This window comes from Panulirus ornatus, chromosome 57 (assembly GCF_036320965.1).
Source record: "Panulirus ornatus isolate Po-2019 chromosome 57, ASM3632096v1, whole genome shotgun sequence".
NCBI lineage: Eukaryota > Metazoa > Arthropoda > Malacostraca > Decapoda > Palinuridae > Panulirus > Panulirus ornatus.
This window is the reverse complement of record NC_092280.1, coordinates 12,919,100-12,985,148: the sequence shown is the minus strand read 5'-3', so window position 1 is coordinate 12,985,148 and position 66,049 is coordinate 12,919,100. Positions and strand designations below refer to the sequence as shown.

At 40.9% G+C, this 66,049-nt stretch overlaps 1 protein-coding gene across 2 annotated transcripts; it reads right to left on the bottom strand.

The window, feature by feature from the left end:
• Nucleotides 1–5,419: 5,419 nt before the first annotated feature.
• Nucleotides 5,420–63,286, bottom strand: LOC139766166 (uncharacterized). 2 transcript variants are annotated; one of them, XM_071694436.1, is made up of 3 exons: nt 63,141–63,286; nt 27,593–27,694; nt 5,420–8,405 (listed from the first exon to the last, which is right to left on the bottom strand). In XM_071694436.1, exons 2-3 carry the CDS (start codon nt 27,650–27,652, stop codon nt 8,238–8,240), a joined length of 228 nt encoding a protein of 75 aa, XP_071550537.1. In that variant the 5' UTR covers nt 27,653–27,694; nt 63,141–63,286; the 3' UTR covers nt 5,420–8,237. The 2 variants fall into 2 exon arrangements, with proteins under 2 accessions (XP_071550537.1, XP_071550536.1); XM_071694435.1 differs by lacking the exon at nt 63,141–63,286 and adding an exon at nt 63,075–63,136.
• Between the last annotated feature and the right edge of the window lie 2,763 nt (nt 63,287–66,049).

The window sequence follows — 66,049 nt, the reverse complement described above, 5'->3', positions numbered from 1 at the left end:
AAGCTTTGCGGAAGATGAAAGCCGGCAAGGCAGCAGGTTTGGATGGTATTGCAGTGGAATTTATTAAAAAAGGGGGTGACTGTATTGTTGACTGGTTGGTAAGGTTATTTTATGTATGTATGACTCATGGTGAGGTGCCTGAGGATTGGCGGAATGCGTGCATAGTGCCATTGTACAAAGGCAAAGGGGATAAGAGTGAGTGCTCAAATTACAGAGGTATAAGTTTGTTGAGTATTCCTGGTAAATTATATGGGAGGGTATTGATTGAGAGGGTGAAGGCATGTACAGAGCATCAGATTGGGGAAGAGCAGTGTGGTTTCAGAAGTGGTAGAGGATGTGTGGATCAGGTGTTTGCTTTGAAGAATGTATGTGAGAAATACTTAGAAAAGCAAATGGATTTGTATGTAGCATTTATGGATCTGGAGAAGGCATATGATAGAGTTGATAGAGATGCTCTGTGGAAGGTATTAAGAATATATGGTGTGGGAGGCAAGTTGTTAGAAGCAGTGAAAAGTTTTTATCGAGGATGTAAGGCATGTGTACGTGTAGGAAGAGAGGAAAGTGATTGGTTCTCAGTGAATGTAGGTTTGCGGCAGGGGTGTGTGATGTCTCCATGGTTGTTTAATTTGTTTATGGATGGGGTTGTTAGGGAGGTAAATGCAAGAGTTTTGGAAAGAGGGGCAAGTATGAAGTCTGTTGGGGATGAGAGAGCTTGGGAAGTGAGTCAGTTGTTGTTCGCTGATGATACAGCGCTGGTGGCGGATTCATGTGAGAAACTGCAGAAGCTGGTGACGGAGTTTGGTAAAGTGTGTGGAAGAAGAAAGTTAAGAGTAAATGTGAATAAGAGCAAGGTTATTAGGTACAGTAGGGTTGAGGGTCAAGTCAATTGGGAGGTGAGTTTGAATGGTGAAAAACTGGAGGAAGTGAAGTGTTTTAGATATCTGGGAGTGGATCTGTCAGCGGATGGAACCATGGAAGCGGAAGTGGATCATAGGGTGGGGGAGGGGGCGAAAATTTTGGGAGCCTTGAAAAATGTGTGGAAGTCGAGAACATTATCCAGGAAAGCAAAAATGGGTATGTTTGAAGGAATAGTAGTTCCAACAATGTTGTATGGTTGCGAGGCGTGGGCTATGGATAGAGTTGTGCGCAGGAGGATGGATGTGCTGGAAATGAGATGTTTGAGGACAATGTGTGGTGTGAGGTGGTTTGATCGAGTAAGTAACGTAAGGGTAAGAGAGATGTGTGGAAATAAAAAGAGCGTGGTTGAGAGAGCAGAAGAGGGTGTTTTGAAATGGTTTGGGCACATGGAGAGAATGAGTGAGGAAAGATTGACCAAGAGGATATATGTGTCGGAGGTGGAGGGAACGAGGAGAAGAGGGAGACCAAATTGGAGGTGGAAAGATGGAGTGAAAAGGATTTTGTGTGATCGGGGCCTGAACATGCAGGAGGGTGAAAGGAGGGCAAGGAATAGAGTGAATTGGAGCGATGTGGTATACAGGGGTTGACGTGCTGTCAGTGGATTGAATCAAGGCATGTGAAGCGTCCGGGGTAAACCATGGAAAGCTGTGTAGGTATGTATATTTGCGTGTGTGGACGTGTGTATGTACATGTGTATGGGGGGGGTTGGGCCATTTCTTTCGTCTGTTTCCTTGCGCTACCTCGCAAACGCGGGAGACAGCGACAAAGTATAAAAAAAAAAAAAAAAAAAAAAAAAAAAATATATATATATATATATTATCCCTGGGGATAGGGGAGAAAGAATACTTCCCACGTATTCCCTGCGTGTCGTAGAAGGCGACTAAAAGGGGAGGGAGCGGGTGGCTGGAAATCCTCCCCTCTCGTTTTTTTTTAATTTTCCAAAAGAAGGAACAGAGAAGGGGGCCAGGTGAGGATTTTCCCTCTAAGGCCCAGTCCTCTGTTCTTAACGCTACCTCGCAAATGCGGGAAATGGCGAATCGTATGAAAAAAAAAAAATATGTATATATATATATATTAGAAATGGAGGAAGCAAGGAGAAAGTTAGACCAAACTGAAGATGAAAAGGATGGAGTGAAAAAGATTTTGAGCAATTGGGGCCTTAGCATGAATAAGGGTGAAAGGCATGTATGCGATGCAGTGAGTTGGAACAATGCGGTATGCAGGGGTCAATGTGCTGTCAGTGGACTGAACCAGCATATGTGAAGTGTCTGGGGTAAACCATGGAAATGTCTAAGGGGTCTGGTTGTGGATAGGGGGCTGTGATTTCAGTGCATTACACTTGACAGCTAGAGAATGGATGTGAGTGAATGCAGCCTTTCTCTGTATGTTCCTGGCACTACCTTGCAAATAAGGACAACAGTAAGCAAGTATGAAAAATATGGGGGGAGAAAGATTGGAGGAGGTGAAAGAATTGAAGTATTTGGGAACTATCTTGAGAAAGTTTGGTGATATGGAAAAGTCATTGGGTCCCTTAACAGACTAACAAAGGGTAGAGGTATCAGTAGGAAGGTGAAGAAAGGATTAAGAGACAGCATAAACCTCCTGACCCTGACCTAGGCAGCTGAAACAAGCATGGAATGAATCACATAGAACAAGAATCCAGTCAGTGGAAATGAGGTATTTGAGAGGAGCATGTGGTATGACTAGATGGAATGAAGAAAGAAATGAAGGGGGTATGAGAAATTTAGTAAGGCAGGAAATGCAAAGGGAATGAATTGTTGAGTGGTAGAGTGGGTGAAACGTAATATTTTGAGGGGGTAAGGGCATGTGGAAAGAATGCAAGAGGGGAAGTCTACAAGGAAACGGTACATTAGCACCATTAAAAATGTTGGTGTGGGAGGAAGAACACTTGTGACATGGGGAAATAGAGTGGAAGAGTACTAAAGGGAGAGAAATGGTGGAAGAATGCAGGGAATGGTTTATGCAAAGGAATAAGTACGGATAAGTGGAGACTCTTTAGCCATGGCCATCCCCTATATGGGAGTTCCTGGAGGGAACAAGCATCAGAGATATAAACAGATAACATAGTAAGGTGTGTGTGAGAGGAAGAAGAGAGAAGAGTGAGTGGTCTTTAAGTGACAGCTAGTCTGCAGCAGGGGCGTGTGATATTTATGGATGGGGTGGTGAGGGTAAATATGCAGTCTGTAGGGGATGGGATGACCTAGAAAGTGAGTCAATGGTTGTTTGCTGATGTTACAGCACTGGTGGCAGATTTGAGTGAGAAACTGCAGCTGCTGACAGAGTTAGCAAAAGTGTGTGAGAGGAAGAAGTTGAGAGTAAATGTACATAAAAGCAAGGTTATTAGGTTTAGCAAGGTAGAGGTATAGGTTAGTTAGGGTGCAAGTTTCAATGGAGAAAATTTGGAGGAAGTAAAAAGTTTAAATAACCAGGAGTGGACATGGCTGCACATGGAACCACAGAAGTGGAAGTAAGTCAGGGTGGGTGATGGGGAGATGGTTCTAGGAGTATTGAAAAATGCATGGAAAGAGAGACTGTAATCTTGGAAGGCAAAAACAGGTATGTCTTAAGGAATACAAATCCCAACAATGATGTATGGATGCAAAGCACATGGTCTCGATGATGATGTGCAGAGGAGGGTGGATGTATTGGAAATAAAATGTTCAATGACAGTAAGTGGTGTGAGGTGGTTTGAGTGAGTAAGTAATAAAAGGGTAAGAGAGAAGTGTAATAATAAAATGAGTGTAACTGATTATCCCTGGGGATAGGGGAGAAAGAATACTTCCCACATATTCCCTGCGTGTTGTAGAAGGCGACTAAAAGGGGAGGGAGCCAGGGGGCTGGAAATCCTCCCCTCTCGTTTTATTTTTCCAAAAAGAAGGAACAGAGAAGGGGGCCAGGTGAGGATATTCCCTCAAAGGCCCAGTCCTCTGTTCTTAAAGCTACCTCGCTAATGCGGGAAATGGCGAATAGTTTGAAAGAAAAAGAAAAGAGTGTAACTGAGAAAATGGAAAGGGTATGCTCAAATGGTTTGGGCATATGAAGAGACTGAATGACTAAGAGTTGACAAAGAGAATGTAAGTATCAGGATAGGAGGAGATAAGAAGGGGGAGACCAAACTGGAGATGGAGGGATGGTGTAAAAAAGATTGAGTTATTGGGGCCTGAACATGGAGAAGGGTGAAAAGCATGCATGGGATAGAGTGAACTGGAATAATGTGGTATACAGGGGTTGACGCACTATCAATGGACTGAATCAGGGCATGTGAAGTGGCCAAGGGATACCATGGAAAGGTCTGTGGGGCCTAGATGTGAACAGGGGGTCTGCTGTTTCAATGCATTCCACATGGATGAGAGTGAATGCAGCCTTTCTTCATCCGTTCCTGACACTACCTGATAACACAGGAAACAGTGCTTAAATAGGAAAAAGTTCTCTGTCAATTATAAAAATATGAAATAACTAGTCCTTTGATTTATTGATATTGCTCCACACATCAGGGTATTATCATATCTAAAGCAGTCTGCAATGAATGGGTTTAGGGATGAAAAACAAGCATCATTTCTAGGTCAACAAATCCCAGCATCCAGCAATGTAGATTAAGGGAAACAACACATTATCATCCAAGTGTGCATTATAAATCTACACTATGGGATAGATTTTGCTTACAATTTTATGTCTCATGACAACAGGCGAGTCTACTTTCAAAAATTCATTAGGACAACCACCATGTTACTCTTCCACTAATGGATGAGATTTATTCCCCACACCGAAAACAATTCAATTCACCTTGATCATGAGCTAAGTCCTATTATCAGTAACATCCACCTCTCATAGTCATTCAAAGAACCTTCTATAATTTTGTGTGTATTCCCTGTGTGTCGTAGAAGGCGACTCAAAGGGGATGAAGCGGGTGGCTGGAAATCCTCCCCTCTTGTTTTTTTTAATTTTCCAAAAGAAGGAACAGAGAAGGGGGCCAGGTGAGGATATTCCCTCTAAGGCCCAGTCCTCTGTTCTTAATGCTACCTCGCTAACGTGGGAAATGGTGAATAGTATGAAGAAAGAAAATATGTCTTGAGTAATTCCAAATAAAAAGGCATATCTTACTAGTCTACAAATATAGTTTCACAATAAATGAATAAAACTAAATCTGGTTATGGGTATACCAATCTTACTGAGGTTGATAATTCTGTAATGAATGTCACTGGTTAATTACGTAAAAATGGTTTGCTGTTCAGCCTGTATGTGGCAAACAATTAACTCTACAATGGGATGAGATAGGAGCATGTCCAGCAATTACTGTTGGATATTATAGTTAAGAGTTTGTTCTTCAATGAAGTAAAAACAATCCACCAGATTCTAGTGGATGATAATTAGGAGGCATGTTTCTTAGTTCACAAGGTCATAATGGGAAAGTAGTATTCCAGCAAGCTAACAAAAAATATACTGCACAAAGAATAGAGCTGGATATAAATAGTTGTAGCTGTTTGACTTTTTTGGTTTTATTTTTCCAATGGAAATCAAACAAATACATGATCTGAGTGAAAAAGAATTAAGCTGCAAGTTTCTCAAAGATATCTTGCAAATCAAATCAGTATACAAGGGTTCAGAACAGTGCTAGAAATAAATATATCTTACATAGCAAGACTCTGACATTTGATCACACCAATTTCTGCTTTTTCAAGAGACTAACTCTGAACACCACTAAGAACACCAAAGTATTCAGGAGAGTGTTGTTTAACAAGCTAACAGCCCTGTTCCATAATATGTGCAGTGTAAAATGAGCAATGTGTAATGTCACATGGTATGAATCCAGCTTAAAAATTTATCCATGTCCTGACCTGCAAGACCCTTTACATACAAATAACAATAACTCCCTCATCTTGGAATTGTGTAATCATATTTCCCAACCCTAAACTAGCCTGGAGCCACTTTAATGTTTATCAAAGGATTTAGCTATCATAAAGTCCATTCTCCCTCTACAGTACAAGGTCAAATACTTCAATTTTGTTACAGTGTTCTTATAAAAACTTATAAAAGCTCTTTCACATGCTGACCTTCATCTAAAAATTATCACAAAATCATGAAATCCACTTTATGAAATAAGAAAAATTAATTGCTTTTCTAAGATTGTTGTTTGTTTTACCAAGATATATAAATGAAATTCCCAAGATTTTCACTTTAGAATTTCTGATTCAAGGTTTGACCTTACTATACATAAAGCAAGAGTTTGAAAATGTAGTAAACCCTATGATGCTAGGCACATAAATATTCCTTCAGAGGGCACTTTTACACAGGTGGTAAGATAATGCAACACAATCTAAGAATCTATTTCATCCTAAGTACCTAGCACAATTCCAAGCAATTAACCACTATGGGATAAATAATAGTGGGAACTTGCTATGGTATCTGGATGTGCTATTTTTTTTCTCATGAGGAAAATAATACTAAGTCAGTCTTTTACAAATCATTCTGCTGAATACAGATAATCATAAAATTTTCAATAAATAAAGCAGAATGAAGTGAAATCAGACATATGTTACAATCATAAATATCACATAAACTGAAAAATTCAAATGTCTGCAAAATGTACATCAAACACAAAAGCATAAGGAACTAACAGTGTCTAAATTTCCACTCTTAAAGTTTAGTTACTATTCTCATTATGTTCACAGCAAAGAAGAATCTCTATTAACAGGAAAGCTGTGTTACATCTGACAATGAAAATGTACACCATATCTACTGATAATGATATCAACAGTGTGGTAATGCTCCATACCCAATAGCAATGAACATGACAATACACTCAAGACTTCCATGTCAGGAAACATGAAATTACTGAAACCCTTCAAATCATCACTGACCAAGTTCTACCCAGCATCCATCACCTTTGTCCACATGCCCTTTACTCACTGACTAGCAATCCTATAAAAAATACTAATAACTTACAATATATGAAGCATAAAAGGAGATAAGACTATCCATCAACCACCACCAAGTTTAATAAAAACACACTATTTTCCCATAATTCATTGTGCAACTACAAAATTTATGGTCAGGTAATATTCTAATGAACCTTTAGGTTCAATAACAGAGTCCTATAGATCACAATTATGCTCTAAACTGATTCAAGAAATCTTAAATGTTGAAGTAGTACAAGACTTCTTCTTAAATGACAATATTTCAATAAATCTGACAAGGAAAAAAAAGTGTCAATACAAAAACTTGACTTTACTGGCATATACAAAGCAAAAATAGTTTCTATATCTGATCAAGGTAAACTGTTTAATGTTCCATTTTCTATATCATTACAGCTACATACTTATCGGTTTAATGAATATGAATGATGAAGAACACATACAAAAAATGTAATGATGATGGCTAAAGATGGCATCTACACCTAATATAAACATTTCACATAGTGATATCATTTGGACTTCCCACACAGAAAATTGTCCCCACAGAAATTTTTCATGAACTATTTCCTAGACTGATAAAAATTCTTTTAGGAAAATCAGGTATAACTGCTAAAGAAGACTTACATACAGGAAAACTGGCTTGTCAAAAATACTAGAAGACTGAACTACAAGGTAAGATCATCATAAAAAACATTAACATTCAGGAGGTACAGTATGTTCATTTCTTATGTAAACAGTCTGCATAAGATTCCATTCTCACTTCATCTACTCTTTAATAGTAAAGAAAAAAATCAAATCTTAATATGACAACATATCCACATAGGACAATCAAACCTTATAACACATTTTTGGTAAATTCAACCTCTCACACCAAAACATCCAAATATGTACATTGTAATACCTAGGTTCACCTCCACAAAATGTCCTCACTATGTCCTTCATGGTAAAGCATTTTATCATTGGGCAAAACAGAACAGTAACTATTCTTTCATAACAAAGCCACTGTAAACTCAACTGAGGATCCATACTGTTTACTTCAAATCTTCTGAGTATACTTTTGCTGAATATTTCACAAAAAAACATAAGTTCCAAAATACTGCAAGCAATCTTCATTTGTAGTAATCATTATGGAGCCCCAGTTGTTACTGCTGCCATCAGTGTGATAATCTACAAGTCTACATGTTTCCTTGGGATGACACAGTTCTAGATTCATATCACAAAACTTCAGACCATTTACTCATTCTTCCAAAGACTAACAAGCAAAATCCCAAGCATGTAATGAAGCACTTTCAGTTTTCTTACCATGATCATAGCCTGTTCCAGAATGAGTCTGGAATCTGCGAGGAATATCACTTCTCTATAAACCTATACCAGCTTAAGTCCTTTTCACATCTTCTCATCATAAGGGGAATCTGTTTTCTTGTACTTGGTGTACTGGGTGTCATACTGAGCAGGTGGGTTGGATTCTTTTGGAACAATGGGAAAGCAGCACCATAGTATGAATGCAATAAATGCTACGAATGTTCCAATGAGCAAGATGAAGTCTTCAATTGTCTGGAAAGAGGCAAATTATCTGAATAATATTAAATGAGAGAAACTATTTAAAAAACAATTCTGAATACTAAAATTAATCTTCTTTGTGCAAACGTTATGCCAATGCAAAACCCATCATCAGAACTGTAATAATGAACAAATCTATTTTCTTAATGAGTAAACAGACCAATATATTTGGACAGTATCTTCTTATGGCCCATTACACTCAATAAACATCAACCCATAAATGCCAGGTGTACAAGAAATCTGTGCATGGACACCAAAAGTCATAAAAGCAATGATAAATTTTGATTTTTTCTGACTTCCTGCAAACCTTATGAAATTTGTATGGCTATTAGGTGTTCCTTTGGATTCTTCCTTACATGTGAGTGGCAACTCAATGCCTCAGACTGTACAAATGGCTGACATACATCCTTTTCCACCTCTTCTCAACCACTCATCATACTACATCTACATAAGGTAAGTTAGCTCACTTTTTTAATATACTCTCAACTTTTGCTTATATTTCATTCATTTTGTAATGAGAAACAGGTAACATTAATGATGCACACACTCCTCTACACTTCCTCCACCACTCTCCACCTTTAGCATTATACCATAGCCACAAAGATACAGCTGTTCATTTTTTTCTACAAATCCTTTACTTTAGCATGTAACTATCTCATTCAATAATGGGAAACAGGAAATGTGAATGACGTACAACTTCCAAAATCCTCCTCCACCATTCTTCAACCACTACTCTGGGGGATCCACACATTAACTTCAGTGCTAAATCATGGCCCTAATGGACATTTGCCCACTTTTTGTTCATATCTTCTTTTGTAAATATCCTCTACTATTACATATATTCCTCTCATTTTATACAGGGATACAAAAAATTTGTTGTCCTAGATTTTTGTTCAAAGGGTTACAAATAGATGATGTGATGTGCTACCATCAATTTATCAAATGCAGCAACTACCAAATAGCCCTTACAGTATATTTTGATAACCTGATTTTTTTTCGCTTTCAAAATGTCTACTTGATTTATGAATCTATCATGCAATTCTTCAAAAAAATATTCTGGCTTTAACATGATATTTCTCTCTTCATAGCAACCAATATTCCTGGGGATAAGGGAGAAAGAATACTTCCCACGCATTCCCCGCGTGTCGCAGAAGGCGACTAAAGGGGACGGGAGTGGGGGGCTAGAAACTTCCCCTCTATGTATTTTAACTTTCTTTAAGGGGAAACAGAAGGAGTCATGCAGGGAGTGCTCATCCCCTCCAAGGCTCAGACTGGGGTGTCTAAATGTGTGTCGATGTAACCAAGATGAGAAAAAAGGAGAGATAGGTAGTATGTTTGAGGAAAGGAGCCTGGATGTTTTGGTTCTGAGTGAAACAAGGCTCAAGGGTAAAGGGGAGGAGTGGTTTGGGATTTGGGAATGTCTTGGGAATTAAGTCAGGGGTTGGTGAAAGGACAAGAGCAAGAGGAGTAGCACTACTTCTGAAGCAGAAGTTGTGGGAGTATGTGATAAGTGTAAGAAAGTAAACTCTAGATTGATATGGGTGAAACTGAAAGTGGATGCAGAGAGATGGGTGATTACTGGTGCCTATGCAGCTGGTCATGAAAAGAAAGATCATGAGAAAAAAGTGTTCTGGGAGCAACTGAGTGAGGCTCTTAACAGCTTTGAAGCATGAGACCGGGTTACAGTGATCAGTGATTTGAATGCAAAGGTGAGTAATGTGGCAGCTGAGGGTATAAATGGTGTACATGGGGTTTCCAGTGTTGTAAATGGAAATGGTGAAGAGCTTGTAGATTTGTGTGCTGAAAAAGGACTGGTGATTGGGAATACCTGGTTTAAAAAGATATACCCCAGACGCTTCACATGCCCTGATTCAATCCACTGACAGCACGTCAACCCCGGTATACCACATCGATCCAATTCACTCTATTCCTTGCCCACCTTTCACCCTCCTGCATGTTCAGGCCCCGATCACTCAAAATCTTTTTCACTCCATCTTTCCACCTCCAGTTTGGTCTCCCACTTCTCCTTGTTCCCTCCACCTCTGACACATACATCCTCTTGGTGAATCTTTCCTCACTCATTCTCTCCATGTGCCCAAACCATTTCAAAACACCCTCTTCTGCTCTCTCAACCACGCTCTTTTTATTTCCACACATCTCTCTTACCCTTACATTACTTACTCGATCAAACCACCTCACACCACACATTGTCCTCAAACATCTCATTTCCAGCACATCCACCCCCCTGCGCACAACTCCATCCATAGCCCACGCCTCGCAACCATACAACATTATTGGAACCACTATTCCTTCAAACATGTGCTGAGAGGTGCAACTGGAGGGATGTGTGATCATTATCTTGTGGAGGCTAAGGTGAAGATTTGTATGGGTTTTCAGAAAAGAAGAGTGAATGTTGGGGTGAGGAGGGTGGTGAGAGTCAGTGAGCTTGGGAAGGAGACTTGTGTGAGGAAGTACCAGGAGAGACTGAGTACAGAATGGAAAAAGGTGAGAACAATGGAAGTAAGGGGAGTGGGGGAGGAATGGGATGTATTTAGGGAAGCAGTGATGGAGTGCGCAAAAGATGCTTGTGGCATGAGAAGCGTGGGAGGTGGGTTGATTAGAAAGGTTAGTGAGTGGTGGGATGAAGAAGTAAGATTATTAGTGAAAGAGAAGAGAGAGGCATTTGGATGATTTTTGCAGGGAAAAAATGAAATTGAGTGGGAGATGTATAAAAGAAAGAGACAGGAGGTCAAGAGAAAGGTGCAAGAGGTGAAAAAGAGGGCAAATAAGAGTTGGGGTGAGAGAGTATCATTAAATTTTAGGAAGAATAAAAAGATGTTCTGGAAGGAGGTAAATAAAGTGCGTAAGACAAGGGAGCAAATGGGAACTTCAGTGAAGGGCGCTAATGGGGAGGTGATAACAAGTAGTGGTGATGTGAGAAGGAGATGGAGTGAGTATTTTGAAGGTTTGTTGAATGTGTTTGATGATAGAGTGGCAGATATAGGGTGTTTTGGTCGAGGTGGTGTGCAAAGTGAGAGGGTTAGGGATAATGATTTGGTAAACAGAGAAGAGGTAGTAAAAGCTTTGCGTAAGATGAAAGCCGTCAAGGCAGCAGGTTTGGATGGTATTGCAGTGGAATATATTAAAAAAGGGGGTGACTGTATTGTTGACTGGTTGGTAAGGTTATTTAACGTATGTATGACTCATGGTGAGGTGCCTGAGGATTGGCGGAATGTGTGCATAGTGCCATTGTACAAAGGCAAACGGGATAAGAGTGAGTGCTCAAATTACAGAGGTATAAGTTTGTTGAGGATTCCTGGTAAATTATATGGGAGGGTATTGATTGAGAGGGTGAAGGCATGTACAGAGCATCAGATTGGGGAAGAGCAGTGTGGTTTCAGAAGTGGTAGAGGATGTGTGGATCAGGTGTTTGCTTTGAAGAATGTATGTGAGAAATACTTAGAAAAGCAAATGGATCTGTATGTAGCATTTATGGATCTGGAGAAGGCATATCATAGAGTTGATAGAGATGCTCTGTGGAAGGTATTAAGAAAATATGGTGTGGGAGGCAAGTTGTTAGAAGCAGTGAAAAGTTCTTATCGAGGATGTAAGGCATGTGTACGTGTAGGAAGAGAGGAAAGTGATTGGTTCTCAGTGAATGTAGGTTTGCGGCAGGGGTGTGTGATGTCTCCATGGTTGTTTAATTTGTTTATGGATGGGGCTGTTAGGGAGGTGCATCAAGAGTTTTGGAAAGAGGGGCAAGTATGAAGTCTGTTGTGGATGAGAGAGCTTGGGAAGTGAGTCAGTTGTTGTTTGCTGATGATACAGCACTGGTGGCTGATTCATGTGAGAAACTGCAGAAGCTGGTGACTGAGTTTGGTAAAGTGTGTGAAAGAAGAAAGTTAAGAGTAAATGTGAATAAGAGCAAGGTTATTAGGTACAAGGTTATTAGGCCCCCTCCCCCACCCTATGATTCACTTCCGCTTCCATGGTTCCATCCGCTGCCAGATCCACTCCCAGATATCTAAAACACTTTACTTCCTCCAGTTTTTCTCCAATCAAACTTACCTCCCAAATGACTTGACCCTCAACCCTACTGTACCTAATAACCTTGCTCTTATTTACATTTACTCTTAACTTTCTTCTTTCACACACTTTACCAAACTCAGTTACCAGCTTCTGCAGTATCTCACATGAACCAGCCACCAGTGCTGTATCATCAGCGAACAACAACTGACTCACTTCCCAAGCTCTCTCATCCACAACAGACTTCATTCTTGCCCCTCTTTCCAAAACTCTTGCATTCACCTCCCTAACAACCCCATCCATAAACAAATCAAACAACCATGGAGACATCACACACCCCTGCCGCAAACCTACATTCACTGAGAACCAATCACTTTCCTCTCTTCCTACACGTACACATGCCTTACATCCTCGATAAAAACTTTTCACTGCTTCCAACAACTTGCCACCCACACCATATATTCTTAATACCTTCCACAGAGCATCTCTATCAACTCTCTCATATGCCTTCTCCAGATCCATAAATGCTACATACAAATCCATTTGCTTTTCTAAGTATTTCTCACATACATTCTTCAAAGCAAACACCTGATCCACACATCCTCTACCACTTCTGAAACCACACTGCTCTTCCCCAATCTGATGCTCTGTACATGCCTTCACCCTCTCAATCAATACCCTCCCATATAATTTACCAGGAATACTCAACAAACTTATACCTCTGTAATTTGAGCACTCACTCTTATCCCGTTTGCCTTTGTACAACGGCACTATGCACACATTCCGCCAATCCTCAGGCACCTCACCATGAGTCATACATACATTAAATAACCTTATATCCTATATCCTTATAACCTTATATCCTATATCTGCCACTCTATCATCAAACACATTCAACAAACCTTCAAAATACTCAATCCATCTCCTTCTCACATCACCACTACTTGTTATCACCTCCCCATTAGCGCCCTTCACTGAAGTTCCCATTTGCTCCCTTGTCTTACGCAATTTATTTACCTCCTTCCGGAACATCTTTTTATTCTCCCTAAAATTTAATGATACTCTCTCACCCCAACTCTCATTTGCCCTCTTTTTCACATCTTGCACTTTTCTCTTGACCTCCTGTCTCTTTCTTTTATACATCTACCACTCAATTGCATTTTTTCCCAGCAAAAATCGTCCAAATGCCTCTCTCTTCACTTTCACTAATCATCTTACTTCTTCATCCCACCACTCACTACCCTTTCTAATCAACCCACCTCCCACGCTTCTCATGCCACAAGCATCTTTTGCGCAATCCATCACTGATTCCCTAAATACATCCCACTCCTCCCCCACTCCCCTTACTTCCATTGTTCTCACCTTTTTCCATTCTGTACTCAGTCTCTCCTGGTACTTCCTCACACAAGTCTCCTTCCCAAGCTCACTTACTCTCACCACCCTCTTCACCCCAACATTCACTCTTCTTTTCTGAAAACCCATACAAATCTTCACCTTAGCCTCCACAAGATAATGATCAGACATCCCTCCAGTTGCACCTCTCAGCACATTTACATCCAAAAGTCTCTCTTTCGCACGCCTGCCAATTAACACCTAATCCAATAATGCTCTCTGGCCATCTATCCTACTTACATATGTATACTTATGTATATCTAGCTTTTTAAACCAGGTATTCCCAATCACCAGTCCTTTTTCAGCACATAAATCTACAAGCTCTTCACCATTTCCATTTACAACACTATATATATTTATCTATTTATTTATTTATTCATTTTGCTTTGTCGTTGTCTCCCGCATTTGCGAGGTAGCGCAAGGACACAGACGAAAGAAATGGCCCAACCCACACCCATACACATGTATATACATACACGTCCACACACGCAAATATACATACCTATACATCTAAATGTACACATATATATACACACACAGACACATACATACATACCCATGCACACAATTCACACTTTCTGCCTTTATTCATTCCCATCGCCACCTCGCCACACATGGAATACCATCCCCCTCCCCCCTCATGTGTGTGAGGTAGCGCTAGCAAAAGACAACAAAAGGCCCCATTCGTTCACACTCAGTCTCTAGCTGTCATGCAATAATGCCCGAAACCACAGCTCCCTTTCCACATCCAGGCCCCACACAACTATCCATGGATTACCCCAGACGCTTCACATCCCCTGAGGTAGCGCTTTTTCCATTTTTCATATGTATATATACATATATGTGTGTATATGTGTGTGTATATATATATATATATATATATATATATATATATATATATTTTTTTTTTTTTTTTTTTTTTTTTTTTTTTTTTATACTTTGTCGCTGTCTCCCGCGTTTGCGAGGTAGCGCAAGGAAACAGACGAAAGAAATGGCCCACCCCCCCCCCCATACACATGTACATACACACGTCCACACACGCAAATATTCATACCTACACAGCTTTCCATGGTTTACCCCAGACGCTTCACATGCCTTGATTCAATCCACTGACAGCACGTCAACCCCTGTATACCACATCGCTCCAATTCACTCTATTCCTTGCCCTCCTTTCACCCTCCTGCATGTTCAGGCCCCGATCACACAAAATCCTTTTCACTCCATCTTTCCACCTCCAATTTGGTCTCCCTCTTCTCCTCGTTCCCTCCACCTCCGACACATATATCCTCTTGGTCAATCTTTCCTCACTCATTCTCTCCATGTGCCCAAACCACTTCAAAACACCCTCTTCTGCTCTCTCAACCACGCTCTTTTTATTTCCACACATCTCTCTTACCCTTACGTTACTTACTCGATCAAACCACCTCACACCACACATTGTCCTCAAACATCTCATTTCCAGCACATCCATCCTCCTACGCACAACTCTATCCATAGCCCACGCCTCGCAACCATACAACATTGTTGGAACTACTATTCCTTCAAACATACCCATTTTTGCTTTCCGGGATAATGTTCTCGACTTCCACACATTTTTCAAGGCTCCCAAAATTTTCGCCCCCTCCCCCACCCTATGATCCACTTCCGCTTCCATGGTTCCATCCGCTGACAGATCCACTCCCAGATATCTAAAACACTTCACTTCCTCCAGCCTCTCACCATTCAAACTCACCTCCCAATTGACTTGACCCTCAACCCTACTGTACCTAATAACCTTGCTCTTATTGACATTTACTCTTAACTTTCTTCTTCCACACACTTTACCAAACTCCGTCACCAGCTTCTGCAGTTTCTCACATGAATACTTCCCACGCATTCCTCACGTGTTGTAGAAGGCGACTAGAGGGGACGGGAGCGGGGGGCCAGAAATCCTCCCCTCCTTGTATTTCAACTTTCTAAAAATGGGAAAAAGAAGGAGTCACACGGGGAGTGCTCATCCTCCTCGTAGACTCAGAGTGGGGTCTCTAAATGTGTGTGGATGTAACCAAGATGTGAAAAAAGGAGAGATAGGTAGTATGTTTGAGGAAAGGAACCTGGATGTTTTGGCTCTGAGTGAAACGAAGCTCAAGGGTAAAGGGGAAGAGTGGTTTGGGAATGTCTTCGGAGTAAAGTCAGGGGTTAGTGAGAGGACAAGAGCAAGGGAAGGAGTAGCAGTACTCCTGAAACAGGAGTTGTGGGAGTATGTGATAGAATGTAAGAAAGTAAATTCTCGATTAATATGGGTAAAACTGAAAGCTGATGGAGAGATGGGTGACTATTGGTGCATATGCACCTGGGCATGAGAAGAAAGATCATGAGAGGCAAGTGTTTTGGGAGCAGTGTTAGTGGTTTTGACGCATGAGACCGGGTTATAGTGATGGGTGATTTGAATGCAAAGGTGAGTAATGTGGCAGTTGAGGGAATAATTGGTATACATGGGGTGTTCAGTGTTGTAAATGGAAATGGTGAAGAGCTTGTAGATTTATGTGCTGAAAAAGGACTGGTAATTGGGAATACCTGATTTAAAAAGCGAGATATACATAAGTATACATATGTAAATACGAGAGATGGCCAGAGAGCGTTATTGGATTATGTGTTAATTGACAGGCGCGTGAAAGAGAGACTTTTGGATGTTAATGTGCTGAGAGGTGCAACTGGAGGGATGTCTGATCATTATCTTGTGGAGGCTAAGGTGAAGATTTGTATGGGTTTTCAGAAAAGAAGAGTGAATGTTGGGGTGAAGAGGGTGGTGAGAGTAAGTGAGCTTGGGAAGGAGACTTGTGTGAGGAAGTACCAGGAGAGACTGAGTACAGAATGGAAAAAGGTGAGAACAATGGAAGTAAGGGGAGTGGGGGAGGAATGGGATGTATTTAGGGAATCAGTGATGGATTGCTCAAAAGATGCTTGTGGCATGAGAAACGTGGGAGGTGGGTTGATTAGAAAGGGTAGTGAGTGGTGGGATGAAGAAGTGAGATTATTAGTGATAGAGAAGAGAGAGGCATTTGGACGATTTTTGCAGGGAAAAAATGAAATTGAGTGGGAGATGTATAAAAGAAAGAGACAGGAGGTCAAGAGAAAGGTGCAAGAGGTGAAAAAGAGGGCAAATGAGAGTTGGTGTGAGAGAATATCATTAAATTTTAGGGAGAATAAAAAGATGTTCTGGAAGGAGGTAAATAAATTGCGTAAGACAAGGGAGCAAATGGGAACTTCAGTGAAGGGCGCTAATGGGGAGGTGATAACAAGTAGTGGTGATGTGAGAAGGAGATGGATTGAGTATTTTGAAGGTTTGTTGAATGTGTTTGATGATAGAGTGGCAGATATAGGGTGTTTTGGTCGAGGTGGTGTGCAAAGTGAGAGGGTTAGGGAAAATGATTTGGTAAACAGAGAAGAGGTAGTAAAAGCTTTGCGGAAGATGAAAGCCAGCAAGGCAGCAGGTTTGGATGGTATTGCAGTGGAATTTATTAAAAAAAGGGGGTGACTGTATTGTTGACTGGTTGGTAAGGTTATTTAATGTATGTATGACTCATGGTGAGGTGCCTGAGGATTGGCGGAATGCGTGCATAGTGCCATTGTACAAAGGCAAAGGGGATAAGTGTGAGTGCTCAAATTATAGAGGTATAAGTTGTTGAGTATTCCTGGTAAATTATATGGGATGGTATTGATTGAGAGGGTGAAGACATGTACAGAGCATCAGATTGGGGAAGGGCAGTGTGGTTTCAGAAGTGGTAGAGGATGTGTGGATCAGGTGTTTGCTTTGAAGAATGTATGTGAGAAATACTTAGAAAAGCAAATGGATTTGTATGTAGCATTTATGGATCTGGAGAAGGCATATGATAGAGTTGATAGAGATGCTCTGTGGAAGGTATTAAGAATATATGGTGTGGGAGGCAAGTTGTTAGAAGCAGTGAAAAGTTTTTATCGAGGATGTAAGGCATGTGTATGTGTAGGAAGAGAGGAAAGTGATTGGTTCTCAGTGAATGTAGGTTTGCGGCAGGGGTGTGTGATGTCTCCACGGTTGTTTAATTTGTTTATGGATGGGGTTGTTAGGGAGGTGAATGCAAGAGTTTTGGAAAGAGGGGCAAGTATGAAGTCTGTTGTGGATGAGAGAGCTTGGGAAGTGAGTCAGTTGTTGTTCACTGATGATACAGCACTGGTGGCTGATTCATGTGAGAAACTGCAGAAGCTGGTGACTGAGTTTGGTAAAGTGTGTGAAAGAAGAAAGTTAAGAGTAAATGTGAATAAGAGCAAGGTTATTAGGTACAGTAGGGTTGAGGGTCAAGTCAATTGGGAGGTAAGTTTGAATGGAGAAAAACTGGAGGAAGTAAAGTGTTTTAGATATCTGGGAGTGGATCTGGCAGCGGATGGAACCATGGAAGCGGAAGTGGATCATAGGGTGGGGGAGGGGGCGAAAATTCTGGGAGCCTTGAAGAATGTGTGAAAGTCGAGAACATTATCTCGGAAAGCAAAAATGGGTACGTTTGAAGGAATAGTGGTTCCAACAATGTTGTATGGTTGCGAGGCGTGGGCTATGGACAGAGTTGTGCACAGGAGGGTGGATGTGCTGGAAATGAGACGTTTAAGGACAATGTGTGGTGTGAGGTGGTTTGATCGAGTAAGTAACGTAAGGGTAAGAGAGATGTGTGGAAATAAAAAGAGCGTGGTTGAGAGAGCAGAAGAGGGTGTTTTGAAATGGTTTGGGCACATGGAGAGAATGAATGAGGAAAGATTGACCAAGAGGATATATGTGTTGGAGGTGGAGGGAACGAGGAGAAGTGGGAGACCAAATTGGAGGTGGAAAGATGGAGTGAAAAAGATTTTGTGTGATCAGGGCCTGAATATGCAGGAGGGTGAAAGGAGGGCAAGGAATAGAGTGAATTGGATCGATGTGGTATACCGGGGTTGACGTGCTGTCAGTGGATTGAATCAAGGCATGTGTAGTGTCTGGGGTAAACCATGGAAAGCTGTGTAGGTATGTATATTTGCGTGTGTGGACGTGTATGTATATACATGTGTATGGGGGTGGGTTGGGCCATTTCTTTCATCTGTTTCCTTGCGCTACCTCGCAAACGCGGGAGACAGCGAAAAAAAAAAATGTAAGAAATAATTTAGAAAACTGAAACTTCTAGCTTGAAATGAAAAGAAAAATGAATTTCACATAATGGTTCAACCTTTGGCTATGGAAAAGGGAAATGTATAAATTTATTTACACAAACGTCAGTAGTAGTTTTCATCAATTTAACCACTGTATCATACTGCCTGCTATACGTATGTAAGTAGGAGAGATGGCCAGAGAGTGTTATTAGCTTATGTGTTAATTGATAGGAGTGTGAAAGAGACTTTTGAATGTTAATGTGCTGAGAGGAGCAACTGGAGGGATGTCAGATAATTATCTTGTGGAGGCAAAGGTGAAGATTTGTAGAGGTTTACAGAAAAGAAGAGAGAATGTTCGGTTGAAGAGAGTGGTGAGAGTAATTGAGCTTGGACAGGAGATGTGAGGAAATACCATGAGAGACTGAGTGCAGAATGGAAAAAGGTGAAAGCAAATGATGTAAGGGGAATAGGAGAGGAATGGAATGCATTCAGGGAAGCAGTGATGGCTTGCGGAAAAGATGCCTGTGGCATGAGAAAGGTAGGAGGTGGGCAGATTAGAAAGGATGGTGAGTGGTGGGATGAAGTAAGATTGTCAGTGAAAGAGAAGAGAGAGGCATTTTGAAGATTTTTGCATGAAAATAGTGCAAATGACTGGGAGACGTATGAAAAAAAAGAGGCAAGAGGTCAAGAGAAAGTTGCAAGACGTGAAAAAGAGGGCAAAAGTGTTGGGGTGAGAGAGTATCATTAAATTTTAGGGATAATAAAAAGATGTTCTGGAAGGAGGTAAATGAAGTGCGTAAGACAAGAGAACAAATGGGAACATCGGTGAAGGGGGGCTAATGGGAGGTAATAACAAGTAGTGGTGATGTGAGAAGCAAAGGGAGGAGGAGATGAAAGTTTGTTGAATGTGTTAGATGATAGAGTGGCAGATATAGGGTGTTTTGGTCAAGGTGGTGTAAGAAGTGAGAGGGTTAGGGAGAAGGATATGGTAAACAGAGAAGAGGTAGTAAATGCTTTGCGGAAGATGAAAGTTGGCAAGGCGGCGGGTTTGGATGGTATTGCTATGGTTGGTGAGGATATTCATTGTATGTATGGTTCATGGTGAAGTGCCTGAGGATTGGAAGAATGCATGGATAGTGCCAATGTACAAAGGCAAAGGGGATAAAGGTGAGTGTTCAAATTACAGAGGTATAAGTTTGTTGAGTATTCCTGGGAAATTATATGGGAGGATATTGATTGAGAGGGTGAAGGCATGTACAGAGCATCAGATTGGGGAAGAGCATTGTGGTTTCAGTAGTGTAGATCATGTGTTTGCTTTGAAGAATGTATGTGAGAAATACTTAGAAAAACAAATGGATTTGTATGTAGCATTTATGGATCTGGAGAAGGCATATGACAGAGGTGATAGAGATGCTTTGAGGAAGGCATTAAGAGTATATGGTGTAGGAGGTAAGTTGCTAGAAGCAGTGAAAAGTTTTTATCGAGGATGTGAGGCATGTGTACGAGTAGGAAGAGAGGAAAATGATTGGTTCCCAGTGAATGTCGGTTTGTGGCAGGGGTGTGTGTTGGCTCCATGGGTGTCTAATTTGCATATGGATGGGGTTGTTAGGAAGGTGAATGCAAGAGTTTTGGAGAGAGGGGCAAGTATGCTGTCTGTTGTGGATGAGAGGGCTTGGGGAATGAGTCAGTTGTTGTTTGCTGATGATACAGCTCTGGTGGTTGATTCAGGTGAGAAACTGCAGAAGTTGGTGACTGAGTTTGGTAAAGTGTGTGAAAGAAGAAAGCTGAGAGTAAATGTGAATAAGAGCAAGGTTATCATATTCAGTAGGGTTGAGGGACAAGTCAATTGGGAGGTAAGTTTGAATGGAGAAAAATTGGTGGAAGTGAAGTGTTTTAGATATCTGGGAGTGGATTTGGCAGCAGATGGAACCATGGAAGTGTAAGTGAGTCACAGGGTGGGGGAAGGGGCGAAGGTTCTGGGAGCATTGAAGAATGTGTGGAAGGCGAGAAGTTATCTCGGAGAGCAAAAATGGGTATGTTTGAAGGAATAGTAGTTCCAACAATGTTGCGAGGCGTGGGCTACAGATAGGGTTGTGCAGAGGAGAGTGGATGTGTTGGTAATGAGATGTCTGAGGACAATATGAGGTGTGAGGTGGTTTGATCGAGCAAGTAATGAAAGGGTGAGAGATATGTGTGGTAATAAAAAGAGTGTGGTTGAGAGAGCAGAAGAATGTGTATTGAAATGGTTAGGTCACATAGAGAGAATGAGTGAGGAAAGATTGACAAAGAAGATATATGTGCCAGAGGTGGAGGGAATGAGGAGAAGTTGGAGACCAAATTGGAGGTGGAAGGATGGAGTGAAAAAGATTTTGAGCGATCAGGGCCTGAACATACAAGAGGGTGAAAGGTGTGCAAGGAACAGAGTGAATTGGAATGATGTGGAATACTGGAATCAATGTGCTGTCAATGGATTGACTCAGGGCATGTGAAGCGTCTGGGGTAAACCATGGAAAGTCTTGTGGGGCCTGGATGTGGAAAGGGAGCTGTGGTTTCAGTGTATTACACATGACGGCTAGAGTCTGAGTGTGAATGAAGGTGGCCTTTGTAGTCTTTTCCTAGTGCTACCTAATGCGCTTGTGAGGGGAGGGGGGTGCCATTTCATGAAGGCAGTATGTATGAATATATACAAGAGTATATATGTATGTCTGTGTATGTACATGTATGTATATGTTGAAATGTATAGGTATGTATATGTGCGTGTGTGGGTATTTATGTATATACATGTGTATGTGGGTAGGTTGGACCATTCTTTTGTCTGTTTCTTTGCGCTACCTCACTAACTTGGGAGACAGCGAAAAAGTATGATATAAAAAGAAAATAGTAACCAATATAGCAAAGGAAGGGAAAAACATTGAAGAAATTAATTTGGGCTCTGCCCAACTATGTATACCTGACTTTTAAAGTTAGAAAGGTAAAAGCAAAGGACAAAAAGAAGGAAGAGAATTTCCCAACTTTGCCCTTCGGGAAAAGGAGTTATCAAAATAGTCAATCCTTGTGTGGCCAATATCTCCACAGAAACCATGGGAAGCAAAAGCCACACATGAGCATGGGTCCAAACCTTGGTGGCAGGGACACACGCAGACTAGAATATGCTTTTCAAGTTTTGTTACAGAATCTACAGAAGCAAAAGGAGTTAAGAGAGAAGGATTCGGAGGAGGGTAACAAAGATGGTACAAGAATTGAGAGTTGAGTTACAAGGAAAGGCTAGATACCTGAAAGTGCCCACCTTGGAAGAGATAAGAGTGAAGGGTGTCACAACCTTTAAGTTTTTAAAATCGTCTGATGATGAAGACGGTCTGTTGTTGTTTTCTGATGATACAGCAGTGGTGGCAGATTCAAGAGAAACTGAAGAAGGTGGAGACTGAGTTTGGAAATGTGTGTGAAAGAAACTGCATAAATGTGGGTAAAAGTAAGTTATTAGGTTTATCAGGGTTGAGGGTCAGATTGTTGGGGTTAGGAGTTTGAACAGAGGAAAATTGGAGGAAGTGAAGTGTTCTAGATACCAGGGAGAGGATATGGCAGTGAATGGAACCATAGAAAGGAAGCGGGTCATAGGGTGGGTGAAGAATGAGTGGAAAATGAGATCATTGACTGGGATAGCAAAAATAGGTATGCTTGAAGGGATAGTAGACCCAACAATATCAAACGGATGTGAGGATGGGCTACAGATAAGACTGCACAGGAAGATAGATGTGTTGGAAATGTAAAGTTCCTTTTTTAACTGATATTATTACAATATATCTTCTAAAAAGATATATCAGTACAGTAACAATGAGAACAATTATTGGCTGTGTATATGAGATGGGCCTAAGAGAGATATGTAGGTACCTGTAATAGACTTGATGCTCGGCAATTTATAAACATACTTTCAAGGTCAATCATTCATACGCAAAATTTAACCATTAATTTTAACACGTTAACAATTTACTGTAATTTATTGTAACAACTCCCCTTCTTGGCTGAGAGATTATCATTTCTAACTAAAACATTCTATTCAATTAGTTTTTATGCTCATCACCTTCAGAGTCAATTCTGTGACTAAATAAAAATGATGTACTTCTCATCACTTTCACTCTTTCTTTGTCATTACCTGGTTCAGCACTAGTGGAAATGTATTCCCAGCTGTCAAGCAGTTCCCAAAATGTTTTCCCACCATGAACTTTGAAAAGCCCGATCACAGCAGTGGGAATATTCTGATACAAGTAAACTCCTATGTTGGGAGCTCATTCGAAGCAGACACCATGAAGGCAAGTCAGTATTTGTTAACTACAAAGTCCCACCTCTCCAACTCTGGCTACGGCGGTCACATCCTCCACTGCCACCCACGTCATGACAACATGGTTCTTCACTTATACGACATAAAGTAAAAAAGTGTGCAAAATAAGAAAGTATGTGAACAGACAAGGTACAAAAGTAAGCCATAAACACACAGGTGCCAAGCACAAAGTAATCATAAACAACGTTCAAACCACAGCTCACGAAAGCCCATGTGGTGGCCTGAAATTTTGTAAGCATTAAGTAAAAGTACCACTGGGCATATTTTACCACCTAGGTAAAGTACAGATGCGAGACTATTCCTTTTGAGATCTTGAAGTATGTTCACATTACTTTCATGCATTTCTTCGTAATTTAACGCCTCTAATGCTTGTGGGAATTTGTATTCCCTGTTCTCATGCACTGCTTCTAAAACATGTGTTCTCAGGTTAAATTTTCAAAAGCCTGATCACAGCAGTCGGAATGTTTTGATACAAGTAAACTTCTATGGTGGGAGAACATTTGAGGGAGAGATGTCATGGAGCCAAGTCCATATTCATCAACTGCAGACTTCTATTCCTCCAACTCTGACTGCAGCATTGTTATATCCTCCACAGCTGCCCACATTTCATGACATTTTCCTTCACTTACATATCATAAAGTAAGACAGTATATAAATGAAGTACATATGTACGCCATAAACACACAGGTGCCAAGCATAGTGTATCAAAAGCAAAATTGAAATCGAATGCAACTGCAAAGGCATGAAAGTTTGTAAAAAATAAGTTCATGTCCTAAAAACATATTTTGCCATCCAGATGGAGTACAGATGTGAGATTGTGCTTTTTGAGATCCTTGAAATATACTCTTTCATTATGAAGGAAAAAGAAAATTCACTTTACCAAATCTTATTTTGTAGTCTGTAAGCATGAATAAAAAGGAAAAGGTGTACCAACATCACAGGGTTAATGGTTTATTATATGATCTGTATATAAAGTATTAAACAAACTAAATCTACATTGTCAGTCTGGTTCTCGTTCCCACTGAGCTATTTTAATTTTTTCACTGTTACACAATTCAAGTTTCTTAAGACTGTTTATAATCAATGCTGCTAAAAATGCAGATTCATGTATATTCTCTATACAGTCATGGGAAAAAGATGTCAATCTAATGTCACCATCGTCGTCTAATTTGTTAAAGGATGGGGTGGTTAAGGAGGTAAATGCAAGAGTCTTGGAAAGAGGGGCGAGTATGCAATCTATTGGGGATGAGAGGGCTAGGGAAGTGAGGTGGTTACTGTTTGCCGATGATACAGCACTAGTGGCTGAGTTTGGAAAACTGTGTGAAAGGAGAAAGTTGAGAGTAAATGTAAATAAAAATAGGGACAAGATAGTTGAGATGTAAGTTTGAAGGGAGAAAAACTGGAGGAAGTAAAGTGTTTTAGATATCTGGGAGTGGAATATGCGGCAAATGGAATCATGTAAGTGGAAGTGAGTCATATGGTGGGGAAGAGGGTGAAGATTCTAGGAGAGATGAAGAATGCGTGGAAATAGAGAATGCTATCTCAGAGAGCATGGGCTATAGATAAGCCTGTGCAAAGGATGGTGGATATGTTGGAAATGAAATATTTGAGGACAATATGTGGTGTGAGGTGGTTTGACTAAGTAATGAAAGGTTAAGAAAGATGTGTGGTAATAAAGAGTGAGGTTGAGATAGCAGAAGAGGGTGTGTTGAAATGACCTGGACATGTGGAGAATGAGTGAGGAAGGTTGACAAATATGTCAGAGGAGAGACAACAAGGAGAACCGGGAGACCAAATTAGAGGTGGAAGGACAGAGTGAAAAAGATTTTGGGCAACCAGGGCCTAAATATGCAGGAGGGTAAAAGGTGTACACGGAATTGAGTGAATTAGAACGATGTGATATGCTGTCGATAGACTGAACCAGGGCATGTGAAACATTTGGGGTAAGCCATGGAAAGGTCTGTGGGGCATGGATGTGGATAAGAAGCTGTGGTTTCTGTAAATTCCACATGAAAGCTAGATACTGGATGTGAATGGATATGGCATTTCTTCATATGCTTCATGGCGCTACCTTGCTGGCAGAGGGGGTGGCAAAGCTGCTTCCTGTGGGGTGGGGTGGTACGAGAAATGGAGAAAGGTGAGCAAGTATGAATATGTACATGTGTATATATCATATATCTATTTATCTATCTATTGTACTTGTTGCCGTTTCCTTCATAGAAAAGACTCTGCAATTCTAACATTCCCTTTGGGGGGATATATACAATTATCAAAATTTTTTTTTTCAATATTCTTAAAAGACATTAGAGCCTCAATGATAAAATAAGGTATTCAATAGTCACTGCACAGATTCTAAACTACAGAGATATCCCTACATCATCTGTAGTTGATATAAGTGCATACACCACTTTTTTCTGATTCTGTTATTCTATCACCTCTAAATTATTGGCATAACTATAGTGGACTCCAGTGCTGCTTCTCAGCTTTGAGTGCTTCACCCTTGACAGGTCACTGGCAGAGGGTACCTTCAGCACAGTTTCCCAGAGGCAGTAGGGTTCTCACTGTCAAAAAAACTAAAATTTCAGTAAACCTTTAAGTGCTTGTCTATTTTAAAAACTACTGCCCTGATGGAGAAGGGCAATGTCTCCCCATTTGATTCCAATGCTAATGGTGCACTAATGAGATCAACAAAAGATGGGATGATTTTTTTTTTACTGTAAAAAACTACAGAATCCCTTCTTGGCACTGAAATCAAATTTTTCCCAATCACTGAACTCTCTAATGCAGTAGCAGCACCTCTTAACCTCATTGGTAATGATACAGCCACTGCACAGAAATAAAAAGTCTACACCTGCCACACTCTTCAGTAACCTCTATTCACAAAACCCATGACCCCAAACAAAAATATCACTGACAAAACACATACAAATGTAGTGAAATAACCCAAGGACTCAAAAATCGATCTCCCAATCCACGAGAACCAAACTCTTCAAACAGACTCGCACTGTTCCAACAATCACTGCAGCACTACAAACACAGTTTCAACATTCCCAAGACCCCACATGCCTCGGATGTACTATCATAAAGAAGACTCCCTTACCACTCTACTGCCCTGCACTCTTTGCACATATGTCGCAACAATTTTATGTTCTGTGGTCCCATCTGGTGGAGTTGGACAGCTTCATGAGTCCTGAAGGAGCTTGATAAGGATAAAATGGACACTCTTCCATACAACTTACCAGTACAACCAATAAACTTACTTTCATACTTGTTCACTGTTTTCCCCATTAATGAGGTAGTGCCAAGAACAAACGAAGAAAAGGCCTCATTCACTCATATCCATTCTCACCTGTCATGTGTAATGTACAGTAATCACAGCCTCTTATCCACAATCAAGCTTAGGAGACATTTCCTGATTATCCCAGCTGCTTTATATGCCCTGGTTCAGTCCATTGAAATACATTGCCCCAGTATATCACATCAATCCAGCTCACTCTATCCCATGCACACTTTTTGCTGTCCTGCATATTCAGTCCTCAAACACTCAAAATCTTTTTTACTCCATCCTTCTATTTTCAATTTGCTCAACACTTTCTCCTCCACTTCTGACACTTATATCCTCTTTACCAACCTCTTCCCACTCATTCCCTCTGTATGTCCTGACCATTTCAGCACATCCTCTTCAGCTCTTTCAACCTTGCTTTCCTTAATCATAACTCTCTTATTATACAACTACTTAATCAACCCTCCTCACACCACACATTACCCCAAAACTTTTCAATTTCAACACATTCACACTTTCTTACATTTTCATCACCAGTCCATGCTTTGCATCCATACAATATTGTTGTACTGTTATCTATTATAACTTATTTGGTATGGAAAAGAATATTTATGTTGCCTTTTATAACAGCTTGATATTGTTCTAAATGTCTGAATGTACAATAAAGTTCTGCGCTTCTGATTGTTCATGTTTAAATCCTTTAAATTAGTTTTTGGTATGTTACACGATACTGCACATGGCAGTTGCAGCCAAACGTTTAACTGATTACTTGCTAATGCAAAAGGATGACTATTTCATAAAGGTTGTGGAGCTCTGAATAAATCAACTCTTCCTCTAAAATCTTAAATCTGTAAAAATTTGATATGCAATCATCCACTTCTGAAATGTAATTAATTACATTAATAACATATAATCACTGATTGCAAGCTACATCTAAATGTGTTGGTCATTAAAAGCAATCAAAATCACCCTATCCATGGGAAATCTCTGGGAAAAGAAATATACAACACTTACTGGTTCTTCACCAAGGAGAATAGAATTGACAAGATAAACAAAATCATCAAATGGAGTCATGACTGCTCTGCCTGCTCTACCAATCTTGAGTGACACCACCAGCTGAAAGAAGAGCAGGCCATAAACTTTCTAAAACTCATGAAAGACATCAAAATTCAAATTATCTTATTATATTCCAAATTCTATACATTCAAATATTCATTTGAATTGTTACTTTTTAAATTCTTAATTACCTTTCCCTCCCTATCAAGTTACTATCAGGACTAAAAACTCAGTGCCTCATTTGATGGCATCTACACTTCATACACTACTCTTGACAGTCTCATATACCCCAGTTCAGCCCAAATCACCCTCCATACACCAAATTAAACCCATTCATGATATCCAAAGCAGACCTCTCAACTTTTATCCCTGATAATCTAAAAACCTCCTTCATGCCATCCTCCAATCTCCATTTTGGTATCCTCCACCTCCTCCTTGCTCCCTTCATTTTTGACAATGGACCTCACTACTTTACTTCTGTTCACATCTATTCCCTACTTTTACCTTTCATGAACTCTACCAAATTTTAACTCTGTCTACTGAAGCTTCTCTTTGAAGTCTGCTACCAGAACTACATTATCTGCACACAGAAAATGCTTTACTTCTCATGCCATCCCAACCTTACTTAAATATAAAACCACCGCCCAGTCCATGACCTTTGCAATTACCTCCTCACAACCACATCCATAAACAAATTAAACAAACATGATGTCATCATATATCATGAAAGGAAACCCAAATACATATGGAACCACTCACTCTCCCTTCCTACTCATACAAATGCCTTACTCTTCCAGTTAAGACTCTTAAAGAAATTTAGTAACTTCCTATTACCTAATGCAATCATAGCACCTTCCCCAAGCCATTTCTATCAACTTTCTGTAAATCCTTAAATACCTTGTACAATTCACTCTTTTTCTCTGTGTAATTCTTACATGCATCTGTCCTGAGCCATCATGGCCGTCCCCAATCAGATCTTCATCGGAAGCCATCATCCACTTAACTGCAACTCTCATACATGTTATTCAGTTCAAGCATTCACTTTCATACCCAATGCCATAAGCACCTCATGCTGATTCTTACAAATGTCAAGCAATCAACAAAACTGTCACCCAACTGCTTGAGAAACCTGACAACAAACCCATTCATTACTACTTAGGGCATAGTTAATCAATATTCATTCTAGGCATAAAATGATGAAAGATTAAATTTTCTCTTTAATCAATGATGATTCAGTTAAAATGATTAAAAACAAAAAGCTTATGAAAAGGGATTAAAATAAATGTACTCTGCATGAAAAATAGTTTAGAAAAGATAACAATAAAAATAAATGAACATTCCTCAATACTCAACCAAATACTTTACTAAATGTTTGTTTCTTTTTTTGAAGAAAATAACACAAATAACACAATATTTGAGCATCTGTCATAACTTAAGCAAGCAGTCACATCATTTAGTTCTTCCACAAGCACAATTATCAATTTTTCTTCTGCATCAGATATGACCTGAGAAAACACAAACTATCAATGGTCACTCAAAGGTGTAACAGTGAATGCAAATGGTCTAGTTTGATAGTAACTGAATGTTTCCCATTTGTATAATGTATGCATAAAACTGCACATTACCAGCATAGTTTTAAAGGGAGTCAGTTAGGGGTACTCCTGACCACGTGAATTACCTGAAAAAAAATTTGAAAGGCTGTGGAGTTAAGGCTAGCTCATGTTCAAAAGCCATTAGAGAAACCATAGATACAAGAAAAAGGAACCAGAAATTGTTACTATTACCCAGGCCATTACACAAACTTATCAACCTTTCACCAATGTGTCATTCGGCATGAAGAAAAAGCACCCTGCTAAGACCAGCTTAAAGTTTCCTGAGATGTTAATATCACAGTTGAACAAACAAGAGCTCTCCCACAGGAACTCGAGGCAACAGCTTTTCCAGAGTTGACTGTCCAAGTATCTTTTGCAGAATCAACACAAAAGATTTAACCTTTCAACAAAGCTAATGAGGAGGTAGAGAACAAAAGTATGGAGACTACAGAAGCAGATGGACCTCACGTCATCCAAATTGTGCACCACCTCTGAAAGGCTCATAAATAGTCTCCTTGTACCTTGACCATAAGGTCTTAGACTGTTTTATGAGACAGTAGGTGTTCTAAACCAGTATGAGGGTACACTGTCATGACCATATAAAGATAAAAGTTTTGCTCTGGCTACATATTACAAGTCGTAAAGCCAAAAAATTTCCTTGTAATATACTTGCCTTACCATCAGGTACATTACACAACTGGCTCAATAGAATTAGTATGAATGTTGCTAGAATACTTATACACTCCTCTGATCCTCTTTCCGCCAAACCCATACATGGACTACTGGCATTCCACATACAAACATATGTTCTCCTTGTTACACATAAAACCTGAAAAACACTCAACTCACAGTTCATTCACTGTAACTCTAGATTTACCTCTGGGGAGCACGATGTGCTAGCCCTGCCTTTTGGCCATATAGTGGGAGCACAGACAGTAGTAAGTAGGATTATTGGGTAGAAACATTAGGCAGAAGTAGCAGGCAGGAACATTAGGCATGAGCATTACGTAATAGTAGTCAATAGGAACATTAGGTAGGAGCCTCTACAAACACTGTGCTAGACTTGCCTTCTGCCAGTGGACTGTTAAAGGGTGAGGCACTAAGAAGTGGCACCAGATTTCACTGGTCATGGAGACTCTATTGCCAAGGCCACCCCCTTGAGGGAGTTCCAGTTGGAACAGGAATCAGATATATATATAGATAGATAGATCAATTTAATTAACTCAGAATTTTTACTACCATCATTAACATCATATATATATAAATATATATGTCGTAGAAGGCAACTAGAGGGGACGGGAGCGGGGGGCCAGAAATCCTCCCCTCCTTGTATTTTTTTAACTTTCTAGAATGGGAAACAGAAGAAGGAGTCACGCGGGGAGTGCTCATCCTCCTCGAAGGATCAGACTGGGGTGTCTAAATGTGTGTAGATGTAACCAAGATGTGAAAAAAGGAGAGATAGGTAGTATGTTTGAGGAAAGGAACCTGGATGTTTTGGCTCTGAGTGAAAAGAAGCTCAAGGGTAAAGGGGAAGAGTGGTTTGGGAATGTCTTGGGAGCAAAGTCAGGGGTTAGTGAGAGGACAAGAGCAAGGGAAGGAGTAGCAGTACTCCTGAAACAGGAGTTGTGGGAGTATGTGATAGAATGTAAGAAAGTAAATTCTCGATTAATATGGGTAAAACTGAAAGTTGATGGAGAGAGATGGGTGATTATTGGTGCATATGCACCAGGGCATGAGAAGAAAGATCATGAGAGGCAAGTGTTTTGGGAGCAGCTGAATGAGTGTGTTAGTGGTTTTGATGCACGAGACCGGGTTATAGTGATGGGTGATTTGAATGCAAAGGTGAGTAATGTGGCAGTTGAGGGAATAATTGGTATACATGGGGTGTTCAGTGCTGTAAATGGAAATGGTGAAGAGCTTGTAGATTTATGTGCTGAAAAAGGACTGGTGATTGGGAATACCTGGTTTAAAAAGTGAGATATACATAAGTATACGTATGTAAGTAGGAGAGATGGCCAGAGAGCGTTATTGGATTACGTGTTAATTGACAGGCACGCGAAAGAGAGACTTTTGGATGTTAATGTGCTGAGAGGTGCAACTGGAGGGATGTCTGATCATTATCTTGTGCAGGCTAGGGTGAAGATTTGTATGGGTTTTCAGAAAAGAAGAGTGAATGTTGGGGTGAAGAGGGTGGTGAGAGTAAGTGAGCTTGGGAAGGAGACTTGTGTGAGGAAGTACCAGGAGAGACTGAGTACAGAATGGAAAAAGGTGAGAACAATAGAAGTAAGGGGAGTGGGGGAGGAAAGGGATGTATTTAGGGAATCAGTGATGGATTGCGCAAAAGATGCTTGTGGCATGAGAAGAGTGGGAGGTGGGTTGATTAGAAAGGGTAGTGAGTGGTGGGATGAAGAAGTAAGATTATCAGTGAAAGAGAAGAGAGAGGCATTTGGACGATTTTTGCAGGGAAAAAATGCAATTGAGTGGGAGATGTATAAAAGAAAGAGACAGGAGGTCAAGAGAAAGATGCAAGAGGTGAAAAAGAGGGCAAATGAGAGTTGGGGTGAGAGAGTATCATTAAATTTTAGGGAGAATAAAAAGATGTTCTGGAAGGAGGTAAATAAAGTGCGTAAGACAAGGGAGCAAATGGGAACTTCAGTGAAGGGCGCAAATGGGGAGGTGATAACAAGTAGTGGTGATGTGAGAAGGAGATGGAGTGAGTATTTTGAAGGTTTGTTGAATGTGTTTGATGATAGAGTGGCAGATATAGGGTGTTTTGTTCGAGGTGGTGTGCAAAGTGAGAGGGTTAGGGAAAATGATTTGGTAAACAGAGAAGAGGTAGTAAAAGCTTTGCGAAAGATGAAAGCCGGCAAGGCAGCAGGTTTGGATGGTATTGCAGTGGAATTTATTAAAAAAGGGGGTGACTGTATTATTGACTGGTTGGTAAGGTTATTTAATGTATGTATGACTCATGGTGAGGTGCTTAAGGATTGGCAGAATGTGTGCATAGTGCCATTGTACAAAGGCAAAGGGGATAAGAGTGAGTGCTCAAATTACAGAGGTATAAGTTTGTTGAGTATTCCTGGTAAATTATATGGGAGGGTATTGATTGAGAGGGTGAAGGCATGTACAGAGCATCAGATTGGGGAAGAGCAGTGTGGTTTCAGAAGTGGTAGAGGATGTGTGGATCAGGTGTTTGCTTTGAAGAATGTATGTGAGAAATACTTAGAAAAGCAAATGGATTTGTATGTAGCATTTATGGATCTGGAGAAGGCATATGATAGAGTTGACAGAGATGCTCTGTGGAAAGTATTAAGAATATATGGTGTGGGAGGTAAGTTGTTAGAAGCAGTGAAAAGTTTTTATCGAGGATGTAAGGCATGTGTACGTGTAGGAAGAGAGGAAAGTGATTGGTTCTCAGTGAATGTAGGATTGCGGCAGGGGTGTGTGATGTCTCCATGGTTGTTTAATTTGTTTATGGATGGGGTTGTTAGGGAGGTGAATGCAAGAGTTTTGGAAAGAGGGGCAAGTATGAAGTCTGTTGTGGATGAGAGAGCTTGGGAAGTGAGTCAGTTGTTGTTCGGTGATGATACAGCGCTGGTGGCTGATTCATGTGAGAAACCGCAGAAGCTGGTGACTGAGTTTGGTAAAGTGTGTGACAGAAGAAAGTTAAGAGTAAATGTGAATAAGAGTAAGGTTATTAGGTACAGTAGGGTTGAGGGTCAAGTCAATTGGGAGGTAAGTTTGAATGGAGAAAAACTGGAGGAAGTAAAGTCTTTTAGATATCTGGGAGTGGATCTGGCAGCGGATGGAACCATGGAAGCGGAAGTGGATCATAGGGTGGGGGAGGGGGCGAAAATCCTGGGAGCCTTGAAGAATGTGTGGAAGTCGAGAACATTATGGGTATGTTTGAAGGAATAGTGGTTCCAACAATATTGTACGGTTGCGAGGCGTGGGCTATGGATAGAGTTGTGCGCAGGAGGATGGATGTGCTGGAAATGAGATGTATGAGGACAATGTGTGGTGTGAGGTGGTTTGATCGAGTAAGTAACTTAAGGGTAAGAGAGATGTGTGGAAATAAAAAGAGCATGGTTGAGAGAGCAGAAGAGGGTGTTTTGAAATGGTTTGGGCACATAGAGAGAATGAGTGAGGAAAGATTGACCAAGAGGATATATGTGTCGGAGGTGGAGGGAACGAGGAGAAGTGGGAGACCAAACTGGAGGTGGAAAGATGGAGTGAAAAAGATTTTGTGTGATCGGGGCCTGAACATGCAGGAGGGTGAAAGGGGGGCAAGGAATAGAGTGAATTGGATCGATGTGGTATACCGGGGTTGACGTGCTGTCAGTGGATTGAATCAGGGCATGTGAAGCGTCTGGGGTAAACCATGGAAAGTTGTGTAGGTATGTATATTTGCGTGTGTGGACGTATGTATATACATGTGTATGGGGGTGGGTTGGGCCATTTCTTTCGTCTGTTTCCATGCACTACCTTGCAAGCGCAGGAGACAGCGGCAAAAAAAAAAAAAAAAAAAAAAAATATATATGGGGAGAAAAGAGTGGTCAGAGTAAGTGAGCTTGGAAAGGAGACATGTGTGAGGAAGTACCAGGAGAGACTGAATTTGAAATGGCAAAAGGTGAGAGCAAATGACACGAGGGGAGGAATGGGATGTATTTAGGGAAGCAGTGATGGCTTGCACAAAAGATGCATGTGGCATGAGAAACGTGGGAGGCGGGCAGATTAGAATGGGTAGTGAGTGGTGGGATAAAGAAGTAAGGATGTTAGTGAAAGAGCAGAGAGAGGCACTTAAACCATTCTTGCAGGGAAGTAGTGCAAATGACAGAGATGTATAAGAGAAGGCAGCAGGAAGTCAAGAGAAAGGTGCAAGAGGAGAAAAAGAGGGCAAATTTGAGTTGGGGTGAGTGAGTATTATTAAATTTTAAGGAGAATAAAATCATGTTTTGGAAGGAGGTAAATAACGTGCATAAGACAAGAGAACAAATGGATACAATGGGGAAGGGGGCAAATGGGGAGGTAATAACAAGTAGTGATGAAGTGAGAAGGAGGAGTGAGAATTTTGAAGGTTTGTTGAATGTGTTTGATGACAGAGTGGCAGATATAGGATGTTTTGGTTGGGGTGGTAAGCGAAGTGAAAGGGGTCAGGGTGAATGGTGTGGTAAACAGAGAAGAGGAAGTGAAAGCTTTCTGGAAGATGATATCCAGCAAGGCAGGAGGTTTGGATAGCATTGCAGTGGAATTTATTAAAAAAGGGGGTGACTGTTGCTGATTGCTTGGTAAGGATATTCATTGTATGTATGGATCATTGTGAAGTGCTTGAGGGTTGGCAAAATGCATGCATATTGCCATTGTACAAAGGCAAAGGGGATAAAGGTGAGTGTTCAAATTACAGAGGCATAAGTTTGTTGAGTATTCCTGGGAAATTATATGGGAGGGTATTTATTGAGAGGGTAAAAGAATGTGCACAGCATCAGATTGGGGAAGAGCAGTGTGGTTTCAGAAGCGGTAGAGGATGTGTGGATCAGGCACTTGCTTTGAAGAATGTATGTGAGAAATATTTAAAAAAACAGATGGATTTGTATGTAGCATTCATGGACCTGGAGAAAGCATAAGATAGGGTTGATAGAGATGCTTTGTGAAAGGTTCTAAGAGTATACTGTGTGGGAGGCAAGTTGCTAGAAGCAGTAAAAAGTTTTTACCAAGGATGTACAGCATGTGTATGAGTAGGCAGAGAGGAGAGTTATTGGTTCCCAGTGAATGTCGGCTTGTGGCAGAGGTACATAATGTCCCCATGGTTGTTCAGTTTGTTAATATAAGGGGTGGTTAGGGACTTGAACACTAGAGATTTGGAGACAGAGTCAAGTATGCAGTCTGTTGGGGGATGAGAAGGGCTGGGAAAAGAGTCAGTTGTTGTTCACTGATGATACAGTACTGGTGGCTGATTTGGGTTAGAAACTGCAGAATTTGGGGAATGAGTTTGGTAAAGTGTGTCAAAGGAGAAAGTTGAGAGTAAATGTGAATAAGAGCAAGGTTATTAGGTTCAGTAGACTTGAGGGACAAGTTAATTGGGAGGTAAGTTTGAATGGAAAAAACTGGAGAAAGTGAAGTGTTTTAGATATCTGAGAGTGGACTTAGCAGCAGATGGAACCATGGAAGAGGAAGAGACTCACAGGGTAGGGGAGGGGGCAAAGGTTCTGTGAGCATTGAAGAATGTGTGGAAGGCAAGAATATTATCTCAGAGAGCAAATATGTGTATGTTTGAAGGAATGGTGGTTCCAACAGTGTTATATGGTTGCAAGACATGGGCTACACATAGGGTTGTATGAAGGAGGGTGGATATGTCTGAGGACAATATGTGGTGTGAGGTGGTCTGATCAAGTAAGTAAGGAAAGGATAAAAGAGATAAGTGGTAATAAAAAGAGTGTGCTTGAGAGAGTGGAAAAGAGTGTGTTAAAATGGTTTTGACACATGGAGAGAATGAGTGAGGAAATTGAGAGTGGAAAAGGGTGTGTTAAAATGGTTTTGACACATGGAGAGAATGAGTGAGGAAAGACTGATAAAGAGGATATATGTCAGAGGTGGAGGGAACAAGGAGAAGCAGGAGACCAAGTTGGAGGTGGAAGGATGGAGTGAAAAAGATTTTGAGTGATTGGGGCCTGAACATACAGGTGGGTGAGAGGCATGTAAGGAATAGGGTGAATTGGAACGATGTGGTATACCGGGGTAGACATGCTGTCAATGGACTGAACCAGGGTATGTGAAGCATCTGGGGTAAACCATGGAAAGTTTTATGGTACCTGGAAGTGGAAAGGGAGCTATGGTTTCAGTGCATTATATATGACAGCTACAGACAGAGTGTGAACAAATGTGGCCTCTTTCTCTGTATTCCTGGAGCTACCTCTCTGAAGCAGAGGATATCAATACTGTTTTCATGTGGGGTGGGGTAGTGACTGGAATGGATGAAGGCAAGCAAGTACGAATTGTACATGTGTATGTATGTAATGTCTGCATATTTGTGTATATGTATGTACATGTTGAAATGTATATGTGTGTATATTTGGCCATTTATGAATATGTGTGTATATGAGTGGATGGGCCATTTTTCATCTGTTTCCTGGCGCTACCTTGCCGACACAGGAAACAGCAATTATGTATAACAAAAAAATTACATATGTATATATAAGTATACCAGGAGTTGTGGGAGTATGTGATAGAGTGTAAGAAAGTAAACTCTAGATTGATATGGGTAAAACTGAAAGTGGATGGATAGAGAGAGACATGGGTGATCATTGGTGCCTATGCACCTGGGTATGAGAAGGAAGATCATGAGAGGCAAGTGCTTTGGGAACAGCTGAGTGAGTGTGTTAACAGTTTTGATGCACGAGAACAGGTTATAGTGATGGGTACTTTGAATGCAAAGGTGAGTAATGTGGCAATTGAGGGAATAATTGGTAAATATGGGGTGTTCAGTGTTGTAAATGGAAATGGTGAAGAGCTTGTAGATTTGTGTGCCGAAAAAGGACTGGTGATTGGCAATACCTGGTTTAAAAAGAGAGATATACATAAGTATATGTATGTAAGTAGGACAGATGGCCAGAGACAGTTACTGGATTACGTGTGAATTGATAGGCCCGTGAAAGAGAGACTTTTGGATAGTAATGTGCTGAGAGGTGCAACTGGAGGAATGTCTTGTGGAGGCAAAGGTGATGATTTGTAGAGGTTTTCAGAAAAGAAGAGAGAATGTTGGGGTGAAGTGAGTGGTGAAAGTAAGCGAGCTTGGGAAGGAGACTTGTGTGAGGAAGTACCAGGAGAGACTGAGTGCAGAATGGAAGAAGGTGAGAGCAAAGGACGTAAGGAGAGTAGGGGACGAATGAGATGTATCTTGGGAAGCAGTGTTGGCTTGCGCAAATGATGCTTATGACATGAGAAGTGTGGGATGTGGGCAGACTAGAAAGGGTAGTGAGTGGTGGGATGAAGAAGTAAGATTATTCATGGAAGAGAAGAGAGGCATTTGGACAATTCTTTGCAGGGAAATAGTGCAAATGACTGTGAAATGTATAAAAGAAAGAGGCAGAAGGTCAAGAGAAAGGTGCAAGAGGTGAAAAAAAAAAGGGCAAATGAGAGTTGGGGTGAGAGAGTATCATTAAATTTTAGGGAGAATAAAAAGATGTTTTGGAAGGAGGTAAATAAAGTGCATAGGACAAGAGAACAAATGGGAACATCGGTGAAGGAGGCTCATGGGGAGGTAATAACAAGTAGTGGTGATGTGAGACGGAGATGGAGTGAGTATTTTGAAGGTTTGTTGAATGTGTTAGATAACAGAGTGGCAGATAGAGGGTGTTTGGGTCGAGGTGGTGAGCAAAGTGAGAGGATTAGGGAGAATGATTTGGTAAACAGAGAAGAGATAGTGAAAGCTTTGTGGAAGATGAAAGCCAGCAAGGCAGCAGGTTTGGATGGTAATGCAGTGGAATTTATTAAAAATGGGGGTGACTGTGTTGTTGACTGGTTGGTAAGGATATTTAATGAACGTATGGCTCATGGTGAAGTGCCTGAGGATTGGCGGAATGCATGCATAGTGCCATTGTACAAAGGCAAAGGGGATAAAGGGGAGTGTTCAAATTACAGAGGTATAAGTTTGTTGAGTATTCCTGGGAAATTATATGGGAGGGTATTGATTGAGAGGGTAAAAGAATGTACAGAGCATCAGATTGGGGAAGAGGAGTGTGGTTTCAGAAGTGGTAGAGAATGTGTGGATAGGTGTTTGCTTTGAAAAATGTATGTGAGAAATACTTAGAAAAACAGATGGATTTGTATGTAGCATTTATGGATCTGGAGAAGGCATATGAGAGAGTTGATAGAGATGCTCTGTGGAAGGTATTAAGAATATATAGTGTGGGTGGTAAGTTGCTAGAAGCGGTGAAAAGATTTTATCGAGGATGTAAGGTATGTGTACGAGTAGGAAGAGAGGAAAGTGATTGGTTTTCAGTGAATGTTGGTTTGCAGCAGGGGTGCGTGATGTCTCTCCATGATTGTTTAATTTGTTTATGAATGGGGTTATCAGGGAGGTGAATGCAAGTTTTGGAGAGATGGGCAAGTATACAGTCTGTTGTGGATGAGAGGGCTTGGGAAGTGAGTCAGCTGTTGTTCGCTAATGATACAGCGCTGTTGGCTGATTCGGGTGAGAAACTGCAGAAGCTGGTGACTGAGTTTGGTAAAGTGTGAAAGAAGAAAGCTGAGAGTAAATGTGAATAAGAGTAAGGTTATTAGGTACAGTAGGGTTGAGGGATAAGTCAATTGGGAGGTAAGTATGAATGGAGAAAAACTGAAGTGAAGCGTTTCAGGAAAGCAAAAATGAATATGTTTGAAGGAATAGTGGTTCCAACTATGCTATATAGTTGCGAGGCGTGGGCTATAGATAGGGTTGTGTGAAGGAGGGTGTTGGAAATGAGACGTTTGAGGACAATATGTAGTGTGAGGTGGTTTGATCGATTAAGTAATGAAAAGGTAAGAGAGATGTGTGGTAATAAAAAGAGTTTGGTTGAGAGAGCAGAAGAGGGTGCTTTGAAATGGTTTGGTCACATGGAGAGAATGAGTGAAGAGAGATTGACAAAGAGGATATATGTGTCGCAGTTGGAGGGAACGAGGAGAAGTGGGAGACCAATTTGGCGGTGGAAAGATGAAGTGAAAAAGATTTTGAGCGATCAGGGTCTGAACATGCAGGAGGGTGAAAGGCATGCAAGGAATAGAGTGAATTGGAACGGTGGTATACCGGGGTTGACATGCTGTCAATGGACTGAACCAGGGCATGTGAAGCGTCTGGGGTAAACCATGGAAAGTTTTGTGGGGCCTGGATGTGGAAAGGGAGCTGTGGTTTTGGTGCATTATACATGACAGCTAGAGACTGAGTGTGAATGAATGTGGCGAGGAATGGGCTGTATTTAGGGAAGCAGTGATGGCTTGGGCAAAAGGTGCTTGTGGCATGAAAGTGTGGGAGGTGGGCAGATTAAAAAGAGTAGTGAGTGGTGGGATAAGGAAGTAAGATTATTAGTGAAAGAGAAGAGAGAGGCATATGGACGATATTTGCAGGGAAATAATGCAAATGTCTGGGAGATGTATAATAGAAAGAGGCAAGAGGTTAAGAGAAAGGTGCAAGGGGTGAAAAAAAAAAAAAAAGGGCAAATGAGAGTTGGGGTGAGAGAGTATCATTAAATTTTAGGGAGAATAAAAAGTGGTAGAGGATGTGTGGATCAGGTGTTTGCTTTGAAGAATGTATGTGAGAAATACTTAGAAAAGCAAATGGATTTGTATGTAGCATTTTTGGATCTGGAGAAGGCATATGATAGAGTTGATAGAGGTGCTCTGTGGAAGGTATTAAGAATATATGGTATGGGAGGCAAGTTGTTAGAAGCAGTGAAAAGTTTTTATCAAGGATGTAAGGCATGTGTATGAGTAGGAAGAGAGGAAAGTGATTGGTTCTCAGTGAATGTCGGTTTGCGGCAGGGGTGCATAATGTGTCCATGGTTGTACAATTTGTTTATGGATGGGGTTGTTAGGGAGGTGAATGCAAGAGTTTTGGAGAGAGGGGCAAGTGTGCAGTCTGTTGTGGATGAGACAGCTTGGGAAGTGAGTCAGTTGTTCGCTGATGATACAGTGCTGGTGGCTGATTCGGGTGAGAAACTGCAGAAGCTGGTGACTGAGTTTGGTAAAGTGTGTGAAAGAAGAAAGCTGGGAGTAAATGTGAATAAGAGCAAGGTTATTGGGTACAGTAGGGTTGAGGGACAAGTCAACTGGGAGGTAAGTTTGAATGGAGAAAAACTGGAGTAAGTGAAGTGTCTCAGATATCTGGGAGCAGATTTGGCAGCAGATGGAACCATGGAAGCGGAAGTGAGTCATAGGGTGGGGAAGGGGGCGAAAGTTCTGGCAGCGTTGAAAAATGTGTGGAAGGTGAGAACGTTATCTCGGAAAGCAAAATTGGGTATGTTTGAAGAAGTGGTTCCAACAATGTTATATGGTTGCGAGGCGTGGGCTATTGATAGAGTTGTGCGGAGGAAGGTGGATGTGCTGGAAATGAGATGTTTGAGGACAATATGTGGTGCGAGGTGGTTTGATCGAGTAAGTAATGAAAGGGTAAGAGAGATATGTGGTAATAAAGTTATTGAGAGAGCAGAAGAGGGTGTTCTGAAATGGTTTGGTTACACGTAGAGAATGAGTGAGGAAAGATTGACCAAGAGGATATATGTGTCAGAGGTGGAGGAAACAAGAAGTGGGAGACCAAATTGGAGGTGGAAAGGCGTGCAAGGAATAGAGTGAATTGGAACGATGTAGTATACCGGGGTCGACATGCTGTCAGTGGATTGAACCAGGGCATGTGAAGCATCTGGGGTAAACCATGGAAAGGTTTGTGGGGCCTGGATGTGGAAAGGGAGCTGTGGTTTCAGTGCATTATACATGACAGCTAGAGATTGAGTGTGAACGAAAGTGGCCTTTGTTGTCGTTTCCTAGTGCTGCCTCACGCACATGCAGGGGGAGGGGGTTGTCACTTCATGTATGGCAGGATGGCGACGGCAATGAATAAGGGCAGATGGTATGAATTATGTACATGTGTATATATGTATATGTCTGTGTGTGTGTATATATATGTATACGTTGAGATGTGTAGGTATGTATATGTGCTTGTGTGGACATGTATGTATATACATGTATATGTGGGTGGATTGGGCCATTCTTTTGTCTGTTTCCTTGCGCTACCTTGCTAATGCGGGAGACAGCGACAAAGTATAATATATATAAAATGAATAATGAATAAAAATATGTTTTGGAAGTAGGTAAATAAAATGCATAAGACGAGAACAAATGGGAACATCGGTGAAGGGGGCTAATGGGGAGGTAATAACAAGTAGTGGTGATGTGAGAAGGAGATGGAGTGAGTATTTTGAAGGTTTGTTGAATGTGTTAGGTGACAGAGTGGCAGATATAGGGTGTTTTGGTCGAGGTGGTGTGCAAAGTGAGAGAGGTCAGGGAGAATGATTTGGTAAACAGAGAAGAGGTAGTGAAAGCTTTGCGGAAGATGAAAGCCTGCAAGGAGGCAGATTTGGATGGTAATGCAGTGGAATTTATTGTAAAAGGGGGTAAGTGTGTTATTGACTGGTAGAAAGGATATTCAGTGTATGCATGGCTCACGGTGAAGTGCCTGAGAATTGGCGGAATGCATGCATAGTGCCATTGTGCATAGGCCAAGGGGATAAAGGTGAGTGTTCAAATTACAGAGGTACAAGTTTGTTGAGTATTCCTGGTAAGTTATATGGGAGGGTATTGATTGAGAGGGTGAAGGCAGGTACAGAACATCAGATTGGGGAAGAGCAGTGTGGTCTCAGAAGTGGTAGAGAATGTATGGATCAGGTGTTTGCTTTGAAGAGTGTATGTGAGAAATACTTAGAAAAACAAATGGATTTGTATGTAGCATTTATGGATCTAGAGAAGGCATACGATAGAGGTGACAGAGATGCTCTGTGGAAGGTATTAAGAGTATATGGAGTGGGAGGTAAGTTACTAGAGGATGTATGGCATGTGTATAAGTAGGAAGAGAGGAAAGGGATTGGTTCTCAGTGAATTTTAGTTTGCGGCAGGGTGCATGATGTCTCCATGGTTGTTTAATTTGTTTATGGATGGGGTTGTTAGGGAGATGAATGCAAGAGTTTTGGAGAGAGGGGCAAGTATTCAGTCTGATGTGCATGAGAGGGCTTGGGGAATGAGTCAGTTGTTGTTCGCTGATGATAAGAGCTCTGGTGGCTGATTTGCGTGAGAAACTGCAGAAGTTGGTGACTGAGTTTGGTAAAGTGTGTGAAAGAAGAAAGCTGAGAGTAAATGTGAATGAGAGCAAGGTTATTAGGTATAGTAGGGTTGAGGGACAAGTCAACTGGGAGGTACGTTTGAATGGAGAAAAACTGGAGGAAAAGAAGTGTTTTAGATATCTGGGAGTGGATGTGGCAGTGGATAGAACCATGGAAGTGGAAGTGAGTCACAGGGTGGGGAGGGGGCGAAGGTTCTGGAAGCATTGAAGAATGTGTGGAAGGCAAGAACACTATCTCGGAAAGCAAATGGGTATGTCTGGAGGAATAGTGGTTCCAACTATGTTATATGGTTGCGAGGCATGGGCTATAGATAGGGTTGTGCGGAGGAGGGTGGATGTGTTGGAAATGAGATGTTTGAGGACAATATGTGGTGTGAGGTGGTTTGATCGAGTAAGTAATGGAAGGGTAAGAGAGATGTGTGGTAATAAAAAGAGTGTGGTTGAGAGAGCAGAAGAGTGTTTTGAAATGGTTAGGTCACATGGAGAGAATGAGTGAAGAAAGATTGACAAAGAGGATATATGTGTCAGAGGTGGAGGGAACGAGAAGTGGGAGACCAAATTGGAGGTGGAATGATGTAGTGAAAAAGATTTTGAGCGATCAAGGCCTGAACATACAGGAGGGTGAAAGGTGTGTAAGGAATTGAGTGAATTGGAATGATGTGGTATACCGGGGTCGACGTGCTGTTAATGGATTGAACCAGGGCACGTAAAGCGTCTGGGGTAAACCATGGAAAATTTTGTGGGGCCTGGATGTGGAAAGGGAGCTGTGGTTTCAGTGCATTATACATGACAGCTAGAGACTGAGTGTGAACAAAAGTGGCCTTTGTTGTTGTTTCCTGGCACTACCTCGTGCGCATTCGGGGGATGGGGGTGTCGTTTGATGTGTGGCAGGGTGGCAGCAGGAATGGATGAAGGCAGCATGTACGAATATGTACATGTGTATACATGTATATGTCTGTGTATGCATATGTATGTATACATTGAAATGTATAGGTATGCATATGTGCGTGAGTGGGCGTTTATGTATGTACATGTGTATGTGGGTGGGTTGCGCCATTCTATAATCTGTTTCCTTGCCCCACCTTGCTAATGCAGGAGACAGCATCAAAGTATAATAGTTTTAGGCACAATGGAGTAGATAAGAAGGAAATGGAACTATGAAAGTGGAAGTGAGTCATAGGGTGGATGAGGGGGTAAAGATTTTGAGAACACAGAAGAATGTGTGGAAAGAGAGAAAGTTGTGTGGGAGGGCAAAAATGGGTATGTTTGAAGGTGTAATAGTTCCAACAGCATTATATAGATGCAAGGCACAGACTATAGATATGGCTATTTGGAGGATGGAGAATGAGTTGGAAATGAAAAGACTGAGGACAACATGTAATGGACTGCATGAGTAAGTGATGAAAGGGTAGGGCAGAGATGTGGTAAAAAAAAAAAAGAGTATGCTTGAGAGAGCAGAAGAGGGTATGCTGAAATCGTTAGGACATACAGAGAGAATTAGTGAGGAAAGGTTGATAAAGAGGTTATGTGAGTCAGAAGTGGATGGAACAAGGAGAACAGGGAGACAAAACTGGATATGGCAAGAGAGTAAAAAAGATCTTGAGCAATCAGGGAGTGATCATGCAAGAGGGTGAAAGGCGGTACCAGACAGAGTGAACTGGAACTATATGGTTTGATCAAGTAATGAAAGAGTAAGATAAATCTTTGATAATGGAAAGAGTGTGGTTGAGAGAGCTGAAGAGGGTGTGCTGAAGTGGCATCTCACCATGATTCAAACAGACACTAAAAATCCTTACCACACCTATAAGCAACAACAGTCACCAACCTTTCTTAACAGATTCAACTACATTACCATCCACTCCAGCTGCTGCCTTGCCACAATTCATCTTATGTAAGGCTTTCATCAACTCTTCTCTCTTCACCAGACCAGTCTCCATGACTTTCTCACTTCGCAAACCACCACAACCCAAACCCCATACATCTGCTACTCGGTCATCAAATACATTCGGTAATCATTTAAAATGCTTCATCTCCTCCTCACTTCATCACTACCTGTTATCACTTCCCCTGTTGCCCCCTTCACTGATGTTCCCAGTTGTTTGCACATTATTTACTTCCTTTCAAAAAATCTATTTATTCTTCCAAAAGCTTAATGATACTTTTTGTCCTCTGCTCCCATTTGCCCTCTATTTCAACAACCCCTGCACCTTCCTTTTGACCTCCTGGCACTTTATCTTATGAATTCCCAATTGCTTCTCTTTTTCTCTCACCAGCAACTTTACTTCTTCATTCCACCTCTCACAACCCTTTCTAATCTGCCCACTTCCCACCTTTCACATCTCATATACATGTCACACATGCTAACACTGCTTCCCTAAATACCTCTCATTCTTCACCTACTCCACTTGATTCATTAACTCTCACCTTTTACCATTCTATATCCAATCTCTCTGGGTATTTCTTCACACAAGTCTCTTCTCCAAGGTCTCTTACTCTTATGACTCTCTACTCCCCAACATTTTTTCTTTTTCAAAAACCTTTACAAATCTTCATGCTTGCCTCCACAAGGTGGTGATCAGACATCTCACCAAGGTGCCCCTCTTGGCACATTTACATCCAAGAGTATCTCTTTTACACTCCTATCAATTACTATGTATTCCAATAATGCTCATCAACAATCTCTCCAAACCATATCAGCACACCCTCTTAAGCTTTCTCAATATCACCTTTTTGCTACCACACATCTCTCTCACCCTTTTCTTTATTTGCAAAACATTCACCCTCTTCAGCACAGCTTTATCTATACCCAATGCCTCACATCCAAAAGATATTGCTAGGACTAATATTCTTTCAGATATACCTGTTTTTGTTTCACAAAATAAAATTCCTTCTTTCTACACATTCTTCAGCACTCCAAGAACCTTCATACTCTCTCCCACCCTATGACTTGCTTCTTCCATGATTCCATTTGTTGCTATGTCTACTCCCAGGTATCTACAACTCTTCACTTCCACAAATTTTTCTCCATTAAAACTTACATCCCATCTAAATTGTCCCTAAACCCCGCTGAACCTAATAGCTGTGCTTTTATTCAAATTCACTCTCAACCTCCTCCTTTCACACGCTTCCAAACTCAATTACTACTGCAGTTTCTCAGTCAAATATGCTACCTTTGCTGTATCATCAGCAAACAAATGACTCCCTTCCCAGGCCCTATTGTCACCCATGGACTGCATACCAATCACCCCCTCTCTCTTCAAGACATGCATATACCTCCCTCACCAACCCATCCATAAACAAATGTAATGACCATGGTGACATCACACATCCCAGCTGCAGACCAACATCCACTTGGAAACAATCATTCTCCTCTCTTCCTACTCATGCACAAGCCTTACACACCTGGTAAAAACTTCTCACTGCTTCTAGCAGCATACCTCCCACAATATATATACTTAAGATCTTCCACAAAGCATCTATATCAACCCTATCATATGCCTTCTTCAGATCCATAAATGCCACATACAAATCCATCTGTTTTTCTAAATGTTTCTCACACACATTCTTTAAAGCAAACACCTGATCCACACATCCTCTAACACTTCTGGAACCATACTGCTCCTCCCCAATCTGATGCTCTGTATATGCCTTCACCCTTTGTCAGTATCCTCCCATACAACTTCCCAGTTATACTAACTTATACCTCTGTAGTTTGAACACTCACGTTTACTCCCTTTGCCTTTATACAATGGTGCTATACATGCATTTTGCCAGTCCTCAGGCACCTCACAATGATCCATACAAACAAAGATAATTCTTACCAACCAATCAACATCCGTGTTCAGATTAGCACAGAATTTTCCAAACTTTAAAGAAACGTTGTTAACAGATGTCCTAATCAGCCAGCAGATACTGACACTGTTATGTACGAGAATTTACAATGAGCAATGCAGGATAAAGACTTTTATCATTCTTGGAGATTTCATTATCCCAGAAATCAAATGACAAAGTATCTCAGGAGTAAAAAGTGAACCTGCTAAACCTATCAACTTTGACAGACACCCCCCCCAAGAAACACACACTCCAAACTGACTGCAATGGAAGCCAACCCACACAATCTAGTTCTTGCATCCCAGTTGTTCCCAGTCACTAACATCCTTGTTGGAGAACATTCAGGCACCTGTAACCACAACATGGCCAAACTCTACACAAATATCAAAAATGATGACCCCCCAAACCAGTATTGTTACCCTTAACTTCAAAAGAGTGGAGAGAAATACCCCCCAAACCAGTATTGTTACCCTTAACTTCAAAAGGGTGGAGAGAAATAAGACATTACAAGAAGTACTAGACAGATGGTGTTCAACAGAAGAGAGGTTACTAGAGAGACAACAAATGTTGGTATAATGAAGAGAAAAAGAGGAAGGCCTATCAGAGAAGGAAAGGTCATGGGATGGGTTGTAAAGTCAAGAAGAAACCCGAGATTCTTAGCACCCCTGATCCCAGGAACTAAGGGTTCATAGATTTGTTGGACTCTATCATGATTTATCTAAAGACAACTATGCAGACAGGAGGTGGCAAGAAAATTCATGTGAAGAAAATAAGTGAAGTTTGAGTTGGTGTATGATGCCAGTAAGAAGATGGTAAGACTAGCCTGACAGTCTTCTGAACAGACATAAGATCAGCAATCTGACATGGAAAGTGTTATCAGGCTTCTGGGCACCACTTTCATGGTAGTACAACCCTGGGTAGCTGCTGTCAACAGCCTACCACCTAAAGGACTGCTACATGGTTAGGGGATAGGATATTCCTTGAGTTACCTGGGGTACTGGAAGGGGCCAATGCAATATTATCCGAGTCCTCCCTCTTGCTGGCAACTGAGTCCCACAAGCAAGTGCAGTCAGAGAAGAACACCTTACATTTGCAGGAGTCGTGAGAGGGGCCATAAATCTAATTCATGGGCCCTCCCTCTCATAAGCAGCAGAGTCACACAAGAAAGAATATATACGAGGCAAGAGCCACAGGAACCAGCTGTAGCAGTATAGAGGATTATAGAATATGGAGGATTAAAGAGTATAAAGGAAAACAGAGTAGGAAGGATCATAAAGATGATGACAGAGTATGCCTTACAGTCTCTTTTCACAAGTTTCTGAATTCTAATTCCTGAGCCACAATTTAGTGACCCTATGGTTAATTAGAGACCAGTACAGAAAATATCTGTGGCATGCAGAAAACAAGATAAGGAAGACTTAACTATAATACTGTTTTAGCAGAAAATGAAAAAGGAAGAAATTAAATTTTATAACCATCAAATGGTCATTAGTAAGAAAATTTATCTACATTCTACAACTATGTTATAAAAATAAACTGAAAAAGTTGATAAGTCAAAATGCTTTAAACTAAGTAAGAACAGATGAAGCATATTTGAAACAAGCTGGAGAATGCTGAGTCAAACAGCATGTGAATAATTTCAGTCATGCGTTGAGAAAAGCAACCTGATGATTAAAAGCAGGGAAAGTGTAGAAGAGCGGACAGAAACTTGAAGAACCCTACAGATTTTGATAGGGGAATAAGGAGACATAAGGACCCATTAAGTATTGCAGAAATGGTATGACCCTGGAGTATATCTTGCCTTATGAATACAATGATGGTAAATAGAGAGATAACTGTGAAACTAAAAATGTTTCAGGAAATGAGAGCTGAAGAGAGATTTAAAGACTGTTGCCTTATGCAGTCCTAAACCAAACATGAACAAATTAAGTCGACTGTCTTACAAAAAAATCTTTGACAAGAATATCACTATCTACATCATGCTAAAAGTATGGTGTAAACAAGGTAAAACTCATGAAGGAATATCAGATAAACAAATGAAATGATGTTGATTATAATCAAGTTCCCCACTCTGAAAATGCTGCCAACTACAACAGCATGTGTAATGACAGTTATAATTCATCATGAATCAAATAATAAAACACATAGGGAACACATGAAAAACAGGTAATATAAGACCTACAGGTCTGTAATATGGTTAATTGCTAAGGGAAATCAGGATGTCTATTAATGTCTATCCAGTTCACAGCAACTTAAATGAAAAAAATAATCATCTAACATCTTGAATTCATTGTGTAATTTGTAAAGCACAAGAACTTAATGGTTATTCAGTGCTTCTTATTATGAAAAAGATATCTGAAAACCTTAAAATATCTACAAAATTGTGCATTCTGGCTTCCTTTACAAGGTTCTGAAATCTTGCTACTACGAATGTCATTCTTTCTTTTTTTTCATTCTTGTTCACCATTTCCCAAGTATGAGTTAGTGCCACAAACAGACATGGAAAAGGCCTCGTTTGTTCACAACCATTCTCTACCTGTTTAGCCTAATTTGAAAAAAAAAAAAAATCTTCAGACAATTTTGGTAGGGCAAAAATTGGCATGCATAACGGAACAGCAGTCCCATCAATGTTACGTGAATGAGAAGAATGGGCTACAGATGAGGATGTGTGGATGATGGCAGGTGTGCTGGAAATCATATGTCTGTGGACAATGTGTGGTTGTGAGGTGGTCAAACCAAGCAAGCAATAAAAGGGGCAAGAGAGAGGTGTGGCAAGAAAAATAATGTGGTTGAGAGAGCCAAAGAGAGCATGCTGATATGATTAGGACCACAGAGAGAATGAGTGAGGAGAGGTTAACAAAGAGGACACAGATGTATGATATGGAGGGAAAAAAGAGAAGGGATGCACTATATGGGAGATGGAAGGATGGAGAGAAAGATTTTGAGCAGAGTGCCACTGCATAAAGGCTGGGGGGATAAAGGTGAGTATTCAAACTACAGAGGTATTAGTTTGTTGAGTGTATATGGTAAGTTGTATGAGATGGTAGGGAGTGAAGGCAAGTACAGAGCATCAGACTGGGTAGGAACAGTGTCGGATCAGAAGAGGTAGAGGATGTGTGGATAAAGTGTTTGCTTAAAAAAATGCGTGAAAAATACTTACCAGAACAGATGGATTTATATGTTGCATTTATGGATCTGGAAAAGGCATATGAAAGGGTTGATAAAGATGCCTTGTGGAAGGTCATAAAATATATATGATATGGGATAAAAGCTGCAAGCAATGAGATGTATTTATCATGGGGGTAAGGCATGTGTCTGAATGGGAAGAAAGGAAAGAGAATGCTTCCAAGTGAAGGCTGGTCTGTGGCAGGGGTGTGTGATGTCACCATGACTGTTTAATTTGTTTATGGTTGGAGTGGAGAGGGAGGTAAATGAGGGTCCTAGAGAGAAGGGTGAGTATGCAGTCAGCTAAGAATGGGAGGGTCTGGGAAGTATGTTGCTGTTTGCTGATGATAAAGCACTGGTGGCAGATTCAAGTAGGAAAATGCAGAAGTTGGTTTCTGAGTCTGGTAGTGTGTGAAAGGAAGAAGTTGAAAGCAAATGTGAATAAAAGCATGATTATTAGGTTTAGCTTGGGTGAGGGCCAGGATGGTTGGGGTGCGAGTATGAATGGAAAAAAAAATCTGGAGGAAATTAAGTGTTTCAGATACGTGAGAGTGGACAGGGCAGTGAATGGAACAATGGAAAAGGAAGTGAATCATAGGGTGGGTGAGAGAGCATAGGTTCTAAGAGCACTACGGAATGTGGGAAGATTGTCATATGGTAGAGCAAAAATGGATTTGTTGACAGTATAGTAGTCCTAACAACATTACTTGGATGCAAAGCATGGGCTATAAGATAAGGCTGTGTGGGGTAAGGTAAATGTTGTTTATCAAATGTTTGAGGACAAAATATGGTGAGGTGGTATGATGGAGTAGGTAATGAAAGGGTGTGAAAAAGGTGTAATACTATGAATGTGGTTGAGAGAGCTGAAGAGGGTATGCTAAAAGAGTCTGGGTATATAAAGAAAATGGGGGAGAGAAGGTTGAGAAAGATGATATATGGGTCAGAAGTGAGGGAACAAAGAGAACAAGGAGACCCATGGAGATGGAAGGACGGAGTTAAAAAGATTTTGAGCGACTGGGGCCTGAAAATGCAGGAGGGATAAAGTGAAATGGAACGATGTGGTATACAGGGATCAACATGCTGCCAAAGGACTGAACCAGGGCATGTGTAGGGTCCAGGGTAAAGCATGAGAGGTCTGTGAGCCTTGGTTGTGGATTAGGAACTGTGGTTTTGGTGCATTTTACATGACAGCTAGAGAATAGATGCAAGCGGATGCGGCCTTTCATCTGATCCTGGCACTACCACACTAACATGGGAAATAGCAATCATGAAGGAAAAAGAATATTCATAAATATATATTCATTTTGTTTATTTTGCTTTGTCGCTGTCTCCCGCATTAGCGAGGTAGCACAAGGAAACAGACGAGAGAATGGCCCAACCCACCCACATACACATGTATATACATACACATCCACACACGCAAATATACATACCAATACATCCCAATGTACATATATATATACACACACAGACATATACATATATACACATGTACATAATTCGTACTGTCTGCCTTTATTTATTCCCACCGCCACCTCACCACACATGGAAAAAACAAACCCCTCCCCCCTCATGTGTGCGAGGTAGCACTAGGAAAAGACAACAAAGGCCCCATTCGTTCACACTCAGTCTCTAGCTGTCAAGTAATAATGCACCGAAACCACAGCTCCCTTTCCACATCCAGGCCCCACAGAACTTTCCATGGTTTACCACAGACACTTCACATGCCGTGGTTCAATCCATTGACAGCACGTTGACCCCGGTATACCACATCGTTCCTATTCACTCTATTCCTTGCACACCTTTCACCCTCCTGCATGTTCAGGCCCCGATCACTCAAAATCTTTTCACTCCATCTTTCCACCTCCAATTTGGTCTCCCACTTCTCGTTCCCTCCACCTCTGACACATATATCCTCTTGGTCAATCTTTCCTCACTCATTCTCTCCATGTGACCAAACCATTTCAAAACACCCTCTTCTGCTCTCTCAACCAAACTCTTTTTATTTCCACACATCTCTCTTATCCTTACATTACTTACTCGATTAAACCATCTCACACCACACATTGTCCTCAAACATCTCATTTCCAGCACATCCATCCTCCTGCGCACAACTCTATCCATAGCCCACGCCTCGCAACCATACAACATTGTTGGAACCACTATTCCTTCAAACATAGCCATTTTTGCTTTCTGAGATAATGTTCTTGACTTCCACACATTCTTCAAGGCTCCCTGAATTTTCGCCCCCTCCCCCAGCCTATGATTCATTTCCACTTCCATGGTTCTATCCGCTGCCAGATCCACTCCCAGATATCTAAAACACTTTACTTCCTCCAGTTTTTCTCCCTTCAAACTTACCTCCCAATTGACTTGACCCTCAACCCTACTGTACCTAATAACCTTGCTCTTATTCACATTTACTCTTAACTTTCTTCTTTCACACACTTTACCAAACTCAGTCACCAGCTTCTGCAGTTTCTCACATGAATCAGCCACCAGTGCTGTATCATCAGTGAACAACAACTGACTCACTTCCCAAGCTCTCTCATCCACAACAGACTGCATACTTGCCCCTCTTTCCAAAACTCTTGCATTCACCTCCCTAACAACCCCATCCATAAACAAATGAAACAACCATGAAGACATCACACACCCCTGCTGCAAACCTACATTCACTAAGAACCAATCACTTTCCTCTCTTCCTACACGTACACATGCCTTACATCCTCGATAAAAACTTTTCACTGCTTCTAACAACTTGCCTCCCACACCATATATTCTTAATACCTTCCATAGAGCATCTCTATCAACTCTTATCATATGCCTTCTCCAGATCCATAAATGCTACATACAAATCCATTTGCTTTCTAAGTATTTCTCACATACATTCTTCAAAGCAAACACCTGATCCACACATCCTCTACCACTTCTGAAACCACACTGCTCTTCCCCAATCTGATGCTTTGTACATGCCTTCACCCTCTCAATCAATACCCTACCATATAATTTACCAAGAATACTCAACAAACTTATACCTCTGTAATTTGAGCACTCACTCTTATCCCCGTTGCCTTTGTACAATGGCACTATGCAAGCATTCCGCCAATCCTCAGGCACCTCACCATGAATCATACATACATTAAATAACCATGCCAACCAGTCAACAATACAGTCACCCCCTTTTTTAATAAATTCCACTGCAATACCATCCAAACCTGCTGCCTTGCCAGCTTTCATCTTCCGCAAAGCTTTTACTACCTCTTCTCTGTTACCAAATCATTTTCCCTAACCCTCTCACTTTGCACACCACCTCGACCAAAACACCCTATATCTGCCACTCTATCATCAAACACATTCAACAAACTTTCAAAATACTCACTCCATCTCCTTCTCACATCACCACTACTTGTTATCACCTCCCCATTTGCCCCCTTCACTGAAGTTCCCATTTGTTCCCTTGTCTTACGCACTTTATTTACCCCCTTCCAAAACATCGTTTTATTCTCCCTAAAATTCAATGATACTCTCTCACCCCAACTCTCATTTGCCCTCTTTATCATACTTGATCACAGTTTCCCGCATCAGCAAGGTGGCACCAGGAAACGGATGAAAAACAACCCATCCATTTATATACACATATACAAACATAGAACACTCATACAAGTACCTATGTATACACATACATAAACATATATACACACCTATACATAAATCATAAATGGAAAGATGGAGTGAAAAAGATTTCGAGTGATCGGGGCCTGAACATGCAGGAGGGTGAAAGGCGGGCAAGGAATAGAGTGAATTGGATGAATGTGGTATACCAGGGTCGACGTGCTGTCAATGGATTGAGTCAGGGCATGTGAAGCGTCTGGGGTAAACCATGGAAAGTTCTGTGGGGCCTGGATGTGGAAAGGGAGCCGTGGTTTCGGGCATTATTGCATGACATCTAGAGACTGAGTGTGAACCAATGGGGCCTTTGTTGTCCTTTCCTAGCACTGCCTCGCACACATGAGGGGGGAGGGGGATGTTATTCCATGTGTGGCAAGGTGGCGATGGGAATGAATAAAGGCAGACAGTGTGAATTGTGTGCATGTGTATATATGCATGTGTCTGTGTGTGTATATATATGTGTACGTTGAGATGTATGGGTATGTATATTTGTGTGTGTGGACGTGTATGTATATACATGTGTATGGGGGTGGGTTGGGCCATTTCTTTCGTCTGTTTCCTTGCGCTACCTCGCAAATGCGGGAGACAGCGACAAAGCAAAATAATAAAGAATATAATAATAATAAACATAAATCTCTATAAACCCTATATATAAATCTCTCTATAAACCCATCTCTCTCCATCCACTTTCAGTGGATGGAGAGAGATGGGTGATTATTGGTGCCTATGCACCTGGTCATGAGAAGAAAGATAATGAGAGGCAAGTGTTTTGGGAGCAGCTGAGTGAGTGTGTTAGCAGCTATGATGCATGAGACCGGGTTATAGTGATGTGGCAGTTAAGGATATAACTGGTGTATATGGGGTGTTCAGTGTTGTAAACGGAAATGGTGAAGGGCTTGTAGATTTGTGTGCTGAAAAAAGACTAGTGATTAGGAATGCTTGGTTTAAAAAGAGAGAGATATATAAGTATATGTATGTAAGTAGGAGAGACGTGTTAATTGATAGGCACATGAAAAAAAAGACTTGGATGTTAATGTGCTGAGAGGGGCAACTGGAGGGATGTCTGATCATTACCTACTGGAGGCAAAGGTGAAGATTTGTAGAGATTTTCAGAAAAGAAGAGAGAATGTTGGGGTGAAGAGAGTGGTGCAATTAAGTGAGCTTGGAAAGGAGACTTGTGTGGGGAAGTACCAAGAGAGATTGAGAGCATAATAGAAAAAGGTGAGAGCAAATGATATAAGGGGAGTGGGGGAGGAATGGGATGTATTTAGGGAAGCAGTGATGGCTTGTGCAAAAGATGCTTGTGGCATGAGAAAGGTGGGAGGTGGGCAGATAAGAAGGGTAGTGAAAGGTGGGATAAAGAAGTAAGATTGTTAGTGAGAGAGAAAAGAGGTGTTTGGATGATTTTTGCAGGGAAGTAGTGTGAATGACTGGGAGATGTATAAAAGAAAGAGGCAGGAGGTCAAGAGAAAGGTGCAAGTGATGAAAAAGAGGGCAAATGAGAGTTGGGGTTAGAGAGTATTAAATTTTGGGGAGAATAAAAAGATGTTTTGGAAGGAGGTAAATAAAGTGCGTATGACAAGAGAACTAATGGGAACATCGGTGAAGGGGGCTAATGGGGAGGTAGTAACAAGTACTGGTGAAGTGAGGAGATGGAGTGAGTATTTTGAAGGTTTGTTGAATGTGTTTGATGATAGAGTGGCAGATATAGGGTGTTTTGGTTGAAGTGGTGTGCGAAGTGGAAGGGTCAGGGAGATTGGTTTGGTAAAAAGAGAAGAGGAAGTGGAAGTTTTGTGGAAGATGAAAGCCAGCAAGGTGGCAGGTTTGTATGGTATTGCAGAGGAATTTATCAAAAAAGGTGGTGACTGTGTTGTTGACTGGGTGGTAAGGATATTCAATGTATGTATGGTTCATGGTGAGGTGCCTGAGGATTGGCAGAATGCATGCATAGAGCCATTGTATAAAGGCAAAGGGGATAAGGGAGAGAGTTTAAACTACAGAGGTATAAGTTTGTTGAGTATTCCTGGGAAATTATATGGGAGGGTATTGACAGAGAGGGTAAAGGCATGTACAGAGCATCAGACTGGGGAAGAGCAGTGTGGTTTCAGAAGTAATAAAGGTGTGGATAGGTGTTTGCTTTGAAGAATGTAAATGAGAAATACTTAGAAAAGCAGATGGATTTGTATGGGGTATTTATGGATCTGAAGAAAGCATATGATGGAGTGGATAGAGATGGAAGGTATTAAGAGTATATGGTGTGGGAGGTAAGTTGCTAGAAGCAGTGAAAAGTTTTTATCAAGGATGTAAGGCATGTGTACGACTAGGAAGAGAGGAAAGTGATTGGTTCTCAGTGAATGTCAGTTTGCGGCAGGGGTGCATGATGTCTCCGTGGTTTTTAATCTATGGATGTGGTTGTTAGGGAGGTGAATGCAATAGTTTTGGAGAGATAGGTAAGTGAGCAGTTTGCTGTGGATGAGAGGGCTTGGGAAGTGAGTCAGTTGTTTGCTGATGATACAGCGCTGGAGGCTGAAATGGGTGAGAAATTGCAAAAATTGTTGACTGAGGCTGGTAAAGTGAGTGAAAGAAGAATGTTGAGAGTAAATGTGAATAAGGGCAAGGTTGTTAGGTTCAGTAGGTTTGAGGGACAATTCAACTGGGAGGTGGGTTTGAATGGAGAGAAACTGGAGGAAGTGAAGTGTTTTAGATGTCTGGGAGTGGATTTGGCAGCGGATGGAACCATGGAAGCAGAAGTGAGTCACAGGGTGGGGGAGGGGGCGAAGGTTCTGGAAGCATTGAAGAATGGAAGGCAAGAACGTTACCTGAGAGAGCAAAAATGGGTATGTTTGAAGGAATAGTGGTTCCAACAGTGTTATATGGTTGCGAAGATGGAATGTAGATAGGGGTGTGCGGAGGAGGGTGGATGTGTTGGAAATGATATGTTTGAGGGCAATATGTGGTGTGAGGGGGTTTGATCGAGTAAGGAATGAAAGGGTGCGAGAGATGTGTGGAAATACAAAGAGTATGGTTGAGAGAGCAGAAGTGGGTATATTGAAATGGTTTGGTCACACGGAGGGAATGAGTGAGGAAAGATTGACAAAGCAGATATATGTGTCAGAGGTGAAGGGAATGAGGAGAAGTGGCAGATCAAATTGGAGGTAGAAGGATGGAGTGAAAAAGATTTGAGTGATCAGGGCCAGAACATACAAGAGGGTGAAAGGGGTGCAAGGAATAAGAGTGAATTGGAATGATGTGGTATACCAGGGTCCATGTGCTGTCAATGGATTGAACCAGGGCATGTGAAGCATCTAGGGTACCATGGAAAGTTCTGTGGGGCCTGGATGTGGAAAGGGTGCTGTGATTTTGGTGCATTAAATGACTGCTAGAGACTGAGTGTGAACGAATGTAGCCTCTGTTGTCTTTTCATAGTGCTACCTCGCGAGTGCCGGGGGGTGCCATTTTCATCTGTGGTGGGGTGGCAATGGGTATGGATGAAGGCAGCAAGTATGGATTTGTACATGTGTATATATGTATATGTCTGTGTATGTATATGTATGTATATGTTGAAATGTATAGGCATGTATATGTGCGTGTGTGGGTGTTTATGTGTATACATGTGTATGTGGGTGGGTAGGGCCATTCTTCCGTCTGTTTCCTTGCACTACCTTGCTAATGCAGGAGACAGCAACCAAGTTAAATAATAATAATAATAATAATAATAAGTTGTGGGAGTATGTGATAGAATGTAAGAAAGTAAATTCTCGATTAATATGGGTAAAACTGAAAGTTGACGGAGAGAGGTGGGTGATTATTGGTGCATATGCACCTGGGCATGAGAAGAAAGATCATGAGAGGCAAGTGTTTTGGGAGCAGCTGAGTGAGCGTGTTAGTAGTTTTGATGCACGAGACTGGGTTATAGTGATGGCTGATTTGAATGCAAAGGTGAGTAATGTGGCAGTTGAGGGAATAATTGGTGTACATCCTTCCACCTCCAATTTGGTCTCCCTCTTCTCCTTGTTCCCTCCACCTCCGACACATATATCTTCTTGGTCAATCCCTCCTCACTCATCCTCTCCATGTGCCCAAACCACTTCAAAACACCCTCTTCTGCTCTCTCAACCACGCTCTTTTTATTACCACACATCTCTCTTACCCTTACGTTACTCACTCGATCAAACCACCTCACACCACACATTGTCCTCAAACATCTCATTTCCAGCACATCCATCTTCCTGCGCACAACTCTATCCATAGCCCACGCCTCGCAACCATACAACATTGTTGGAACCACTATTCCTTCAAACATACCCATTTTTGCTTTCCGAGATAATGTTCTCGACTTCCACACATTCTTCAAGGCCCCCAGGATTTTCGCCCCCTCCCCCACCCTATGATCCACTTCCGCTTCCATGGTTCCATCCGCTGACAGATCCACTCCCAGATATCTAAAACACTTCACTTCCTCCAGTTTTTCTCCATTCAAACTCACCTCCCAATTGACTTGACCCTCAACCCTACTGTACCTAATAACCTTGCTCTTATTCACATTTACTCTTAACTTTCTTCTTCCACACACTTTACCAAACTCAGTCACCAGCTTCTGCAGTTTCTCACATGAATCAGCCACCAGCGCTGTATCATCAGCGAACAACAACTGACTCACTTCCCAGGCTCTCTCATCCCCAACAGACTTCATACTTGCCCCTCTTTCCAAAACTCTTGCATTTACCTCCCTAACAACCCCATCCATAAACAAATTAAACAACCATGGAGACATCACACACCCCTGCCGCAAACCTACATTCACTGAGAACCAATCACTTTCCTCTCTTCCTACACGTACACATGCCTTACATCCTCGATAAAATCTTTTCACTGCTTCTAACAACTTTCCTCCCACACCATATATTCTTAATACCTTCCACAGAGCATCTCTATCAACTCTATCATATGCCTTCTCCAGATCCATAAATGCTACATACAAATCCATTTGCTTTTCTAAGTATTTCTCACATACATTCTTCAAAGCAAACACCTGATCCACACATCCTCTACCACGTCTGAAACCACACTGCTCTTCCCCAATCTGATGCTCTGTACATGCCTTCACCCTCTCAATCAATACCCTCCCATATAATTTACCAGGAATACTCAACAAACTTATACCTCTGTAATTTAAACACTCACTCTTATCCCCTTTGCCTTTGTACAATGGCACTATGCACGCATTCCGCCAATCCTCAGGCACCTCACCATGAGTCATACATACATTAAATAACCTTACCAACCAGTCAACAATACAGTCACCCCCTTTTTTAATAAATTCCACTGCAATACCATCCAAACCTGCTGCCTTGCCGGCTTTCATCTTCCGCAAAGCTTTCACTACCTCTTCTCTGTTTACCAAATAATTTTCCCTAACCCTCTCACTCTGCACACCACCTCGACCAAAACACCCTATATCTGCCACTCTATCATCAAACACATTCAACAAACCTTCAAAATACTCACTCCATCTCCTTCTCACATCACCACTACTTGTTTTCACCTCCCCATTTGCGCCCTTCACTGAAGTTCCCATTTGCTCCCTTGTCTTACGCACTTTATTTACCTCCTTCCAGAACATCTTTTTATTCTCCCTAAAATTTAATGATACTCTCTCGCCCCAACTCTCATTTGCCCTTTTTTTCACCTCTTGCACCTTTCTCTTGACCTCCTGTCTCTTTCTTTTATACATCTCCCACTCAATTGCATTTTTTCCCTGCAAAAATCGTCTAAATGCCTCTCTCTTCTCTTTCACTAATACTCTTACTTCTTCATCCCACCACTCACTACCCTTTCTAATCAACCCACCTCCCACTCTTCTCATGCCACAAGCATCTTTTGCGCAATCCATCACTGATTCCCTATATATATATATATATATATATATATATATATATATATATATATTATTTTACTTTATCGCTGTCTCCTGCATTAGTGAGGTAGCGCAAGGAAACAAATGAAAGAATGGCCCAACCCACCCACATACACATGTACATACATACACGTCCACACACGCACATATACATACCTATACATCTCAATGTATACATATATATACACACACAGACATATATATATACACATGTACATAATTCATAGTCTGCCTTTATTCATTCCCATCGCCACCTCGCCACACGTGAAATAACAACTCCCTCCCCCTGCATGTGCACAAGGTAGCGCTAGGAAAAGACAACAAAGGCCACACTCGTTCACACTCAGTCTCTAGCTGTCATGTATAATGCACCGAAACTGTATATATACATAAATGCCCATACATGCACGTATACATACACATACACTGACATATACATATATACACACGTACATATTCATACTTGCTTACCTTCATTCATTCCTGTTGCTATCCTGTCCTACAGGAAACAGCATCGCTAACCCCTGCTTCAGCAAGGTAGAGCCAGGAAAAAAGACAAAAATGGCTACATTTGTTCACACTCAGTCTCTAGTTGTCATGTGTAATGCACCAAACCAAAGCTCCTCTGAGACATTTGTGTTACTGCAATTTTGTGGCTGCTAGGCAGCCAGTGACTGTTCTGAGAGCACCATTCTCTATAGTTTGAAGTTGTGTTATATTTGCTTTTGAGTGGGTGGAAGACCTGGTGAGGCATAGTTTAAATTGAAGTGGATTAATTGTTTGTATGGGATGTTGAGAGATTCTTTTTCCGGTCCAAATTTGGTGTCAATTAGTGTTCTAAGGGCAATTAGTTTGTGAGTTGCTTTTGTGTTATTCCTCATGTGGGGAGTGAATGTCATATGTGTATTGTATGTGATGCCTAAAGTGGTTGGTGTTTTGCTCAGTGGGAGAAACTCTATTCAGAGTGACTGGAGGTGCAACCATTCTGTTCTGAGTGAGCCACTGTTCCAGTTGTGAAATGTAGTGCTGCATGTTTGATGTTGCTTCTGTGGTGTTATCTCCAGGCATTTTGTTCTTTACCAACACTTCATTCCATATTAACCTACACTGGCTTCTTCTACTTTACCTTAAACATATGGGATGTAAGACACTTTGGCCCCTTCTACCTTCACCTGACACATTAGAGATTTAAGATAAAGGATGCGAGATTAATATTTCAAAATGATGTTTTTGGTATCACTGTACATTTTTAATAGTTTAACACTAATGACTTCAGCCAATATGGATCTGAGTCCACCCTTATTAGTATAATAACAATTGCTGAGTGATGATGACACTCAATGATAGCTTGTTATGATTTACATAATTTTATACAGAAAACACACAAAAAAAATAAGATCAAATAAATCAACATTTCTATTTTATCATTATACATAATCGCTGTTTCCCGCATCAGCAGGGTAGTGCCAGGAAACAGACGAAGAATAGCCCATCCACTTATATACACATATATATACATAAACGCCCACATATGCATGTATACATACATATAGATACACTTATACAGACATTACATACATACACATGTACATATACATGCTTACCTTCATCCATTCCTGTCACTATCCCGCCCCACAGGAAAACAGCATTGCTATCCCATGCTTCAGCGAGGTTGTGTCAGGAAAACAGACAAAAAAGGCCACATTCATTCACATTCAGGTTCTAGTTGTCATGTGTAATGCACCAAAACCACAGCTCCCTATCCACATCCAGGTACCACAGACCTTTCTATGGTTTGCCCCAGATGCCCTGGCACAGTCCATTGACAGCATGTTGACCCCAGTATATCACATTGTTCAAATTCAATCTATTCCATGCATGCCTCACCCTCCAGTATGCTCAGGCTCTGATTGCTCACAATCTTTTCACTCTCTCCTTTCACATCCAATTTGGTCTCCTGCTTCTCCTTGTTCCCTCTACCTCTGACACATATATCCTCTTTGTTAATCTTTCCTCACTCATTCTCTCCATATGTCTAAACCATTTCAACACACCATACAACTGAAACTACTTGTTCAAACAAGATCTAAAGACAATCACAATGACAAGTGTCATCCCAGTCGTCGTGGCCCATCCATATCATGATGATACAAAATTTGCTCAATGATTCATTTAATCTTCTATTGTCAATATGTATACATAAATATTGTGAACATAAAATTATCCGTCAGTACGTCTTAATCTATCCTTATTCAAAATGTAATTACGTTGAGTGACGATGAGATGACTGATGACTTCTTTGATGATCTATTCTACATAAATAAAGGACAAAATTACTACAATAAAACAAAATACTGATAAACTCATCAATCTAGATAACAATATCATAAAAGTTTTAATGAAACTACATAAACATCTTCTGAAGCAAAAGAGACATGCACAAGTTTATTCATATACATATGCCAACAGTTGCGAAAGGACAGTTGCGGAAGGAAGAAACAAAATTCTATCACCAGGGGTTGAAGATGTTTCAGAAAAAGAGCTGCCGTCATGTGTCAGCAAATGAGCTGCAGGTATGTCATGGACTAAGCCACTAAAGGGAGTGAACTGATGCGTGGCAGCAAATGAGCCACTGATATGTCTATAAGTGACCAGCAATTATAAGTCAATATATGGAATGCCCATCCTTATTACTAATATCTTTGTTAATAAATAATAATTATAGACAGAACTTGTAAATCATATAAATGAATATGACTACCAAAGAAATTCTTTTATATAATACACAATTTCTAATTTCAATCTTCATTCATCTCTGCTCACCAATAACATCTGGCAATCATTTCACTTATCTGCAAATTTCATGTGGTTTTTCGTGTATGTATGTCCCTTAGTTAATTAAATCACTGAACAAGCTATCAATCATCGTCTCATTCTCAATCTATATAACTGTATTAATAATTAGGGTGGGCTGAGATCAACACTGACAAATACAATGATTCATTTGGAGCATCTCTATGTTTGTCTCATCTTCTGAGCTTTAATAAATCATTCAACGAGCTAATAATCTCAACATGAATAAATTACTGGTAACAATAAGGGTAGGCCAGGAATGGTAATGACAATGATAATTCGATAAGCAAGCTATACTGTATATATAGATTGCTGAAGCTGAATAAATCACTGAATAATCTCATCATCTCCCAGTCATAGCAACAACAGTAGTGGGCCAGGATACACTTGGGTTGAGATTGATAATGTGTAAGATAAGTTACATATAAACAGCATATATCACACTAAATGTTGTGGTGAAACTATGTACACATTTTCAGAAGCAAGAGCATTTAAATACGAGGCAATAGTGACAGGATTAGGGGCTGAAGTGTCACCTGATATCAGTGTTGGCAGGAGCCATAGAATCTGGCACCCATAAATATTAAAAAAAACAGTAAAAATATACAAACATTACACAATGTTTGTCTTCTGTGGTCACATGGGATATTGTTGTGCCATCTGTTTGTTGACACCTGACACAATGTTGACAGGGTACATTCTCCAGAGTGACTGGTATGTTTCGAGAAGAACACCGAGTAAAAAGATAAATCGTGACAGACAGAGTTTGCACGAGGTTGTCAGAGGTTCTGCTGAATATTTACATGTGTATTACCTACCTTAATTACGACTAAAGTTTCCCTGATAAACTAACACCTCTTTATGGAGCATCATGTAATATGAAAGATAAGACTGATCATATATATATCTCCATGGGTATTTCTGTAGTCACCTACAACCTGAGTGGTCATTTCCTCAAGTCTGTTGAAATGTGGAGCCAAGACAGAGTTAAACACCTATCCCTATCAAGGAAATTCTCTTGAGATTTCACAGGTGTATTACCTACCTTCACATTAAACCCATAGTTTTCTTGATATTCACAGTGTTCATTGCCTTATCTACTATCATTCAGTGACATACGAAGCCTCAAATTGTGCTCGGCAATATTTGTGTCATCATATCGTACTATGAAAAACAGCACTGACAGCATAAATGGCCATATTCCTAAGCTAATTGGGATGCACAGCTGATTGAGACAATTACCAAAAAAGTAATTACTCATGTAATGGTAGCAAATGGTTGGTGCTACGACAATTCAATCCCCCTAAGGATCAACCCCTCGAAAACTACAACAAAATCAACAACTTGCTAAGTCACATTTTTTTCTAACAAAGTAAATATACATATGTAAGCAATGAATCAACCGTTACACAACAGAGAAAAAGGCTCATTAGCTTAGTTACACCAGTGATCTATACTTTCAAATGTTAAAACTGTCAACCATATACTTTACAAGTGTCTATATCATAACAATAACTTTACACCACCACCACCGGGTTACCATCTCACCAACAAATACAATGTTCCCTTGCACGACACATATGGATCAACACCCCCCATTCAATTGTCACTCACGGTATCTACGGGAGAGCAATCTATCACTAGCTGGACAATCCAAGTCAAAGCATTTCCTAAGATAATGATAAACTTGTTCTGCAGCTTGTACCACAGTGACCCACACCCGAACTTCTTAGTAATCACTGATCGTAATAATATTTGTCCTAGTTTCTCGCTGAAAAAAGAAACCCAGCTGTGAAAACAGAAAATAATTGGATAAGAGCTGCAGACATTTAAGTACTATTAATTCTATTTTATTGTATACAGCAAATATCTGTTATTTTAAGAAATGCCATAATGCTAAGCGTGAGAGACAGAACAAGCCTAATATTTCTTTAAACAAAATCCAAATACAAATCATTGCTCATAGTCAGTAAAAATTTATGTTCTAAGGAAAAATTCGTAAATGTTCACTAAAAGTCTTCATTTTGAATTATCATATTTCTAATGCCATCTTTGGAGCATTTTCTGCTTCCAACATTAATTTTTGTTGCAATAATTGAAAAATATTGATCACTCACCATTTCTTTCTCTTGGTTATATATCTCGTCAGGTGCACTGAATGTTTTCTTATTCAGCTCTAAAGGACAAAACCATATCGTAAATACCACCGAATTCCTGTCTTATCTGCAGTGGATCAGATGTTTGCTCTGAGGAAAGAGAATACTTAGAGACACACAACGATTTCTATGTGACATTTATGTATACATCTAGTGAAAAAATATGATAGGGTTGATAAAAATGATTTGCGGAAGGTGTTATGAATATGTGGTGTGCGAGGAAAGCTAACATAGGCAACAAGGAGTTTTATTAGAAAGTACAGTAAAGCGTGTGTGCGAGTAGCTAGAGAGGAGCATGAGTGGTTCCAGGTGAATGTGTGACTGTGGCAGAGGTGTGTGATGTCACCATGGCTGTCTAATTTGTTTCTGCATCGGAGAGAGGGCCAGGTGTACAGCTGTTATGGAATAAAGAGGCCTGGGAGATGAGGCAGTTGTTCGCTGGTGACACGACACTAGTGGCAGATTTGAGTAAGAAACTGCAGACGTAGGTGTAAAAGGTTAGGAGAGGGACTGAAATAAGATTTACATTAAATGTGAATAAATGCAATGTTATCAGGTTTACCCAGTGCAGAGAGACAGGATACTTGGGGTGCGAGTCTGAGTGGAGAAAGCTTGGAGAAAGAGATGTGTTTTAGATACACGGGTAAGGACATGGTAGCGAATGGAACCATGAAATTGGAAGTGAGTCACTGAGTGAACAGTGGGAAGAAAATTCTTGGAGTACTGAGGAATATTTATAAAGGGAGGTCGCTGTCTGGGAGGACGAAGATAGTGATTTCTTAAAACATTTAGTTGCCCCCAAAATGTCGTATGGATGAGAGGCATGAATTATAAATGACAATGTACGATAGGCTAAATGAATGTCGAGAAATGAAATGTTTGAGGACAAGATGTGGTGTGAGGGTTCACGAGTCCATAATGATAAGGTGATAATTTAGTGGGATAATAAGAGTATTGACTGGAAAGTGAATCTTTCGTCCGGTTTTACCCGAGACAAATACTTCATCCAGGAGACATCTGACCAAGTCAAGTAACACAGGAAGTAGGAATATGTACATGTGTATGTATGTATATGTTGATATGGATATGTATGTATATATGTGTGTATAGGTGTTTATGTTTATGCATGCGTATATGAGTGGTTGTGCCATTCTTCGTCTGTTTCCTGGCGCTACTTCTCTGACGCGGGAAACAGCGATTAAGCACAATGATCGTAATAATGATATATATATATATATATATATATATATATATATATATATATATATATATATATATATATATATATAAGCTTTGCGGAAGATGAAAGCCGGCAAGGCAGCAGGTTTGGATGGTATTGCAGTGGAATTAGTTAAAAAAAGGGGGTGACTGTATTATTGCCTGGTTGGTAAGGTTATTTAATGTATGTATGACTCATGGTGAGGTGCCTGAGGATTGGCGGAATGCGTGCATAGTGCCATTGTACAAAGGCAAAGGGGATAAGAGTGAGTGCTCAAATTACAGAGGTATAAGTGTGTTGAGTATTCCTGGGAAATTATATGGGAGGGTATTGGTTGAGAGGGTGAAGGCATGTACAGAACATCAGATTGGGGAAGAGCAGTGTGGTTTCAGAAGTGGTAGAGGATGTGTGGATCAGGTGTTTGCTTTGAAGAATGTATGTGAGAAATACTTAGAAAAGCAAATGGATTTGTATGTAGCATTTATGGATCTCGAGAAAGCATATGATAGAGTTGATAGAGATGCTCTGTGGAAGGTATTAAGAATATATGGTGTGGGAGGCAAGTTGTTAGAAGCAGTGAAAAGTTTTTATCGAGGATGTAAGGCATGTGTACGTGTAGGAAGAGAGGAAAGTGACTGGTTCTCAGTGAATGTAGGTTTGCGGCAGGGGTGTGTGATGTCTCCATGGTTGTTTAATTTGTTTATGGCTGGGGTTGTTAGGGAGGTGAATGCAAGAGTTTTGGAAAGAGGGGCAAGTATGAAGTCTGTTGGGGATGAGAGAGCTTGGGAAGTGAGTCAGTTGTTGTTCGCTGATGATACAGCGCTGGTGGCTGATTCATGTGAGAAACTGCAGAAGCTGGTGACTGAGTTTGGTAAAGTGTGTGAAAGAAGAAAGTTAAGAGTAAATGTGAATAAGAGCAAGGTTATTAGGTACAGTAGGGTTGAGGGTCAAGTCAATTGGGAGGTAAGTTTGAATGGAGAAAAACTGGAGGATGTAAAGTGTTTTAGATATCTGGGAGTGGATCTGGCAGCGGATGGAACCATGGAAGCGGAAGTGGATCATAGGGTGGGGGAGGGGGCGAAAATTCTGGGAGCCTTGAAGAATGTGTGGAAGTCGAGAACATTATCTCGGAAAGCAAAAATGGGTAT

What these genes read in the sequence shown, in the direction of transcription:
- LOC139766166 (XM_071694435.1), bottom strand. Translation starts at nt 63,125, where the DNA reads ATGGGGGGTGTTGATCCATATGTGTCGTGCAAGGGAACATTGTATTTG. An exon ending in AGGGAACATTGTATTTGTTG is followed by an intron (nt 27,695 to 63,074) that starts GTGAGATGGTAA and finishes CTCTTCTTTCAG; the next exon opens with CTGGTGGTGTCACTCAAGAT. An exon ending in TTCTCCTTGGTGAAGAACCA is followed by an intron (nt 8,406 to 27,592) that starts GTAAGTGTTGTA and finishes GCCTCTTTCCAG; the next exon opens with ACAATTGAAGACTTCATCTT.